This window comes from Musca domestica, unplaced genomic scaffold (assembly GCF_030504385.1).
Source record: "Musca domestica strain aabys unplaced genomic scaffold, Musca_domestica.polishedcontigs.V.1.1 2, whole genome shotgun sequence".
Classification (NCBI taxonomy): Eukaryota; Metazoa; Arthropoda; class Insecta; order Diptera; family Muscidae; genus Musca; species Musca domestica.
Genome location: NW_026712249.1, coordinates 4,435,333 through 4,507,421, shown reverse-complemented (window position 1 = coordinate 4,507,421; position 72,089 = coordinate 4,435,333). Strand labels below are relative to the sequence as shown.

General features: G+C 35.3%; 2 protein-coding genes across 3 annotated transcripts; one reads left to right on the top strand and one right to left on the bottom strand.

Moving 5' to 3' along the window:
- Positions 1–18,508: 18,508 nt before the first annotated feature.
- Positions 18,509–27,821, bottom strand: LOC101900729 (uncharacterized; the record flags this gene model as incomplete). The annotated part of the gene is made up of 2 exons (XM_059121524.1): positions 18,509–19,032; positions 27,788–27,821. Coding segments are annotated over 2 exons (558 nt in total), but the record flags the coding sequence as incomplete, so codon positions are not given.
- A 34,574-nt stretch (positions 27,822–62,395) lies between these two features.
- LOC131802238 (uncharacterized) lies at positions 62,396–65,172 on the top strand. Of its 2 annotated transcripts, XM_059122060.1 has the most exons (7): positions 62,396–63,064; positions 63,137–63,258; positions 63,316–63,456; positions 63,516–63,728; positions 63,800–64,150; positions 64,204–64,363; positions 64,430–65,172. In XM_059122060.1, exons 1-7 carry the CDS (start codon positions 62,761–62,763, stop codon positions 64,900–64,902), a joined length of 1,764 nt encoding a protein of 587 aa, XP_058978043.1. In that variant the 5' UTR covers positions 62,396–62,760; the 3' UTR covers positions 64,903–65,172. The 2 variants fall into 2 exon arrangements, with proteins under 2 accessions (XP_058978043.1, XP_058978044.1); XM_059122061.1 differs by lacking the exon at positions 64,430–65,172 and having other exon boundaries at positions 64,204–64,404.
- Positions 65,173–72,089: the final 6,917 nt, after the last annotated feature.

The window sequence follows — 72,089 nt, the reverse complement described above, 5'->3', positions numbered from 1 at the left end:
TAGGTCTCTTTGGACCAAAGTCCTTTCAGGACATGTGGAGTCGATCTAGCGATGTCCGCCCGTCTATCTGTCTGGCTGGTGCTCACGGTAACTCTCAAAGGGAGTGTCCGATTTGATTTAAACTTGGTACATCGTAGTATTATGGTCAAACTTAGATCGAGTTCGGAGATGGGCCATTCCTTCTGGTACCTCCCCTACAGAATGTCAATATTTTCAAAGAAAAAAATTATTGCACAGGAAGAGAAAGGATAATTATAATTGTCACAAAATTTTTTTTAAGAGTCCGATTGTCTTCACATTTCACACGCTCCAATAATTGTATTAATCCAAGGTCTGGTACCAAGAAGGAATACATCGGTCCACTCCTTCTGGAACCTCCCCAACAAAAGGTCAAAATTAAAAAAAAGGAATAAATATTTTCTGCACAGAAAGAGAAGCAATAATCCGATTTTGCTCCAACTTTGTTAATTCTTATATTTGCGTCAGTTCTAGATCATGTGCAAAGTGGATAATATCGGTCCACTCCATCAAGTGCAAAGGTTAAAATTTTTGAATAATTATAACCCTTATAAAGTATGATGTAAGAATCCGATTGTCTTGAAATGTCTCACATCCCAATATTTTTATAAACCTAAGATTTGGTGTTAAGGTGGAATATATCGGTCCACTCCTTCTGGTAACTCACCCACGAAAGGTCGACATTTTGAATATCCATTAAGCTCATAAAACGCGAAATTACCATCCGATTCCATTTATACTTTGCACATCTGAATATTTCCATCAAAACAAGATGTGTTTTATTGATGGTAGAGATCGGAATACTCCTTCTTTCACATCCCCCACAAAGGTTCAATATTTTTAATATCCATGAAGATCATAAAACGCGAAATGAACATCCAATTCTATTCAGACTTGGTACATCGCTATATTTCCATCAACACAAGATCTATTATAAAGATGGTAGAGATCGGACGACTTCTTCTGGCAAATGGAATGCTTCAGTCGACTATACCTGGTACCTCACGCACATTTTAACATTTTGAAAAATTATCACATATTTCATATAAAGTGAAGGAAGTTACCAATAAAGTTCAAACCTGGCACTACGAAATATTTATATCATATATGTTTAGGTCTGATAATGAAACAAAATGAACAATATTCACCCATTACTTCAGAACCTACTGCATTAAAGGTCAACAAATTGAATAATTATAACACAAGTCAAAATATATTTTAATAATCGAACATTTAATAATCATACATAAATTATGGCGTTTGACTTTATTACATTTTTTATAAAATGTCGTGCCTACCAGCCAGCAAGACCGACGGATGGACGAACACCGCTAAATCGACTCAAAATGTCCTGAAACGGTTGGTCTATGGTCTAAAACTGTTATTTCGACTAAGCAGGTTTTGACCATAACAATTAATATAAACCCTCTCTAGCCATATGTCTGAGGTTAAAAAACATACTAAACCCTCCATAGTAGAGACCTTGCAAGACTTAAAAACAACCATACAATTTTTTTCTCATTAAAATTTGTTCCACATTCATGGTTGGTTCTATGCACTTTTCTAAGTATCCATCAGTTGATTGAATGACACCTGTAATGCAAATTATAAACTGACCATGGTCGCCAACTACGCAAAGAATATTGAATATGTACACTTGTAGTTAAAGGTGTTAATAAAACATTGGGGAGGGTCGAACTATGACGAAGAAAATTTAAATAGGTACTTATATAGAGAATAGTTCTTTGGATACAAATTCGGAAGTGTGCCTTGTCATTTATTTAAAAATAATTGAAGATTTAATTCGTCCCGATCATACTGTTGTACATATTTATAAAATAAATGTTACAAACTATATATTGCATTCCACCCCAATACATACTAGCAATACATGTCCATAACAAAGTGTTATATCACCACGTTCGATTTTTTCACTCATTTGGCCCAGGTAATATTTCAATTAATGTTTGCAGATTGCCAGAGATTACGCCACTTTGTGAACGTCCATCGTCGTCGCCGTCGTCGTCTCCGTTTGACTGATGTCAGTCGCTATTTCTACTGCTGCCTGACTGTATGGCGTTCAAGTGGCATTCCAAACAACCCAAACTCTAAATACGAATGTCGTTCTTTGGCGCTGGTTTTGTTTCGACGTTCGCTCGGTCTTATTATTTGTCTGGTTCTTATTATTTTAATATTATTTAGATATAGACATCGGGCGCCACTTTACAGCCAACGTACATTGCCGCGTTCGAAATGCCTTGGAACAGCAACAAAAACCACACCAACAACAATGAGCGCAATACAATAAAAAATCACTAAAAACCAGAGCAACTAACAAAAACAGAGCGCAAAGAAAAGAAGACAACAAAAGAACTAAATAAACTGAAGAATGAAAAAATCTGCACTAGAGGATGAGAAGTAACAAAAGGCAGTCGAAGGAAGAATAACAAGAAGAAGAGGAAGAAAAAGTTGTTCTTTGATTTGCATAAATTACTAACTGACGGACTGACTGACTGACATTACAACAACTTGTTGCCTAAGCAAATGAGCATAAATTAAATCAAATGCGAATACAAACGGGTCAGGCCATGCAAGGCCTGACAGGGAAGGGAAATGGAGAAAGTGTGGCGGTGATAATTTTCCATACATATATGCAAACACACACACACATACATATAGGTACACCTATGTATGTATGTATATGTATGTATGTAGGTATATGTGGAAACAATGGAAGTGATTTCAGTTATTGTTAGTGTTTTTTTTTTTTTTTTTGTTTGCATTTGAAAAAGAACATTTGACAAAGGTTATGCAAATGACAGTTAGTTGTTAAAGAAACTTCTTTTTTGGAACATTTCCCCCTCACCTTGCCCCATAAAACACTCAGTTAAATTCCCATTGAATTATTTGTTACATTTGTAGTAACAGGTATGTGTGTGTTCGTGTAAGTTAGCATCAGGGCTGTGCATTTTTCTGTCCTGGGGGATCTGTTATATTCTGCATTACAGGATGTGGGTATATTAAAATGTTGTTTGCAATGCCTCGAAATATCCTCCCGATATATACTGGAGGATACAATTTTGAATAGATTCAGATATCTATGTTAATATGCATGTCAATTGAGATTATGTCTAGAATGATTGGAAACTAGGTTATATGAGACCGCATTTAAGTAAGCCCTTATATAACGTTTTTCCATTATTGGGTGAAAATTTTCATTTTACGATTTTATATGTTTTTTTGGAAGGACCTGACCTCGTATTGTTAATAATAGAACATTTTTCTAAAAACTGGTTTTGGATCTTGAAGATAATATTTATCAACGAATATTATTTATCAAACCCGATATGCCCTTCAAAACCAAGGGAGCCCAAGAGACAAATAGAGAACGCTATTTAGTCTAAATATTTGGTATTTCCAGGTATTTAAATACCGACCATGTAAACCAATATTTTAGGGATTTAGAGGACAACCTAATTGGACCATAATTTAACTTTTCACAAGGTGGACGGTATAGAAAGTTCAACAAAAGCTTTGATGAATGAATTCCGATACAGGCCTAAAATTTGTGTATTTCATAAATAGAAAAAAATATGGTGAATGGGTCACATTGGTTTTCATTTTCGTGAAATGAAAAAACTGCAACAAACTTTACACTGCTGTCATTTCCAAGCCACTCGTCCGACAGCTGTTGAAATTATCCCAGTGCCAGCTCATTATATTATTTACAAGCCTACAAAAGCATTTTGGTGAGAATTTTCCAGAGAAAAATTTATTCGTAATGGAATTCAAGCGTGATTTCTTTATATTTGGCTGGAAAACCACAGGTGGCTATCGTTAGACCACTCCAGCATTTAAATGTGAATTAATCTTTTGAGTCTCGTATCGTGATAGTGGTAGCCTAACCCGACGTCATGGAAGAGGACGGAAGAAAACAGCAACATCAGCTTAAATAGTTCGAAAAGTAAAGGAGCGAATTGATCGAAACCCCGTCGCAGTGGCCGAAAAATGGCTAGTGAGCTCAACATATCGCATTATTCCATTCGGCAAATATTGAAAAATAAGTTCGGGGTAAACCCATTGAAATTACAAAAAGTGCAAGAACTTACACGGCAACAGAAAGAAAATAGACTCAAAAGAGCTAAAGAGTTGCTTCGCTTGGCCGAAAGTGGTGAACTGTCGAATTTAGTTTCCTTCGATGAGAAAACATTCGTTGTCCAGTAGTTTGTAAATAAATTGTGTTTAATTGCCAAAAGGTCAGCTGAAAATATGCACCTTCGGTTGGCCAACAGAACTCAAGCTCGTATTAATAAATGTCGAGTATTATCGCGAAAATATTGTGGAGGGTGTATTAAAGCTTGGACAAGCAAACATTTTGGCTTCAAACTTTGGACATTCCAACAGGACTCAGCACCATCGTAAGAATTATTTTCCATTGTGCGCTTCATTTCCAGCGCACAATGGCCACCAAATTCTCCGGATACTAATCCATTGAACTATTGTTTCTTGAGTATTTTGGAAAGCAAGGTTGGCACTAAAAAATACCAAAGTGTCGATCACATCAAGCAAGCGAGCCGCGCGGAATGGGTCAATATACCGCACAGCAACATTAGGGCAGCGTGTGACGGTTTCATTGGCCGTTTGGAGGCCAAATTTCATGCCAAAGGTGATCAATTCGAACAAATTTAAACTAATTCTAAAATTTGTTGCTATTTCCGACATTTTTTGCTTTCATTAATTTAAATTAAAAAAAAAATAAATGTAAAAATTATGGCGTTTGACATTGTTGCAGTTTTGTATCTCACACTGTATATCTGCGGACCCCTTCTAGTACCTGACCCACAAATGGTCACAATTTTCTATACTTTTATTTGTCATATCTTTCGAAACAAGTCCGCGGTTCTTAACAACTTGCTACAGCTAAATTTTGCTATCAAACAGAAACCTGAATATGGAATTTAATATTTCGCATTAGTTTGGATCTATATTTTCGATTTTCTTGTAAGTTTACCCATAACAATATTTGTATCTGTATTAGATGAAGTATGAAAATGGACTAATACGTTCGACTATATCTGGTACCTCACGCACATATTAAAATTTTCTAAAAATAATATCATATCTCATACAAAGTGAAGGAAGTAGTCGATATTGTCCAAGCCTGGTCCGTCCCAATATTTATATCGTATTTAGTCAGGTCCTATACAAAATGTACAATATTGACCCATTTCCTTTGGAACCTACTATTACAATTTGAATAATCATAACAGAAGTCAATATATATTTAAATAATCAAAAATTGGCTGAGGGTATACATCTGTTGGCAAATCGACTGTTACTTTTTAACTCGTTCATTATATATTTAGGTCCAGTTTTTTCTATAGCAACCCAAAATTCAGTATTTTGATGATTTTAACAACATTTTTCAAAATTGTTTCAAGTCTGGAACTCGTTATATATCAAATCCTCCGTAGCAATATTGGTGCTTATCATACTGGATTTATATTATAAGTTAAATATTGTCCCCCAAAACGTTCACATATTACCCCTTGAATTCACATTCTGAGTGTGCCCATCTCTGATTTACAAATGATTATTACATATATTGTATGTGTGTATGTATATAAGTATGTCTACAGTATATACATTGCCCATACTTTGGATAATGAGTTTAATGTTCTTGCTTCAATTGTAAAACTTGCACAAAAATGAATTGTACAAAGGAAAAGTTGCTCACCTGTTGTTGTTGTTTCTCCGACATTACTTTTAAAGCTTTAGGAGCTTAACTAGGAGGTTCATTTAAGTTCTTTAGGTAGGTTTGTTAGAATTTAGTTAGATGTTCTTGGTATTACTTTATTACATTCTTGTTCAGTGTCCAATTGAAATCACTCAAATAAATATTTGGTTTGATTTTTTATGCAAAACAGGTAATGGTAATAAAGAACAGTGGGTACAAAATATAATATAAACAGAAATCAGAAAATAGCGGACGAAATTAAAATTAGGTATAACAAAACGTATATTTTTACTGTCGGAGCTATCGTTGTTTGTGATGTTTCTAAAGATGTTATCTGGGAAATAATCAAAAAATTAAGAATTATTTTCCAAGTTCTTTTTTTTGGCAAATGAGATGCAAATATTTTTTTGATATTCTAAAATACACGGATTACAAGGAACCTCAATCCGAATTGTCACATACGTGAAGTTTTTAAAACGGACCAAATTGTTTTTATTTTTTGTGTTGCACAGCGTAACTCACCTCATTGAAAGAAAGGTTTATCCGATTTTGTTCAAACTTTGCAAAAACAAATATTTATATTCGTGCCTAGGTCAGGTACGCAAATGGACAATATATCGACCCACTCCTCAGAGTACTTTCCCACCAAGGCTTACAAATTTTGGAAAATTATAACTTTTAAAAAAATTAAAACAAGAGTCTAATTGTCTTCAAATTTCGCACATCAAAATATTGCTGACTACACAAGATCTATAGTGGAGGTGGGATATAGCGTAATACCCTTCTGCTTAAAATGTTATATACATTATAACATTTGGTAAACTAGTCTTTTTTTCTTCTCAATATCTAAATATTTTTCCACAGATCTTTTGTCAGTATTGTACCTATCCTCAAAGCGACAAAATTTTGACTAGACACGCATTTTTGTCTACATTAGAGCAAGTCTGAAAAGGTTTTTGTTATCCGACTTAAAGTAGTTTCCAGTAGGCAAAAAAGATTCATGCAAAGCTCTGTTCATATAGGTTCAAATTGTGGTAAAGACCTCATATGAGGGTACCCTTTTGTATTTGGATGGTTTTGGCCACACTTTTTTCAAAGATGATATTTGGAATTCGAAAGAGGTACCACCTATTATTATGTACAGATTCCCATTCTTTTTGAATAGCCTTCGTATGACGACACCTTCCGATGTTCGGTTTTTGACAATTTAAATCAAATTTTTCAAATTTATTGCTTCAAAATTGAATTTTGACTCCATAATAATATATAATGGTACCTCCCGATATTTACTATTTTGAAGTTTTTCACCATCGTCAACATTTTTCACCATCGTATTTTTACAAGTGTTGTTTTCCAAATGATAGGGTGTTTTAAAGTTCAACCGGCCGAACTTAAAAGCTTTGGGTTTATTAAATTTTTCATACCGTTTATAACTCCTCGAAATATTCATGGTAGACCCTTCAAAGTATAACTATTCTTGATATGCGTAAAAAAATCTAAGTCGATTTAACGATATATGTCTTTTGAACAAATAACCATAGAAAGCTTAAATTTTACACATACCTGTATGGTAGGCAGGCTAACTTCGTATATCCGTTTTCGTATAGCCTCCATATAACTGTACTTCCCGATATACGAATTTTGACGATTTCAACTTGTTTAAAATTCGGTAGAGTTTGTAACGGGTTCCACCACCTGTGGCAGAACATTGTCTGTATATGTTCACGTTTTTCTATAGACCCTGTGAAATTTGACCTCTTGTTAATCTGTTTCTTATGATTTAAGATTCAATTTCTTATGGAGTTGTTTGAAATACGCTACTTAGGGTAATTGTAATTGGTTATACCTTCTGTGGCACTTACATAGGTTCAAGTTTTGCTACAGCCCCCTTCTTTCAGTACTATCCGTTATTCGGTATTCTGATGATTGTAGCCACGAAAATCTATTGGCAAATGGGGAAACTAAATTGCAATATACATTTTGGCCCATCTTTACATTTTTATTTCTTTGTCGGAACCTATATTGGGGGTTTCAACAATTTAGAATCCGAAGTTACTATTTTTTTATACCCTCCGCCATACTATGGAAGGTATATTAACTTTGTCATTCCGTTTTTAACTCCGCGAAATACTCATGTCAGACCCAACAAAGTATATATATTCTTGATCAGCGTAAAATTCTAAGTCGACTTAGCGATGTCCGTCTGTCTGTTGTAATCACGCTTCGAACGAATTGAGATAGAAGGCTAAAATTTTGCACACATGTTCATTTTTCCAGTAGGCAGGTTAAGTTCGTAAATGGGCCATGTAGGCCCACGTTATCATATAGCCCCCATATAACGGTACCTCCCGATATTCGGTATTTTGACGATTTTAGCGACATTATTCACCGGAATTGTTTCAAATTTGGTATTTGAAGTTCGAAATGGATGCTACAGCCTAAGACAGAAAATTATCTGTGCAGATTCACGTCTTCGTATAGCCCCCATATAACGGTACCTCCCTATATTCGGTATTTTGATGATTTTAGCGACATTATTCACTGGAATTGTTTCAAATTTGGTATTTGAAGTTCGTAATGGATGCTACAGCCTGTGACAGAAAATTGTCTATGCTGGTCCAGGTCTTCGCACAGCTCCGATATAACGGTACCTCTCCCTATTCGATGTTTTGATGATTTTAGCTACATTATTCACCGTTTATTTCAAGTTTTGAATTTGAATATGGTAATGGCTTATGAAAAACAATGCCTATGTGGGTCCACGTCGTATAGACCCCAATATAACGGCTATATTCGGTATTTCTAAAATTTTAACAGGATTTGTTAAGGATTTTATTTTTGGAAAATTGTGGAGGGTATTCAAAGTTTGGCCCGGCCGAACTTACTGCTTTTTAACTTTTTTTTTGAAAATATATCTCGAAACAATTCGTGATATTAGGATTTAGCGACACGAAAAAGTGTAGTGTATCACATTGAGCCTAGAGTCTAGAAGTAATACATATCCCCTATTATATTTCAAAAATCTATATAACATTTCGCAAAGTTTATTTCAAGAGCCCTAAAACAGAGTGAGAACGCAATACCCTAGGGGGGTTTTGATCTACGTACGTAACAATATCACTTCAATTTCGAATTTCCCACACCAAATATTATTAGTCAGCAACTTAAAAAGCAAATGTTCTTCTGAAGACCAAAAATTATCTAAATTTTTTGTCATACAACAATTCACAATGAGCTGAGACCAATTAAAAAGGCTATTCTTGGTGGTGTAAAAACTTTTAATTACATATTTTTAGACTAAATTTTCCCCAAATTATATTTTCGATCTTCAACCGCATAGGTTTAAAGTTTAGGTGAAACTTAATTGTAAAATTTAAAATAACCTGCTAAAAATTATTCAAATCTTGCCGAATATAACACTTTTTCAGTTTCTATTTTTAATATTAGTTTTAAGATTTTCTCTTTAAAATACTATGATAAATGAAATAATCTTGTAATACTCCCCAATACCATGAAAACTTTGACATACGCACGAAATATGTTTGGATATGAATTACTTATCAAAACCCTTTTCAATCCGACACAATAATTCCACTGTGTGCTATTTTCTTAAGCAATCTATGCAATTACCAAACTATTCGCACACACACACACACAAGTACACACCATGTGGATGCCAATGTGTGGCTGTGACTGTGTGTGTGTGTCCATGGTGGTTGGTCCCCATACATTCTCAATGATATCTAATAAAACCACACTCATTTAAAATCCATTAAACTTTTGCAAAACTCTGGATATAGTCAACCTCCGCCCGAAAAAATCCAAACTATTTTCGTAGAGACGGTTGAAAGCGGAAGTGGGAAAAGTGCTGGGAAAACTATTTGAATGATTTATGCATTTATCATCGGAAATAGTTGTGACGTTGGTAGTTACAGCCAACCATATTCCTTGGAATCGAACAAACCCTCACACTTTGAGAAAAAAGTCGTGAGCTTTATTCCTTTGGAATTGAATAAATGCAAGTGTGTGTGTGTGTGCCTCTGTGTGTGTAAGGATCTCTCTGTATGCAAGGCTATTTGTATAGCTAATACTCTGGAAATTTATGTATATTAAGAATATTGGTACAAATAAAAGGAAACCAAGAGCTGGAGCTACAGCAACAAAAAAGACTAAAGCAACGACAAGAAAATTACTAAAAGTTTCAATAAATTAGTTCTGCGTATGAGATATGAATACTAAACAAACTAACCGAAACTCTAAAAATGAGAACTCAAAGTCTTCGTAGCTGCCAGTTATGTGGACTGGATGAGAATGTCAGGACAAGGAAAACTATGTTGGTGCCTGGCTGTTTTTTTTTTGTTGGTGTGCTCCTGTCAATAAAAAAGAAGAATGACTATCTCAATCAGTCGAGTTGTGTGTGTGCGTTTCTGTGTGTGAGTGAAAGAGATTTTTGTTTTTTCTTTAGCTTGCCGTATGTGTGAGTGTGTGTATTTCTATTTGTGAAATAACTCAAGAAAAGCATTTTAATTGAAAATGACACTTAAAAGTGTTTTCCAACTTTTCTTTGCTCTTTTTGCTAGTGTGTGCGTGTGTGAGTGAATGTGTGGCCTGGCGTTTGTGTGTATGTCTGGCGGTCTGTCGAACGAACGAAACTATCTGTCAAACACGAAGTACCTAGCAGAGGAGACGTTTTTCATTTACCAAGGACCAACTTTACTGCTGCCGCAGAAGAAGAAAGACATCAGCAACGGCAACGACAACGACAGCGAAAACGACGAACAAATTAAAATGAAAATGAAACTTACGGAAATGTTTACTCACAGACAACACTAACAGGGTCCTAAGCACAAGCCGGAGTTGTAAAATGGAACTTCTACATTCTTCTTGCTTCTTTTTTTTTTTTCTGTTCCCAGTTCGTTTTTTCTGCTCCTCGGAAAAGCTGCAATGCAAGCATGCCTGACGCTTGAACGGCTACCAAGCTTAGACGTCAGCTATGCAAAAGTTCTCTTCTTGGCTTGGCATAAATGTGAAACTTATTTCCTTTTGGTCTATATCAAATGACGATGAATGTCCTTTGTCCATGGGTCCAAGACAAACGAAGGACAAGTAATTTCATACTCACACAATTATATATTTTTCTATAGCATAAGGAAGAGAAAAAAATATTATTACAGTTTGTATGTTACCAAGAAAGAAAAAAAACGTACTGCAATTTGTTTTTTCCCAATGAACACCTAGGCCAACAAACAATGTGGAGAATAAAAATGGAATTGATGTAACTGAGAACCGGTCAGGGAATGTTATTATATAATATGTATCATTCAATATAGAATCGTTCTGCAAAGTAGATTGTCCCTGAACTAGATGTAGATGGCTCACTATTCCATATACTCTAATGTACAGGGTGAGATAAAAAAAAAACTGCAACAAAGTCAAACGCCATACTTTTTACTTTTTTTAATTTTACTGAAACAAAGCATTTCGTTATAGAATCAAATTTTAGAATAAGTTTAGATTTGTTCGAATTGGTAACCTTTGGCACGAACTATGACCTTCAAACGGCCAATGAAACCGTCACACGCTGCCCGAATGTTGTTCTGTGGTATTTTGGCCCATTCCCGACGAAGCGCTTGTTAGAGGTGATCGCCACTTTGGTATTTTTTAGTGCCAACCTTGCTTTTCAAAATTTTCCAGACACAATAGTCCAACGGATTGGTATCCGGAGCTTTTGGTGGCCATTGTGCGCTGGAAATGAACCGAGGAACCTCATTTGTAACCATTCCTGGGTGGCGCGTGCTGAGTGCGATTGTGCTGACTCCTGTCCAAGGTCTGCAACGAAAATGTTTGCGTGCCCAAGGCTTTAATACACCCTCCAGAATATTTTCGCCATCATATTCGGCATTTATTCTGATGCCACGGTCGATTATTACGGACGGAGAGCGGCCATTGGCTGTTATGGCGGCCCAAACCATCACCATGGCCGGCGCTTGAGTTCTGGTGGCCAACCGAAGGTGCACATTTTCACCTGATCTCTTTAGCAAGTAAACACGATCATTTTTTGTTTACAAACTGCTGGACAACGACTGTTTTCTCATCGGAGGAAACCAAATGCGGCAGTTCACCACTGTCGGCCAAGCGAAGCAACTCTTTAGCTCTTTTGAGTCTAGTTTCTTTCTGTTGCGGTGTAAATTCATGCACTTTTTGGAATTTCAATTTATTCACATTTAAATATTGGGGTGCTCTAACGATAGCCACTTGTGGTTTTCCAGCCAAATATAAAGAAATCACATCATAACGCTTGAATTACATCACGAATAACTTTTTTTCTGGAAATTCTGGAAAATTCTCACCAAAATTCTTTTGTACGCTTGTAAACAATGTAATAAGCTGTCATTGGAATAATTTTAACAGCTGTCGGACGAGTGGCTTAGAAATGAGAGCAGTCTGATGTTGGTTGCAGTTTTTCCACACCCTGTAGATGGCCTCCGACACCATCTACTCTACGGTAGATGGCCTCCGGCACCATCTACTCTACAGTAGATGGCCTCGGACACCATCTACTCTACCGTAGATGGCCTCCGACACCATCTACTCTACCGTAGATTGCCTCCGACACCATCTACTCTACCGTAGATGGCCTCCGACACCATCTACTCTACAGTAAATGGCATCCGACACCATCTACTCTACCGTAAATGGCATCCGACACCATCTACTCTACCGTAGATGGCCTCCGAAACCATCTACTCTACCGTAGATGGCCTCCGAAACCATCTACTCTACCGTAGATGGCCTCCGAAACCATCTATTCTACCGTAGATGGCCTCCGACACCATCTACTCTACAGTAGATGCTCTATGCCATGATCTACTCAACAGTAGACGGCATCTGACACCATGTACTCCACTGTGGATGGCCTCTGCTACCATCTACTCTACCATAGATCTACTCTACAATAGACGGCCTCTGCCACCATCTTTTTATGCTCTCAGTCATATGGCTAGAGAGGGTATATGTCATTTGGTACAGCCAAAAAGTGCCTCATCGAAATAACGGGTTTAGAACCTAGGTCTCTTTGGACCAAATCCGTTTCAGGACATTTGGAGTCCATATAGCGATGTCCTTCCGTCTGCCTAGCTAGTGGTGGGCACGATAACTTTTGAAAGCAGTATCCAGTTTGGTCATAACTTGATACATTGTAATATTGTTATCAGACTTATATCGAGTTCGGAGATGGACTAAATATTTCCACTCCTTCTGGTACCTCCTGCACAAAATGTCGAAATTTTCAAAAGAAAAAAATAATAATTATTTACTGTACAGAAAGAGAAAGGATGATCCAAATATTTGTACCAGTGCCAGGTCAGGTGTGAAAATGGATAATATCGTCCACTCCATCAAGTACATCCCCCACAAAGGGTAAACATTTTGAATTATGAAATCTTTTAAAATGTGAGTAAGAGTCCACTAGTCTTGAAATTACACATCTTAAAATATTTTTATTAACCCAAGGACAGGTGTGAAGGTGGTATACTTCTTATCTCCCCTACAAAGGGTAAAAATGTTGAACAACTGAAACGCTCATAATTCGCGAAATTAACATCCAATTCCATTCAGACTTGGCTCTCACAATTTCCATCAACACTAGATGCCTTCCGGTACCTCTACTGCAAAGGGTCAAGGTTTTAAATAACCAAAACATTTATAAAAAGTAAGCATACGGTTGCCTTCATACTTCGCACATCCCATTACTTCCACTAACACTAGATCTGCTGTGAAGATGGGATGGACCGACATCCACACCTTCTGATACTTCACATAAAATTATTTCCAATATATTGAAAAACGACTATTAAACTAAAAAGTTTGCTGGGTTACTAATCCACGGCGCACCAAAAAGTATCTAGCAAGTCCATTGAGAGGAAATGTGCAATGACATACATATACACACCACAGAAAGAGAGACAGGGAGAGAGAGAGAGTCAACATGTACATGTTTGTGTGCATGGCTCGGTGGTACGACTTCAACATTTATGCTCGTTGAATCGTTTCCAACTTTAATGGCCAAAGAAAGTTCATGAAAGCACCGGAAACCGGAAGCAACCAATAATTCAAATGAATTTCAAATCAAATCATTACAAAACAAAAGGGGCCATCAGCTCCCAACATTCACACACACACACACATAAGCACACAAACAGTCTTAGTGGACAAAATGAAAAGAAGGCAGACCATGTAAAAGGACGTGTATGGATGGCATTTGACCATATTTGCAATCGCACAACGTTCTTAGCCATGTAAATTTTACATGACCATTTTGGCCTTGGTGCAAGAGGAGGTAACGAATGGAATGGAATATACTCCTGTTCCCGCTGTTCCCTATCTCAAAGGTATAGCAACAAACAATAAAGGAAGATGAACAATTTCCTCCGTTTTTTTGTTCCCCGTATATATTTTTTTTCCATTCCGTTCTTTGTCTCATTCGCTTCATTGTGTCCTTTTGTCCAACTGAGTGAACTGGAGGTTTTTCTCTCTGTGTCGTCTCTGTTTTTTGCATTGTATCGTTTTAATCTAATTTTTCTGAGATTTTATTAAAAACGAAACAAATGAAGGAATCCAAAACAACTGTTCAACAGTTTGCTTTGTAAATTAGAGAAGAAAATACCAGAACCAGGAGGACAAGTGCAGCAATGTTAAATTGCTATTTCAATTTCATGGGGGAAATTGAGGAAAATTAACCAAATGGAAATATTCAAAGATTCTGATATCGTTCTATAATAACATGACAATCGGACACCTGATTAATTAAATAGTTCCTTTTAAATACCATAATTATTAGAATTACATCAGGGCTATATCTTCATGATTCATGTTTAAATATCGATTTTAAGTTTTAATGTACTTTCACTAGAACTTAATTGTACTGAAATCGAACAAGGAGAGATTTATGTATTTGTAACAAGCAAAATAAACCCATACTTACTTTAGACGATCTTCATAGAATCATATTCGGGGTCGATTTATGGATCACCGAGTGATTGTTTTTGTAAACGAAAAGCAGGTTTTAGTTATGGTCCAATTGAGACGAAGTTGTGCAAAACTTATTTTTTCGCCCAAGAACGAACCCCATTAAACATTGTTATAATCGGCTTAGATTTGGGTAAAGCAGCCATATAAAATCATCTAAATTCAAATTTGTTAGGCACCCAACGCTTAATAGGCGCGGATTTCGACTAAATTTGATAAAAACCGTTTAAATGCGAGTGTCCACCAGACTTGATTTTGAAGTCTTCTTAAAATAAGATAGGATGTGATCACCAAATCAATGACGTTTTGTAAAATTAAGTTAAAATCGGTTCACTTCTGCAGCTCCCAAATATATTTCTGTCCGATTTCACAAAAACACTGTGTACCGATTTCGTGATATATTGTGTACCACATCCATAATATTACAACGAACAGTATATATTTTTGTGTTTAAGACAATATTTGACCTTTATGTGCCAAATTTACTGAAAATCTTCATCTCTCAAAATTATTTCGAAAGATTTGCAGGTACTCCTTCCCAAATCCGTAATATTGACGGCATCACAATAAAATTCGGCAAAAGTCTATTTTTTTCCAAATGTATATAATTTTTAATTAAGATGTAACTATCATATACAAGGTGAGATAAAAAAACTGCAACAAAGTCAAACGCCATAATTTTTACTTTTTTTTTAATTTTATTGAATGAAAGCAAAAAATGTCGGAAATAGCATAAAATTTTAAAATAAGTTTAGATTTGTTCGAATTGGTCACCTTTGGCACGAATTATGACCTTCAAACAGCCAATGAAACCGTCACACGCTGTCCGAATGTTGCTCTGCGGCATTTGGGCCCATTCCGGGCGAAGCGCTTGCTTGAGGTGATCGAAACTTTGGTATTTTTTAGTACCAACCTTGCTTTTCAAATTACTCCAAACACAATAGTCCAACGGATTGGTATCCGAAGATTTTGGTGGCCATTGTGCGCTGGAAATGAAGCGAGGAACCTCATTTTGCAACCATTCTAGGGTGGCGAGTGCTGAGTGCGATGGTGCTGAGTCCTGTTGGAATGCCCAAGGTCTGCGGCCAAAATGTTTGCGCCCAAGGCTTCAATACACCCTCCAGAATATTTTCGCGATAATATTCGATTAATACGAGTGTACAGCGACCATCGGCTGTTATGGCGGCCCACACCATCACCATGGCCGGCGCTTGAGTTCTTCTGGTGGCCAACCAAAGGTGCACAGTTTCAGCTGACCTTTTTGGGAAGTCAACACAATCATTTTGTTTGTTTACAAACCACTGGACAACGAATGTTTTCTCATCGGAGAAAACCAGTTCACCACTTTCGGCCAAGCAAAGTCTCTCTTGAGATCTTTTGAGTCTATTTTCTATCTGTTGCGGTGTAAGTTCTTGCACATTTATCAATATTTTCTCACGAGCCACTTTTCGGCCATTGAGACGCGGGTTTCGATTAAGATCCTTCTTTACTTTTCGAAGCATTTCTGCTGTTTTCTTCCGTCCACTTCTTTTCCGGTAACGAGCGATGGTACGAGACACAAGAGATTTATTCACATTTAAATGCTGGAGTGTTCTAACGATAATCTCATGTGGTTTCCAGCCAAATATAAAGAAATCACACTATCACGCTTGAATTCCATCACGAATAACTTTTTTTCTGGAAAATTCTCAACAAAATTCTTTTGTACGCTTGTAAAAAATATAATGAGCTGTCACTGGAATAAATTTAATAGCTGTCGGACGAGTGGCTTAGAAATGAGAGCAGTCTGAAGTTGATTACAGTTTTTTTCGTCTCACCCTGTATATCCCATTGCAGAAAATTGACTTAATATATACACGTTCAAATATGGGCATATTATAAAGTTCAGAAGAGAGAATTTGGAAATGAGGGTATATTAACTTTATCATTCTCCATAAAGTATTTATATTTGTAATGAGCATAAAATTCTAAGCCGATTTAAAGATATCCGTCTGTAAAAGACACGATTTGACCTAGAAATTAAATTTAGCAGAACAATTTGTGTTGTGTCTAGGATGGTTGGTATTGAAAATGAGATATATCGGTCCACGTTTTTGTATAGTCCCCATATAACGGTACCTCCCGATATTCGGAATTTTGAAGATTTTTCCACATCTTTTCACGGATTTGACTAAAAATTGGTATTTGTAGGTCATAATAGGTTCTACTTCGTATTGCGAAACATTGTGTGCATAGCCCCCATATAACGGTACCTCCCGATGATTTTTGCCACATTTTTTCTGATCATGGGTAGTAGCTCCGGTGGCGAAATATTGCATGAATATTTCCACGTTTTGGTATAGCCTTTTATTTTTTTTAACTTGTTTTTTTTTTTTTTTTTTGAGTTCTTGAGGACAGTAGTGACAAATATTATTTACTGCGTTAAAAATATTAAAATTGTTCAAATCCATCCCAAGTGCTCGCAGTGATAATCATAATGAATTTCAGAATTAGGGTTTTTCCAAAAACACAGCTTTTTTACATCCTACTCACCCATAATGATCCGCATGCACAATCGAATACCTCAAATTAAGTACCATTTAGTAATTTTCGTACGTACTTTAGTATTTTCAAATTCACCTTCTTATTGAAACTCTACTTCCTCAATGTGATTCTTTACAAAAATTGATAATTCAAACTCCATTCTTATCCGCAATTTGGTACTTTTCGAACACATATTGTACGCATTTCTAAGTCCACCACCTTGATCCTAATTGCAATATTGACAATTATTATTATTATAATAACTTTAGTACTATTTAGTACACCATATTCTCCATAATTTAAATAAACCTTCTTAACTAGAAGCTACACATTGACAGGCATCCTAATACTCGGTAACAAATTTGGTATTTATCTTACACTTCGTAAAAATCCGCAATAATTGAAGAGGAGGATATTGGATACATTTGGTCTCAACCCTTTACACTTTTGATGGAATCATATACCATCCTATACTCGGTACCAAATTTTACATTTTTCGTCCTCTTAACAGTATGCATCTACAAGCCCACAGTGTTTTGTATGTGCAAACTCATAATTTTAGATTACTTTCTCTATACCAAATTTCGTACAATTTTATCATTTTCGTATGGGTTATAGCATTTCCAACGCCGTATTTTCACAGTGATCACACTATAAAGTCCGGATTTCCATATCCACCACCTTACCTTTGAATTACACACTCACAGTGATGTAAATACCAAAATCTATTTTTCGATTCCACTTCCTGCACTCTATGCAAACTTAGTAAACATCTATACAAACACTTACACTTAAGTACACGTTTCCAAAATTACCTCCTTCGATCAGGCATATTTCCCAACTTTTATTTCTATAATGTCACTTTGATTCTAATTTCAAGATTTTAGCTGTATCCGTTGAAAACATCATGTTACCAAATTTGTAACTTTTAATACTTTTCGTGCAAACAAAGTTCCGGTCGATCGTATTTTTAGATTTCTCTGTGATTATTATTTAGTCTAGCTGAATTTTCTCTTTTCAAACTGTTCACTTCTTACGTGTATCGCTATGATCGCTACGATCTCGTTCTCAATATGATTTTGAGGTTATTTTTAATCAGTTTCAAAATCCCCAAAAAAAAAAATCAAAAGTGGCACATATTTTTTATTAGATTTGTTTTTTATTAATTTAATTTCACATTCCACACATCATCATCCATTGCTTCTAGTTACGGGGTCTGACCACAAAAACTTGAGGTCTGTTCTTGTTCCTGTTGTTGCCACGTCTGTTACCACGACGACGATTGTTTCCACCACGGCGGCGCTTATTAACAACACGACGGCGGTTATTTCCAGGACGACGTCTTTGCAGGGCAGCCTGAGCAACAATTTGTGGCAAAAGATCACCAATTGGTGATGGGCCGACAACACCCGCACCACCACCACCACCAGTTGCACCGGTGGTAGTTAAAGTGCCAGTTCCAGTACCTGTTCCTGTGGTGAGTGTGCCAGTGCCCGTGGCAGTGCCAGTAGCTGTAGCTGTGGCCGTTGCAGTGTTGATAATAATTGGGGTAACACCGTTACCGGTTCCAGTGGTTGTGGGCCTCAGCTGTTCCAAGAATTCCTGTTTCTGATTGATGGCCTCATTAATTTGACTATTTGAGGCTAGAAAACGTAATTCGCCATTCTTATTATCCTTGACATAGATTCCAGCCAGACGTTTATTTACCACAGGTCTCTTAGTTGAGGCTTTAATAAAACACAAAATATATTTTTATAGCAAATATTGCAAAATAAATTATTTCAGAAACCTACCAGCACTGACACAGGCCAATAGAGACGAGGCAATGAGTAAAATTCCAAATAATTTATGGGAAACCATATTTCCTATTCGACAACCACCTTGCCTTTCTCCGACGTTATTACCAGGAACTGTAAATGTGATTTAATGTCAAATCAAGATACAACCATAGCTTTTATACGCTTCTCAAAAGCGGTCGGGTACTGCTGCTGGTCACTGTTGGTATCTTGGCTTCTTTTTGGGCGTCACAAAGGGAAATGATATGCAAAAATTTTTCATTTAAGCAAAAAAGAAAAAACTTTCTTCCATTAAATTATTAATTCTTGGAAGCTTTTTGCAGAGAATCATGATTGTTCAAACAATTGTTGGCTATACCCTACCGCACTTGAATAATTAGAAAGTATTCTTTAATTTCGCTATTTTCCCCCAAGGCAAAACATTTCTCAATCGCAGCATAGGCTGGTGGTATTCAAGTACATGCTGATGGAGAGATATCTTCTATTTCGATTACCAGTTCTTCATTTGGCAATGACACTCAACAATTTAGCTGTTGGTTTTGGTCTGTTTGCTTGGCCAATAGCAGAAACAGAATGTCATCGACATACAGCCAGAGTCACCGAAGCAGTTATGCCCCCCAAGCAAAAGAAGTCAACACGTTTGATGGCAGCATCCCTCACTCATTCACTATCACCACCAGTCAATCGTCCATTGGCATAATTAGTTTATGGCTTCTACCGGCCAACTGTAAATTTTTCAAGTGGCGGGCATACTCGTTTTGATAATACCGCTGATTTCGAGATCAGGCGCCCTTAGTAATAGCAACACGTTTCCCTCTTGATATATATTTCTAAAAATATCTATTTAAAGATTTTAAATAAATAAAAATATACAAGTGCTTAAAAGCCAAGAAAATCTATAAACAAGAGAACAACAAGGGAAGTAAAGGAGAATAAAATGGTGGTACCAAAGCTTACTAAAAGTACCTAAGTTTTGATTATTAACAATTTTGAATATTTCGTTATTTCGATATGGAGTAACGAGAATCATTGTTTAGCAAAGCAAATTGTAAAAATCTGGTTGTACCTGCACTCCCAACATCTTTGGTATTAAATGTTGGATATATTCTACTTCAGAATTCAAGATACATATATTTCCACCCCACTATCTTATAAAGAATTTTCGAATTCCGGTATTTCCAAAAACACCGCGTTTTTACATCTACCTACGAACAAGGACACGTAACCCAAAATTCACAATCCAATCGTCTTGCCTTTATTATACCCCAAATTATCTATCATTTAGTAACTGTCGTACCTGTGGATTTTCAAATCCACTTTCTTGTTGAAACGCTACTCCCTCAATGTGATTCTTTACCAAAATTGATAATTTGAGCTTCATTCTTATCCCCTATCTGAAATTTAGTACATTTCGTACGCCTTCCTGAATCCATCTCCTGACATAGAAGCTTCATACTCAAAGTGATCATAATACCAATATTTACGATGCTAGCTGTTTTTAGACATTAAATATTAATGTTGGTACCATTTAGTACTTTTTTAAATAAATCGCATTACCTGAAAGCTAAACGCTCCTCACTCAGTGATCCCCATACCAATATTCACAATTTTGGCTACCTTGGACTTAAACAAAATTATCATTAACTTATACCAAATCTAGTACCATTTAATACCTTTCCTACACATATTGCTCGCATTTCCACAACGACCCCTTTATACAACACAACTTCAATGTTAGTAAAAAATGGTAAAATTATTCTTAGACAAGTAAAAAAGTATCAGTCGGCATTTCCGACAGATATATATACCCTCAGCCTATGTCCTATTATTTAAATATACTTTGGCTAGTGCTACGATTATTCAAACGTTTGACCCTCTATGGAGCAGGTTTCGATGGAATTGGCCAATACTGTCCACTTCGTATAGGACCCAAAAATATGATATAAATATTGCGACATTCCTGGTATGGATTATATGGACTTACTCCTTCGCTTTATATGAGATATGTAATAATTTTTTAGAAATTTTTAAAATGTGAGTGTTGTACCAGTTAGAGTCTACCGAAATATTCCATTTTTATACTTTATTTAATGCTAATAAAAAATATTGAGCGAAATATTGGGCAAAATAAAAAGAAAAGATATTTATGTCCAATTTTATACGAAATCATAAAGTCCATATTCATATCAGGCTTCTTATTGAGAGAAATATTTGGGCATAGCAAGAAGTAAAGAATTGCTAAATTGTTTGGAAAGTTATGACAGATAAATTCATTGAAAATTGTGTCCCTTTGTGGGTGATGTGCCAGAAAAGGGTTCGCAGATATATATCAACTTCACAACAGATCTGGTGTTAACAAAAATTTTTGTATGTGTGAAATTTGCAGAGAGTTGGATGCTTATTTCGCTTTATTTGAGCGTTTTGTTTTTCAAAATCACGAACCCTATGTATGGGGGAGGTACCAGAAGAAATGGTTCGATCTATACCATCTTTGTAACAGATCTTGTGTTGATAGAAATATTCAGATGTGCCAAGTCTAAATAGAATCGGATGCTAATTTGCGTTTTATGAGCTACATGGGTATTCAAAACTTCGACATTTTGTGGGGGAGGTACCAGAAGGAGTAGACCGATATATTCCATGTTAACACCAGACATTGGGTTAGTAAAAATATTAGGATATGTGAACTTTGAAGGCAATCGGACTCTTACATCACATTTTATAAGAGTTGTAATTATTCAAAATTTTTACCCTTTGTGGGGGAGGCACTTGATGGAGTAGACCGATATTGTCCATTTTCACACTTGACCTAGTACTGACGCAAATATTAGGATTCGCAAAGTTCGAGTAAACTCAGATCATCCTTTCTCTTTCTGTGCAAAAAATACATTTTTTGAAAATTTCGACCTTTTGTGGAGGAGGTACCAGAAGGAGTGGACCGATATATTCCATCTTAACACCAGGTCTTGGGATAGTAAAAATATTGGGATGTGTGAAATTTGAAGACAATCGGGCTGTTACTTCATATTTTTTTAAGAGTTGTAATTATTCAAAATTTTGGCCTTTTATGGGGGTGATGCGGTGCACTCCATCAAGTACCTCCCCACAAAAGGCCAGAATTTTGAATAATTACAACTCTTAAAATATTGCCCATTTTCGAACTTGACCTTGCACTGTTGCAAATATAAGAATTTCCAAATTTGGGCAAATTTGAATCATCCTTTCTCTTTCTGTGCAGAAAATATATTCTTTGAAAATTTCGAACTTTTGTGGTACCAGAAGGAGTGGACCGATATTGCCCACCTCCGAACTCGATCTAAGTTTGACAAAAATATTACGATGTATCAAGATTGAACCAAATCGGATACTCCCTTCGAGAGTTATCGTGCGCACCAGCCAGAGAGACAGACTGACGGACATCGCTAGATCGACTCCAAATGTTCTGAAACGGATTTGATCCAAAGAGATCTAGGGTCTAAAACCGTTATTTCGACTAGGCACGTTTTGACCGTATCAAATGATATATACCCTCTGTAGCCATATGTAAAATGCGCCAATATCTCTTTCCCTTTCAGAAATAACATTAATACAAATAGTATATTATTTAGTACATCTTTATAATTTTTGTGTCCCTTGGTAGCAATTTTCAAACATTTAGAGATATTAGTTATATTTTAGTACATTTCGAGAATTTTTTTCAAAACGTCTTTCCGAACAAGTTTTTGGTTATACAGGCATGCATATTTAAAGAGTTTTAAAATATTTAGTAATTTTACCCTTCTAGTACGAATTACCAACATGACTTAACGTACACCATTTTGTCCATCACAGACAAACCTACCTCATAGCATCTCCTAATGGCTCCAAAAACAATGGTCTCAAAATATTACTTTTTTTTGTATTTTTCATATTTTAGTACGAATTTTCAAAAAAAAAAAAACAGTCCTATCTCGCACCTTCGTCGCTAAGTCGACGAATCAGGTTTGCACTATGTCGGATACTGCCTTCGCTGAATTCAATTTTTGTATTTTTTTATATTTTACCATTTTGGGAGGGAGGTTTCAGACAAATTGGACCAATTTCCCAAACAGACTTCAAATTGGCGGAAACTGATTCTGCCCAGAGGCATTAAGCATTTATGAGTCACATTTTTGCTACCACAGGGGGTTTAATCTTGATTTTGTAAATCCCACTTCCGTATAACAATCGTCGAATACCCCCATAAAATTCTACACAAATTCAACTGCGGGCAAGTCGGCGATTCTTTACAACTCGCTATATTTAAATATTTCTCTTAACCAGGCATCTGAGTTGAATATGTAATTTATTTAAATGTTCGATTTCCTTCAGATTTTGCAATATTTTTGCAAAAAATGTGTACATATCTCTTATGAAGCTTAGGAAGTAGTCGATATGTCCAATTCTGGCACGTTGTAATATTTATATCAGCAATAATTCCTCCAACACAACACCTAGATAGAACGGCCCACTTCTTATGGTACCTCCCCAAAAAAGGAATCAACATTTTGAATAACCAAACTCTCATAAAAATCTAAATAAGCATCGGATTCTTTTGGAACTTCTTACATTTTTCTAATAACCACTCCTTCTGGTACCTCCCCCAAAAAGGGTCAACATTTTGAACAACAATGAAGCTCATAAAGTGCTTTCGAACTCGGCACACTCCAATATTCCTATCAGCACAAGGTGTGGTGTGAATGTGAAAGATATCGGACCAGTCCTTCTGGCAGCTCCTTACAAATGATCAGAATTTTGTATAATTATCACTTAAAAAAATGGGAAATAAGCATCCGATTCTCTTCAAATTGTACACACACCCCAATCTCTTAGCTAACACAAAATCTGGTGCTAAGATGACATATATCAGATATATCTATAGCTCCCAAATATATTGTTCATCCGATTTGTTAAATTTCTCTTCACAGCCGTAATATACACTCCATACCAAAGATACTCGGAGAAACATATCAAATATATCTCACAAATACTTTGGCCAAATTTTATCGAGATTTCAAGTATATTGTGCACCAAATAGTTAATATAAACCCGAATTGAGTGGTTTGTAGAGCATACAAACGAGCTTAGTCTGGAAGAAATAATAAATTTGGTAAAAATGGGTTTATATGGTGTATGGTATCATGGCCTTTCTTTACTGGTTCAAATATTACTTTAGTTTTAATTTGTATAGCTGATGATACAAGCTGACAATAGCTAATTCAGGATCGCCCTGGGTAGGTCTTATGAGAAAAACCACATCTACCTTAATAAATTGTCTATTTAATTCTGATATAATTAAGGATTTAAACTTGGAAATACAAAAATAGAAATTCCGTAAAGATTTTGAAACAATTTGGTTTTTAATTATTAATTACAAATTTTCTTGAATACATTTTGAAATTCTTGTGCGAGATACATCAAAATGTCAAAATTGATTCCTATGCTTTGTCTATATATAGAACCAGAAACATTTTTCTTTATGGACAGACCACAACATTGTGCATATTTTTGTAATGTAGCCCAATAAGTGAAAAATAATTGCAAAAATCAAAACCCTCTCAGTTCATGTTGCTGAGGTAATGTTTCACATATCCCCACATTCTTACCTGTCCGCATAATTGCGAACTTCTCGATGTGTGTGCGTTGTTCTTTGCTCTGCGGAACTAATAAATAGACATCTCCACACCTGATGTAACCCCGTAAATCAACTGTTAAATTGTTTAGAACAACAAGCACAACAACAATTTGCTGTGCGAAAAGCAAGAACAAAACAAAGCGTGGAGCGCGTTGCTCTTAAATGGAGGCTAAGTGAATTTCAAAGCCACAAAATATATCGAAAAAAGCTTTTTACGCAGACACAACCTCCACCCACATCCGCAGTGCATATGCCATATGGTAACCGCCACTCGTGGTGACTACGTGTGTGTGTAGGGCTCCGCGCGAATTTTATTGAATTACTAACATTATCCTTTTGCATTCTCCACACACATACATACACGCACACATAAATACCCGCATGCATATGTATCGTTTCAACTAGAAATGTTTAACTTTTGCCGAAATTTTTGTGTGCGTACATTGTGGGTTTTAGTTTGCAACTGGTATGAGACGAACTCCTGCATGTGCCATCGACAACGTAGTCGTAACGAGGATGGTCCAATGAATTTGGTTGTAGGTGAATGGAAAGTGGTACGATTTTTTTGTATTTTGTTAAAATTTTATTGTAAATAGAATTCATGGACATTTCAAGGATTCATTGTTTACATGAGTTGTTTATATTGGTAAAAAAATATTTATTACATATTTATACCCTACACCACAAGGTGGTCAGGGTATTATGTCTTTGTGCATTTGTTTGTAACAGGCAAAAGGAAACGAGATAGGCCCATAGTTCCTTTTGATGGTCTGCATAGAATCACATTCTGAGTCCGTCCGTCTGTCCATCCGCCTGTCCATGTATTTTTGTAAACAAAGTACAGTTCGCATTTATTGCCTTATCCAGATGAAATTTTGCACAAATCATTTGACCCAAGGACGAACCCTATTGAAATTGGAGATATTCGGCCAAAATTTAGGTATAGCTGCCATATATGTCTTCGTCCGATTTACCTTTTATTGTGCATACTATTGTCCGAATATTATGGAATTTTGCACGTACGATCAGATTGGACCTGTATAAGTATGCCAAATTTGATCAAAATCGGTTCAGATATAGCTATAGCTCCCATATATAGTGTTCATCCGATTTGTTATTTTTGTCCTTCGCAGCCGTAATATGCACTCTTTAACAACAATACTTGGTGAAATATATCAAATACAGCTCAGAAATAACTTTGCTAAATTTTATGGCGATCGGTTCAGATTTGGATATAGCTCCGATGTATAACTTCGCCCGATTTACCTTTGATTGTGCACCAAACATCTTATATTTGCCCAAATTGGATTAAATTTGGTACTTACAACCGAATAGAGTCTAGAAGCTAGAACGTCAAATTTGGTGAAGATCGGTTCAGATATAGCTATAGCTCCCATAAATACTGTTCATCCGATTTGTCATATTTGTTACCCACAGCCGTAATATGCACTCCGTAACAACGATATTCAGGGAAATATATCAAATACAGCTCAGAAATATGTTTGCCAAATTTTATCGAGATCGGTTCCGATTTGGATATAGCTCCCATATATATTTTTATCCGATTTCAAATTAATTGTGCCGCAAATGGGCAATACAAGTATGAATTTAAAAGATACAAATGCTTCGGCATATTTAGTCCTTTGAACTTTAAATTATAATTATAATCGTAGCGTGTATGATTTAATTCTCCCATAAAAACTTTTAATTGTATGTCGGCCCCGCCCGCCTTTAAGACTTTCTTTACTGTTTATACCCTACACCACAAGGAGGTCTATTCTATTTTAACAATTTACCTGTCTTACTGCAACAAAGTCAATAGCCATAATTTTTACATTTGTTGTTCTGCGTTATTTTGGCCCATTCCAGGCGAAGCGCTTGCTTGGGGTGATCGACAATTTGATATTTTTAAATGCCAACCTTGCTTTCCATAATACACAATAGTCCAACGGATTGGTATCCGGAGATTTTGGGGGCCATTGTGCGCTGGAAATGGAGCGAGGAACCTCCTTTTGTAACCATTAATGGGTGGCGCGTGCTGAGTGAGTCCTGTTGGAATGTCCAAGTCTGCGGCCAAAATGTTTGCGTGCCCAAGGCTTTAATACACCCTCAAGAATGTTTTCGCGATTATATTCGGCATTTATTCTGATGCCACTGTCGATTGATACGAGCGGAGAGCTATCATCGGCTGTTGTAAGTAAACGCAATCTTTTTGTTTGTTTACAAGCTGCTGGACAACGAATGTTTTCTCATCGGAGGAAACCAAATTCGCCACTTTCGGCGAAGCAAAGCAACTCTTTCCCCCTTTTTTAGTCTATTTTCTTTACATTGCGGTGTAAGTTCCTGCACTTTTTGGAATTTCAATGGCTTTGCCACGAGCTCAATTTTCAATATTTGCCGAATGGAATATTGCGATATGTTCAGCTCACGAGCGATTTCTCGCCCTCTGCGACGCGGGTCAAGTCGCTTCTTTACTTTTCGAACCATTTCTGCTGATGTTGCTGTTTTCTTCCGTCCACTTCCTTGACGTCGGGCTAGGCTACCAGTATCATGGTAACGAGCGATGGTACGAGACACAAAAGACACTGTTTGGGGTTATTATATAGAGATTGCAACTTTCGTCCGACCCTCACGAAAATTTTCATAAGGGTAGGGGTAGGCTCAGAATGGCTAGGCCTATTGTTTTTAAAAATTTCCGCAATATATTGAGGCGTTTAAATGGACTATCAACTAAAAATGTTCCTTATTTGTAGCCGTTATAAAATAGAAACCAAAGGACACGAAATCTCGCATGAAGTTAGAGTTTAGGACTAGGAGTAAAATGGACCACTACTTTTGTGCGAAAAAATACAAAAAAAATCCATTCTACCGAAACGCTGAAAATAACTTACAGGCGAAATCCAAAACACACAAATAGCGAATATCTGGCTTTTTATGATGATTTCGTTGACGAATATAGCCAAATATCGCAGACAAGTCTAAATTTGGAGATACAGAGGGGCATCTTCCAAGCCAATCGACATGGAATTTTACACGAGATGATAGTTAAGGACAGGGAAGAAATATAGACCAATGGACCAAAATACCGCAGAGCAACATTCGGGCAGCGTGTGACGGTTTCATTGGTCGTTTGAAGGCCATAAATCGTGCAAAGGTGACCAATTCGAACAAATCTAGAATTATTCTAAAATTTGATGCTATTTCCGACATTACTTTCTCTCACTCAATAAATATTTAAAGAAATGTAAGAATACTGGCGATTGACTTTGATGCAGTTTTGTATCTCACCCTGTATACGAGAGAATACGTAAGTTACAAATTCTTGAATCGATACTTTTATAACTTTGAAGAATAATGCGCTTTATAAAGTTGGGGTGCGTGGAAGGTACCACCCCTTCAAATATCTGAAAACATAATGGTATACTTTCATCACGGTAAACTCCGGAATGACATACAAACATAATAACATACCTTCAAACATTTTGTTTTATAGATATAAGTATTTCAGATTATTAGATCATTTTCAGCGAATGATCTCGAAGAACCCAATTAATTTCCATCCCTCAATTCTCGTTATTTTGAGCGAAAACACATACATGCATACTTACAAGCATTGGTGGCAGGATAATTGCTTTTTAAGATATTCCATTCCAAGCCCTAATGGGGTATGCCGCCTATAGGAAGCGATATTCTATCGCAAGTTCATATCTTGTGTAATGGTAGGGTATGGTCGGGTGGTTGTCTGTGTGAGCGTTCTGCCAGATTTGTTCTTTTAATTTCTTTTTGGCATCCATGTTGAATGAACTACAATATCCGTATAGCGTTTTATTTTTGTTTGGTTTCTGTTGCTGTTCCTGTTGTTGCAACACTAGATCTCTATACCCAAAACCCCTTTTTCTCGGTGTCATGAATATGATATTGCCCTTACGGTTTAATATTGCATCACAGCATCATTGTACGGCCACACCAACACATACACACACAGGCACATATACCAACACCAACACCTGCACCTGAACATCCATCCACCTGAACAAACTCTATTGTGGCGGCCTTGGTTGTAGTGGTAAAAGTTTCAACATTATGCTCGTTATTTCGCCTTACAAAAACATGCTGGCTCGCTCGCTGCCTGGCTGGCTGGCTGGCACCGTTGATGGCGATGGCATCCTTGCACGGCATGGCTGCATGCATATCCATGTTCCATTCATGTACCATCAAAGTACTTCATTTTAGATTCCGGGTATTTTCGTGTTCCAATGAAGCTGTTGACTGGATATCTAGCTGGATGGCGGGCGAGCGCCCTGGATGCCTGGCTGATGACTAGTTGGATACCTGGCTGTAGCACGTTGCACTCCATGACACGGTCTCGGCGACGAGGACGACGCCTCTGCTCCAGGTGAATGAAACCAACAGTACAAAACAACAAAAACATATTTTGCCGTGAAATTATAATTTTAATTAAAACAAAATGACGGAGTGACGGCGGCAACGACGACGACGACAACAACGACGGTGGTGGTGGTGTCGTGTTGTGCTGTGCTTTTCTTGTCCCATTTTCCCAGGAACTTTACTTCGTTCTTTGGCCAAAAATTTAAGAGTCTTTTCGTGTTCCCATTCACCGGCGGATATGTGTTTTACAGTTTCTATTTAACATAATCAGTAATGAAGTTTGAATAGCGAATGTGTGCTTGGTGAGAGCGCCTGTTCGTCGTCCTGTTGCATCGTCGAGAGAGAGCTCAAGGAATATCCTGGCAAATTGAAAATTATAACTACAGTTATGACCACCACCACCACGACAAAATGGCGCATTTGCAAAAGCTAATTATTTGCGAAAGGACAATTGTGAAATTCTAAAAAGCAAGGAGAACGGACATATGTAAATATAAATGTATGTAGGTATGTATGTAAATATGAATGCATGTTAATGACATGTCACCTTTATTAAATTCAAATGACATCTAATTAAGTATTTGTATCAAAAAGAGATTATTTCGAAAAACACTCAAACATGTGGAATTACAAACAGAGCGGTCTGTCCAAAAATGCCATGAAGGAGACAATTTGTACCACATGATTTTGGAAAATTGTTAACCGTAATTACAAGCGTATGTTTTAGGGGTTCTATGAAGAGAATTAGAATACAAATTATTAATTAAAAAAAACATCTTGTCTCTGAAAATTTTATAGTTAATAAAAAAAATTCGAATTGTTAATAAATATATATAGTAAAAAAACCTTTAACCGCGTTAAAGTGGTTTAATATACAAGTTTTAGGGTTCTGGTGGAAACATGCGTCACTAGCTCGGAATATTATGAAAAGCAAAGGTGCTCCTATCAGTAACATTGCTAGAGATTTTCAAAATCGAAAAAGCAATTACAAAGGTTTGCAAGTAACTGATATGGTCTCAAGTTATACATGGCTGTTTCTGGCAATTCTCTCACAAAAGTCAAAAATCAAAAAAAAAACAGTAAAAAGAGTCTAACAGTCGGGCAGGGCCGACTTTATGATACCCTACACCAATTGTAACCAAAGACATAAAATGGTAAAGACTAGGCAAAATGCATTCTTTCTTTGTGGCTATACTATCTTGAAGAACAGCTCATGACAAAGGTATGTTGATATAAAAACCACCATTACAGAAACAAAACATTAATAAAAATTTAAAAATTTAAAAATTCCAAAATTTTGGTTTCAAAAGTGGTTTTCACAGGGTTGCCAAATCTGAATCGATCTCAATAAAATTGGGCAAAGGTATTTCTGATCTGTATTTCATATAGTTCCCCAAATATCGTTGTTACAGAGTGCATATTACAGCTACGGAGGACAAAAATAACAAATCGGATGAACGTTATATATGAGAGCTATAGCTATATCTGAACCGATCGATTTCACCAAATTCGACATACTTGTTTCTAGACTTAATTTGTTAGTAAGTGCCAAATTCCATCCTATTTGGTGCACAATAAAAGACAAATCGGAGGAAGATATATATGGGAGCTATATCAAAATCTGAACCGATCTCTATAAAATTTGGCAAAGGTATTTCTGAGCTGTATTTGATATTTTCAGCTGTGGGGAACAAATATAACAAATTTTGGAAAAATGTTGAATTTTTTAAGATATTTTTTGAAGAAATTTCTGACTAAAAATCGTGATTTTGTGGGTAACTCAAAAAAGGTGTTAGAGAATTCCACTACTGATCAAAATTGTATTTTTATATAAAGTTTCAAATAAAAGTTTCAAAAAATTGTGAATTTTTCTCCTGACGAAACTGGAGGATTTTTTATGAGCACATTTAAAAACAAGTAAGCAAAGGCTACAGTCGAGCGGGGCCCACCGTTAAATACCCTACAACACAATAATAAACGATATAGTTTATATAGGCGAGACACTCGAAAGAATTCCACAAAATATTGTGACAAATAATAAAAGAAAACAATTAGGTTTCGTTCTCTAATTTTCGAATAATAGCAACTCAAACTAATTTGCTCATTTCCAATTTATTGGTAGATGTTGCACGTAAATGGTCTTCCTAGATCTGGAACCAATATTTCCCAAAGACCTATAATCTCTCAGAAGTGGCAAAAGATTAACATTTATTATTGGTTTTTGACTGAAACGCATCTATATGAGATACAGACATTTGATTATATTCTTCAACGAAATCAGCGTCAACGAAGTAGACAGAAGTGCGTCTTTCCTGTATTTGTGAATTCTCCAAAAAGTCACTGGAATGGATGGACATTTTCGTATTTTGGATGGCCATCCAAAACTGCTTGGCTTTTGCAATGTCCGGTAACCCCCCATTCAAATGTGCGTGAAGATCGGGCGATAATTACGACCTGCTGACAATTGTGCACTTTTTTGGTCCATTTCAACCCCTAAATATATGGCGATCATCCCCAAAAAGAGTAGGCTTCTATTCTGACCCTCATCTTATCCCCATGCGAAATTTCGTAAGGATCGGGCCATAATTACGATCTGTATATGATATCCTGATATCCTAACTACTTAGTTTTGTTAGCTGTAGAAATATTACCAAATGTTTAATTCAAAATGAAAATATGCCAAAAATATGACAAAATTGAAAAAATATGAGGATATTTACAAAATCAATATTTTCATCTTTAGATCGATATTTTTATGCGATTTTTTAGGCGTTTTTTCTTTTCTGCCAAGAGGCCATTCTGAATTAATGAGAACTGTTGAAATCAGTTCAGCCGTTCTCGATATATATGAGATCTTTCAAGCATATCTTGTTTGATAGACATATATATCGCATATATTTGCTATATATTCGATTTTTTGGATCTTAACATCAATATAAAGATCAGAAGTAACCTTGTCATGGCTTTGTGATTTCGCCGGGATTTAAAATATTCGCGGTTTTATGAAAAAATTTGAATTTTTTCAACAAAAAATATATGGCCTATTTTACCCGCTAAATATTATCCGATGACCACCCAATTTGGTAGGCTTCTTCCCCGCCCTAAACTCTAGCTACATGCGAAATTCGATTGGTCTATAATTGCGACCTGTATAGCTACTGCAAAATCCGAAATTTTTTCTGTATTTGGTCCATTTCAACCCCTAAACATTTGGCGATCATCTCCAAAAGAAATAGGGTTCTATTCTGACCCTAGCCCCACCTCCATTCTAAATTTCGTGAAGATCGGGCCATAATTGCGACCTGTAGAGTGATTACAAATTAACATGGACAGACGGACAGACGGACATACATAGCTAGATCGACTCAGCTCGGCGAGCTAGGAAGATCCATATATACTATCCTATGTGGGAAATCAATATTTCGTGGTGTTACATAATTTTTGGCCCAATCAAACTTATAATACCCCCAACACATAGTGTTGTAGGGTATAATCATGGGTTTTTAAGGATTATTTTTAAAGACCTTCTAACCAGTAGTTGTGCATATAACTTTTTCAGAGACATCCTTCTAAAAATCCTGACCAAAAGTTATTCAAAATATTTCACACTGACAATAAATCGAGGATTTTTGGAAATGTATTTTCAAGGAAGTCCTTATCCAAGTCGTACTTTTTTTTATTAGTTTTTATCTTTTTCGAGGACCTCCGAACAAAAAATCGTAAATTTATTAAGGGCATAATTCCAAGAATCTCCGGGTCAAAAATTCTGGATACTTTAAGAAAATTTCTTCTAGGATTTTACATTTAGCTCCTTACCAAAAAAGTGGAATTTTTTTGGGGATTTTTTGAAAAATCCTATTTTGTATGAGTGTCCTTTTTAGGACCTCTTGACTTGTGAAAAAAATATGGATTTTAAGGATTACTTGAGAAATATGTTCTCAAAAACATTCTGACGAAAATCGTGAATTTTTAAGAAAACTTTCCTAGAACTGCCTTTTTAAAAAAATAGATAGTTTTATGAACCGATTCGAAGAAGCTTCTGACCCAATATTTTAACAACATTTTTAAGGACCTCCTGACTTAAAATATTAAAAACTGTTTTTCATCATCGCTTTTTAATATCAATTTTTAATTTCCTTCTGACCAACTATCTTGGATTTTTCTTATGAAAAATTGTGAGTTCTAAAAAAGTTCTTCTTAAGATGTCATGATAAAAAAAAATTTGATACTAACAACATATTTTAAGAACCTTCCGATCAAAATTTTTTTATTATTTTAGAATTGTTTGTAGGAACTCCTGGCTAAAGCAAATGGATTTTAAGAACATTCCTCCTCCTAGGGAATTTTTTTAATTTTTTTACTTTTAAAAACCTTGGTGAGATGGATTTTCATGTCAATTTTTAAAAGACTAAAAATAAGGACTTCCTGAATTAATATCGTGGATATTTAAAGATTTTCTTTGTCGCCGATTCGTCGATTCGATAGTTGATTTTTTAAGAAGATGTTTAGGTCGAAAAATCGTGTATATTTTAAGAAAAATTTTAAGAACGTTTTTTTAAGGACTAACTTACCAACAACTTTTTAAAACATTTTTTCTAAGCCCTTTTGATCAAAAATCGGGATTTTAAAAAATATTTCAAACTTTGTAGATTTTTTTTAATACGTCTTTAAGACCTCCCGACAAAAGTCATTTATGGTTAGATCCTGTGAAAAAAACATGGGTTATTTTAATAATATTTTACATTTTTTTCAATTAAGTCCTCCTCATATTGTGCTAATTTTTATACCCTACAGTATGAAATAAAGACGATATTAAATTAGTAATTCCATTTGCAACACCTAGATATATTCGTTGAAGACCGCATAAATTCATAATGAGCCTAAAATTCAGTATCGATTTAGATATGGCACTATTAAATACAGTGCTTTGGACAGACATTGGTGTAATTAGTGCCTTTACAAAACTGTACGCCCCGATTTTCGGTATACTGAAGATTTCTGTCCTAATTACCAAACAACTCAGCTGTAATTTACTATTTTGGTTTCGTTGTAAATAGATCGCCACATCCCAAAACATATTCAATAAAAGTTTAAGTCCCATAAAAGGCAACTTCCACATTTAAGTGATTTTTGGGAAATTAAAGGTTTGGAAAGATGTACTTTTATTTGATTTCAAATATTTTTTTAAGATTTTCTGACCGAAAACCATGTATTTTTGACTACTCCACCATATGTCCAAAAATCTTTGTTTTTGTTGGACTTCCTTTAATCGAAGAAGAAGAAGATCGAAGAAATGTCTTGCTGATTGTGGGTTTTATTTAGAAATGTTTTTCAAGGAATTTATGGCATGATTCGTGATTTGTTTTAATAAAATATGAAAGTTATATAAATATATGTTGATACAATTGTAACGAGATCTACCTTAAAAACTAATATCGATAACAGGTGGATATATCTGCCTTGTGCCCACGGCGCTTTGGAGAATTACAAGCATTCTCAAAGACATGACCCATGCTACAAGAAATATTGACACAACAGATCCAACTTTGCCGTTCCCGTCTATCAACACACTCATCAAGAGATTTTCGCTCCACAACCTATATTTTCATTACCTTGAACATTTCACGATAACTTACACTTTCGTCTTAATTTCCGTTATCCCCATTTGAATTCATTAATGGTCACACTTTGTGGAGCAAACCAATTTTAATGCCGCAATTAACAGGAAAATAAAATTTTAATAATTCATTCGTGATAAGAATGCATTCAAACTTCCATTGAGCAACGCCAACTATTTTCACTGCAAATCAAAGAGATTTCCACAAAATGAAAATTCTCCATAAAATTGAGAATCAAGCCACACAAGTTGTAGAGAATATTGAATTTCAGACTTTGTAGAAAGGAAACTCTAACGAAATGCTAAACTTCTGATGAACTTCAAGGTGAAACCACTTCAACTGATGAGGAAGTCAATGTAATATGAATCGAAAAATTCCTGGGAAAACTGCATTTTTTTATTTTTTGTTAAAAACAAAACAAATGATTTCAAAACAAGTGCAACTCTTCTTTTACAACGAGTTTTTCATTATTTTTTTTCTTGAAGGTTGGAGGTATAGTTTAACGTCAATCTGTCTATTTTTTTAAAGTCACAAGTACGCTGTTTATATTTTCCCTTGAAATATTGAAATGGTTTTAAATTTCATATTCCAGATTGTGTGAGCGGCAAAATAAATGAGTTAATGAAAAATTCAAATCATTTGACAAACGAAAATATTCCATCCCCCAACGAAAACAAGCGGCAGACGACATTCGTAACTCAGCATGGGCGGTAGATGATAATGTCAGACATATGTAAAACATTTATCAACACTTTTTCTCAGAGGGATTTTTTGCTCAGCCCGCAGTGGTACAAGAGGCGTTTGCGTTGGCATTCATTCTTAAGAGGATGCTAGTGCAACACCACATGAAAGGTTTTTCTAATTTTCCAGGATAATAGGCGTTAATAATTTCTTGTTGTAGGTTTTCATATAATATTTGCCATATGTTTGTTCCTCTCTCTCTCTCTCTTCTCTCTTTTGTGTGCATAGACAAGAGTTTACTTTGAACTGCATGGAGTGGAAGATGATCGTTGAATTTAAGAATCCTGTAAAGTACTTGTTATTGTAATTTAATATGTAAACTCTGCATGCAAACCAACATAAATACAAATAAAGGACAAGTATATGTCCTTGTTTGATTCTAATATCATAGCAAGTGTTTAAAATAATGAGTTCAAACAAAACTCAAAGGCGTCCAGTCATTTGGATTGATGGATTATGTGTGTAAAAGGGGACATAGTTAAAACAAGTAAAAATGTAGTCATATGGTAATAATTCGAAAATAATAGCCATCCCTTGAAAATAACATTTACTTATCTACAAAAATATTCTTTATAATAACTTATAAAAATGCAAACACAAATTTCACAAAAAATATAACTGAAATCTTCAAGAGATTGTAACATATTATGGCCTCTGATCAAAGATGATCTACATATTTCTTATGTAATTAATTATCCAATCTTTTTAAGTAAAAAAACTCAAGTTTCTAAAGTGTAAATTAGGAACGAACAGTGTGCTCAAAGTGATTAGTATACTATATATTATATAAACTTAAATATTATATTATATACTAGGTTTAACCAGTTTTAAGAAAAAAAATAGTTTGATAAAAGCACTAGAACATGAAATCTATAATACGTCCACATACAACATTTCCATCGTTTTAAGTGTTCATTTTTAACCCATTGGTGTATGCCACAAAAATAACATTATTTTACGCCTCAACCAAAACAAATTTGATGTAATTTTACGTGGGCGCCTAAGGATAGGCAATGCTTTTCTAATATTAAAAAACATGTGGGCAATATTGATTTGCATTCTATTAGTGGATTTCAGAAGAAACTACCTGCTTATGAGTATTATTGTCAATTATTTGGGGAAAAAATATGTTTATATGTTTTTATACCCTCCACCATACTATGGAGGGTATATTAACTTTGTCATTCCGTTTTTAACCCGAAATACTCATGTCAGACCCAACAAAGTATATATATTTTTGATCAGCGCAAAAATCTAAGTCGTTTTAGCGATGTCTGTCTGTCTGCCCGTCTGTCTGTATTATTAGTTTATTTTGCCAGTAGGCAGGTTAAGTTCGTAAATGGGCCATGTAGATCCACGTTTTCATATAGCCCCCATATAACAGTACCTCCCGATATTCAGTATTTTGATGATTTCAGCGAATTTATTCACTGGAATTGTTTCAAATTTGGCATTTGAAGTTCGAAATGGATACTACAGTATAGGACAGAAAATTGTATTCGATTAGCCCCCATAAAACGGTACCTCTATATATTCGGTATTTTTATGATTTTAGCTACATTATTCACCGTTTATTTATGAGTTTCGAATTTGTATATGGTAATGGCTTATAACAGACAATGCCTATGTAGGTACACGTCGTAAAGACCCCAATATAACGGCTATATTCGGTATTTTTAAGATTTTAACAGAATTTTCAACGGATTTTATTTTTTGAAAAGTTCTTAATTCGTTCCAAATTGTGGATTCAAAGTTCGACCTTGCCAAACTTACTGCTTTTTAACTTGTTTTTCATTGTTCAGGACAAATAGATAGAAATTATGATCCTTGTGGAGAGACAATCAGAAGAGTGGGTACCCTGACATTATTTCGTTTATTCTGATTTGTGATATTTTAAATGTTTGACCATTTGTGGGAGAAGATCGATATTGCCCATAATCAAGTTCGATTTAAATAAATTGCGACCAATATGTTTAACGTTTCCTTCTGACATAATTCTGATATAAGTATTACCACGTCCTAAACATGAATTTTATCGGGCGCCAGTTTCGTTTTTGTGCTTTATGGGAATTACACTGTGCGACACAAGTCAATGAATGACAGTTGGTTTTTGAAATTTTCGGTATCATATTCCTTAGAATCCGTTGATTTTAGGATCGGTTTCGGATCGTTAAATCGGTTTGCTTCTACAAAATTATTTGCCATAAAATTCCACTGTAGGTCCTAGTAGACGTCAAAAGTCTTTATCTCACCTAAATGTCATATATACGAAAGGCAAATTTTTTTTAAACCCAATCGGTTATATCAAACACTTTTACATACTCCCCGATTTTGAGATTTTGGCAAAATGTAGCAACGAAAAGGGCAATAATTCGGTATTTCGAGTTTTTTTTTTCAGAGCTTAAATGAAAATCGTTCTACATTTTACCTTTCTTCATTTGGGTTGCGTACATTGTGGTATTTGGAACATTTCGTACGTTTAATCTGCCTATATTTTCGTAAAGTCACAATGAGGCGGTCCAGTCGATTTTAGGTATTTTGGTAGTAATAGGGTTTGGTAGTAATAATTTCTAATGTGGTTACACATACGTACGGCCGATTACCCTACACCACTATGAACCTTATTTGAATCCGCATCATGGCTTTAGAGTATTCACAATTTGGGAACTATATGCAACTCTGAATCAATTTCCAACAAATTTGATGGAGGTACCTGCCCCACAAAAGGTCGAAATTTTTGAATATCCATTAAACTCAAAGAAAATTTAATAATCATCCAACTTTCTTCAAATTTCACACATACCAAAATTTTTGCAAACACAATATCTGTTCTGAAGATGATATATATCTACGTATCCCTTCTGCTACCTCACCTACACAGGGTCACAATTTCCAATACTTATATCTGTCATAATTTGCGAAACAAGCCTGCGATTGATATATATATTCCTTGATATATCTAAATATTTCCCTCGAATGTGGAATTTATGATTTCGCAAAAAATTGGATATACATTTTCGATTTTCTTGTAATTTTGCCCATACTAAATTTTTTATCTGTATTAGACAAAGTATGGACATGGAATACTTCGGTCGACTATATCAGGAACCTCACGCCCATTTTAATATTTTCTAAAAATTATCACATTTCTTATATAAAGTGAAGGAAGTAGTTCATATAGTCCAAACCTGGCACGCAATATTTATATCATATTTTTTATCTCCGATGCGAAATGACAACATTGGCCCATTCTTTGCATAATCGTAATAGAAGTCAAAATATATTTAAATAATCGAACATACATCTGTCGGCAAAACCGACTAATACTTTTTAAATTGTTTACCTTTTCTAATTTCTCCTACCTCGGCCAAAAATAAATGTTACATTTCAATAATAAATTTCAATATTATCTTTATTTTACTTGTTCATTTCTTGACCTTTATAACATCCCTCTTTTTGCATAGTTAGCATGTATAAAATAACTTTGGATCACCTTTTTATATTCCATGTTATAAATATTAACATATTTGTTACAGCTTCCACAGTGACCCTTTTGAAAAAAAAAATAACATCACTCTAATTAGGCTACATCTTTTCTATTTATCCTTTTGATTTCGACAACAGCATTTAAGTAAATCATCTACTAATCGAATTAATAACACCTTTCAAAATGTCAAGTGATTTCCCTTTTTTTTTTTTGTTGCGCATTAATAATGGTACGAAATATTCTACAGCAACAACAATATTTTCTTATATCACACGGTAGACACTTTTCCGTTACTTCATCTTAATGTGGGACACTCGGGGACAGATCGCAGGGAAACACTTTGAAAGCCATTACTTTTGGTCCGATACTCCATAAATTGTTGTCATATTTGGAAGGCGTTTTTTATTGCCAGCGTTAATGTTTCCTTTTTTACTTCTTTGTTTCGGCCTCTTTCTCTGATGCGTGGCAGAGTACGTGTGTGTGCGTGCGCGCCCCCTTTGGGGTTGTTTATGGTGGGTCCACGGTTTTATTGTCTAGAAAATTAATGATTTTTGGAAAATTATTTTAAAACACTCAAGTTTCTGTCTAAAAATAAGCTGTGAAATTAATCGTAAATGGCATTTTCTCATTTCCCCCCATAGCTGTTTTTTTTTTTTGGAGAGAATGCCATGGTGACGCCCGGCTGCATCACACTTTTAAAGGTAAAATATAAGTTTTCCTCGTTTTCACTACTAAATGGATCCCGAGTGATTCATAAGAATATCACCCTCTTTGCTGCTGTTGGAAGGAATTTATGACAGAGTATTTTAAATGAGAAATGAAAATGGGAACCAATGCTACTCCGGCTCCTCCCCCTCTTCAGGCATAGAAATCCATCTTCGCCATAAAAGTTGTAATGCCTCGATCAGCGTCTTTTCTCCAATGTCTAAGGCTTCGTCAAATGTTTGTCATCTGATTATCGATCCGTTTCGATACATTTGATGTTTCATGATTCCAACTTCCTATTCAGTGTGTGTGTACTCCACATTTGATGACGATGTCACTCAACTCCCCAACTCCAAAGCAATGTTGTTGTCATACTTACACCACTGGGTGGGGTATTTGTGATCATCGTCAAATGTGTTTTCCCTGAGATCAAATTCCCAAAAATTATAAATTATAAAACAACCTTTTACACACAGCTACCTTGGGTCATTATTGAAAATATGTTTCCTAGAATGGATTTTTTATGATTTACAACATAATATCGCATGGAGTTTTAGAATTCAGCGCCATAAATCAAGTCGGATATATAATTTTGGAACATAAATTATTTGTTAATGCTTGGTAACATGAATAATTCCTGTCGTTTATGATTCGAATGGTATTAAAATGAATATTGACTTTGGGGTACAAGACTCAAATAAAAAGATATTTTTGTTGGGAAAAGTTGATTTCAGGATTCCCGGATGAATTTTTAATTGGCGTTATAAATAAATAGGGGTAATAAAATCATATCGAAAATCCTTGAATTAAACGCCGCGACAAACTTTATAAAGCTTTTCTACCATCTTCTTGTCTAGCTAAAGCCCATTTTTAGTGCTTAGCGTAGACGATTAAGAATACAAGTTAAATAGTATCGGTCGGTTTTTGCCGACGGATGTATACCCTCAGCTATAGTCCGGTTATTTAAACATTTATTTAAAATTTTTATTCATCATGTTGAGTAGAAATATTGTGATGTGTGGAATTTAAAAGGAATCGGAAGCTTATTCTCATTTTAAGGTAGTTTTGTTTTTAAAAACATTGTATTCCTCTGTGGGGGAGGTACCAGAAGGAGTAGATCGATATATCTCATTTTACTTGAATTTTAATTAAAATATTGGGATGTGTGGAATATTAAGAGAGTCGGAAGCCGATTTAACATCATATGAGAGATATGATCATTAAAAATTTCGACCTTGATTGAGTGGAACGATATTGTCCATTTTCGCACCTAGCCTAGCACTGATACAAACACAAAGATGTGCAAAGTTTGAGTAAAATCGAGTTATCGTTTCTCTTTCTATGCAGAAAATACTTTTTTTTGAAAATCTCGACCTTTTGTGGGTGATGTACCAGAAGGAGTGGACTAATATCACCCATATCCGAACTCAATCAAATTTTGATAGTAATATTAGGATGTACCAAGTTTGAACCAAATCGGATACAGTCAGACAGAAGGACATCGCTAGATCGACTCCAAACGTCCTGACCCAAGGTCTAAATTATTTCGACTAGGCACTATATATTCTTCTCCTTCGAAAAAACGAACTGATACGTTCTAACTTGATTGCATACCCTCCGCGATGTGTAGAAGGGTATAATTAACTTTTCTTTTCATTTTGTTTATGACACCTATGAAGTATGTGATCGGCAGAAAAATTCTAAGGCGATTTAGTGATGTCCGTAAGTCTGTCTGTCTGTTGAAATCACTGTGCAACCCACATTATTTGACGTAGAGCTTTAAAACTTGTCCCTATAGTTTGTAATGTGCCTTGGATAATTGGTATTGAAAAAAGGTATTTCGGTCCACGTTTTTGTATATCTTTGTATATATAACGGTACCTTCCGATATTCCGCATTATGGCGATTTATACCACATTTGTTTAAAATTCATAATAGGTTGTTCGTGAAGAGTTGTGGCTTCGAGTGCTGAACATTGTATATATACAGGGTGAGATAAAAACTGCAACAAAGTCAAACGTCAGAATTTTTACAATTTTCGTATACCCTCCACAATAGTATGGAACGTATATTAACTTTGTCATTCTGTTTGTAACACTTCGAAATATACATTTTAGACACCACATGTTGTTGATCAGCATAAAATTCTATGTCGATTTAGCTATGTCCGTCCGTCTATCCGTCTGTGGAAATCACTCTAGCTTCCGAACGAAATGAAGTAGGTTGATAATTTTTTAATCAAATGTGTATTATGTCTGCAGGACTTTTGGAATGGAAAATGGTCCACATTTTGGTATAGCCCCCATATGGTACCTCCCTTTTTTCGGTATTCTGGTGATTTTAGCGATATTATTCACCAGAAATGTTTCAAATTTGGCATTTGAACTTCGTAACAGGTTCTACAGCCTATAACAGAAAAATTGTCTGTGCAGATCCACGTCTTCCTATAGCCCCCATATAACGGTACCTCCGATATTGGGCATTTTGATGATTTTAGCTACATTATTCACCGAATTTTTTTATTCAAGTTTCCCATTTGAATATTGTAATTGTTTATGACAAAAGTTGCCTATGCAGGCCCACGTCGTCGTATAGACCCTAATATAATGGTTACATTCGGTATTTTTAAGATTTTAACAAAATTTTTAACGGATTTTATTTATTTATTTATTTATTTATTTATTTTTTCTTTTTTTGGAAAATTGCCAAAATCGTTCCAAATGGTGGAGCTTATTCAATGTTCGGCCCGGCCGAACTTACAGCTTTTTTACTTGCTTTAAATTTATTGAATGAAAGCAAAAAAATTGGAAATAGCATCCCATTTTAGAGCAAGTTCAGATTACGGTATATGGTAATAAGTTTAGATATGACCTTCGAACGGCCAATGAAACCGTCACACGCTGGCCGAATGTTGCTCTGCGGTAATTTGGCACATTCTCGGCGAAGCGCTTGCTTTTGGTGGTCGAGATTTTGGTATTTTTTAGTGCCAACTTTGCTTTCCAATATATTCCAGACACAATAGTCCAACGGATTGGTATCCGGAGAACTTGGTGCCCATTGTGCGCTGGAAATGAAACGAGGAGCCTCATTTTGTAACCGTTCTTGGAAGGCGCGTGCTGAGTGCGATGGTGCTGAGTCTTGTTGGAATGTCCAAGGCCTGCGGCCAAAATGTTTGCGTGCCCAAGGCTTTAATACACCCACCAGAATATTTTTCCGATAATATTCGGCATTTATTCTGATGCCACAGTCGATTAATACGAGCGGAGAGCGACCGCCCACACCATCACCATGGCCGGCGCTTGAGTTCTGGTGATCAACCGAAGGTGCACATTTTCAGCTGACCTCTTTGACAAGTAAACACGATCATTTTATTTGTTTAAAAACTGCTGGACAACGAATGTTTTCTCATCGGAGAAAACCAAATTCGGCAGTTCACCACTCTCGGCCTAGCAAAGCAACTCTTTAGCTCTGTTGAGTCTATTTTCTTTCTGTTGCAGTGTAAGTTTTGCACTTTTTGGAATTTCAATGGCTTTACCCCGAGCTCATTTTTCAATATTTGCTGAATGGAATATAGCCATATGTTCAGCTCATGAGCCATTTTTCGGCCACAGCGACGCGGATTTCGAACAATTTGCTTCTTTACTTTTCGAACCATTTCTGCTGATGTTGCTGTTTTCTTCCGTCCACTTCTTTGACGTCGGGCTACGTAATCAGTATTACGGTAACGAGCGATGGTACGAGAGACAAAAGAGTTATTCACATTTAAGTGCTGGAGTGCTCTAACTATAGCCACTTGTGGTTTTCCAGCCAAATATAAAAAAATTACACTATCACGCTTGAATTCCATAACGAATAACTTTTTTTTTGGAAAATTCTCAACAAAATGCTTTTGTGCGCTTGTAAACAATATAATGAACTGTCACTGGAATAATTTTAATAGCTGTCGGACGAGATCATTTTACATCTTGTATTTGTAAAAATATTGAGATGTACGAAATTTGAAGAGTGGGAAAATTTAAGTATCGGACACTTATTTTACTTTTTATAAGAGTTATAATTATTCCAAATTTTGACCTTTTGTGGGGAGGTTCTTGATAAAGTAGATGTATTGTCCATTTTCACACTGTACTTGGCACTGATAAAAATATTTATAGGATTTGCAAAGTTTGCATCTGTCCAAAATTTCACCTTTTGTATGGGTGGTGCAAGGAGGAGTGGACCGATATTCTCTACCTTTCAACTTGATCTAAGTTTGTCAATAATATTGTGATGCACCAAGTTTGAACTATATCAGATACTCCCTTCGACAGTTATCGTGTTCACCAGCCAGTCATACAGACACATAGACAGACGGACGGACATACGGATCGACCTAGATCGACTCTAAATGTCTTGAAATGGATTTGAATCAGATAGACCCATGGTCTGAAACTGTTATTTCCATGAGCCACGTTTTGACCTTATCAAATGATATATACTCTCTGTAAAATATAAAAAGGGGATCTTTAGAGGCCATGTTATATCAAACGAATTAGAGCCTATTACGAATTGAAAATATCGAAACTTAAACAATTTCCTTGAGAAATATAGCTGTGGTCATCAAAGTACCGAATATCGGGAGTTACGTTTACATGGGGGCAATAGGAAAAAGGAGGAACTTTATAAAAAAAATGCTCTTCTATAGTGTTTGGTATATATTGCGGACATCAAGTAGCAAATTTTGGAACAATTTCGTTGAAAATATGTCAAAATCACCAAAACTCTGAATGCCTGGAGGTGCCACAATATAGATCATGTTCAGAAAAATATGTGGTGCCACAAACATGTTCGTATTAAGAAACTGTCATATGTAATTCCATATATTATTAAGAAGAATGACATTAGATGTACAATTAAGGAGGCATAATATTTAAAAACATTTTCTCTTTTTTTTTTCAAAATGCCCTTAGAAAATTTTGACGATGACTAATAAGCAAACATATTTCGAATCTCTCAGCATGCTTTGAAATATTCCAATATACCTTGTGTAAAATAGTTCTTGCAAAATATACCCTCAAATCCATGCACGTTTCATAATTATGGACTACTTAGCCACCATTACATCCCCCTTTACATGGAACTTCTAAGCCTAAAACATTCACTTTTAAAGCGTATCCATCATCATTTTTTGTCGTTTCGGTTATTTTGTTGTTTCGTTTGTAAAAACATTTATTTGTGGCAGACGGAAAATAAATTCCTTGCAGCAGTGCGATTTTGTCATTGCACCAAAATTAGTTCATCTGCCACTTCCTCAACTTCATCTGTTTCGAATTTTGTCATCAGCAGCCGAAACAGCAGCAGCATCATTATGTCGGGAAGTTTCGCTTTTTTGGGTAAAGCTTTTGTGCCATTGTCTACAACCTTCACACGAATAATTTATTACTTTCGGCTGTTTGTCAGTTTTCTGATCTAATCTGACGCCGTCTTTTGAAATAACAAACTGAGCAGACGAGCGACGAACAACTGCAACTGAAGAAAATCCAATGAATTTTCCATTTCGTCTTTCGCTGAGTTCACCTTCCTTCCTCTCAATGCGCCACTCACTTTCAACCAACCAACCAACCATCCATCCATCGGAGCATTTGTCCCCGGTGCAGCCAGCCAGCCAGCCATCCACCCATCAATCCATCCTCATCAACGGGAATTACTATTTTTAGTCTGTGCCTAAAGTAGACGGTGTCTTCCAGCAGCAATTGTTTGACTAGCTGACTGACTGCCTGGCTGTGTGGCTTGGCGGATGACAATGGAAAACAGAGAACGAGAGGCATCGGTGCGTTGTTGTTTCCGCAGTTGTAGACAATGATATAACAACAACAACAACAATGGCTGCTGCGGCAATGGTTGGAAGGGAATATTGTCCACAATTGTCACAATGGAATGTTTGTTTATTGGGAGGTGATAGTCGAGTGACTGGAAATGAAGTGTTACAAAAATTGGGCCACAATGGAGATGACGCCCCCATCCCCCATGGTAATGTTTTGATGATTGTGTCTGTGTGTGTGTGTGTTTGGGGGTATTATCGCTTTTATTATTTCATCTTCTGGGAGAATTTAAGTGCAGTGATCATTGATCCTCCCATGGTTGTTGTAGTTGCCGTCGTTGCTGTTTCTGTGCTGGATAATAAAATGTCATTTGTATAACATTTCCGTGTTCCATGTTGATGATTTTGTGATATACCGAACACCACGTGTGTCATATGTGACATACATTGATACATATTCGGATGTGGCTGTGTCTGCAAATATTACTGCTGTTTAATTATTTCAAAAAGCATTTAATGGGATTTTGGGGGAATTTTTAATGGCCCACACTGGAAGACATAAAATTTATTAATTTCCTTTTACAAAACCTCAACATATTTCTTCAGTCTATGTTATTCTTTCGTACAAGGGAACCTTACGCTTGTTATCTATTTTTTAATGGTTCGAAAACCCACATTCCAACCAAATTTGTGGTGGCTTGTATTTCTTTTGTGCAAAATATCAGAAATGGTCCACGGCACGGCAAAAAATTTTGATCGGAGTTCACATGTTAATGTCTTTATACAGAATATTCGTACCCATATGGCGTAATCCATCAGCAGAAGTCCATTGCTCAGTTCTGTTTTTTTATACCCTCCACCATACATAGTATGGAGGGTATATTAAGTTCGTCATTCCGTTTGTAACTTATCGAAATAATCATTTTAGACCCATCAAAGTATATATATTCTTGATCAGCGTACAATTCTAAGACGATTTAGCCCTGTTCGTCCGTCTGTTCGTATGTTGTAATCACGCTACAGTCTAAACGAATTAAGATATGAAGCTAAAATTTTGCACAGATCTCTCTTTTGTCTGCAGGCAGGTCAAGTTCGAAGATGGGCTATATCGGTCCACGATATCGTATAGCCCCCATATAACGGTACCCTCCGATATCTGTAATTTTAAAGACGTTAGCCACATTTTCCAATTGAATTGTCTGAAAATCCACACAAGTAGTTCCTTGTGAATACTTTACCCCCTGAGAGAGAATTGTCTATATAGGTCCACGATATCGTATAACCCCCATATAACGGTACCTCCGATATTCGGTATTTTCATAACTTTACCCACATTTTTCATCGGAATTGTCTGAAAATCCACACAAGGAGTTCCTTGTGGGTACTTTATACCTCGGCAGAGAATTATCTATATAGGTCCACGATATCGTATAGCCCCCATATAACGGTACCCCCCGTTATTCGGTATTTTGATGATTTTAGCCACATTTTCAAATCGTATTGTCTGAAAATACACACAAGAAGTTCTTTGTGAGCACTTTACCCCCTGAAAGGGAATTGTCTATATAGGTCCGTATATCCCCCATATAACGGTACCCCCCGATATTCAGTAGTTTGATGATTTTAGCCACTCTTTCAAATGGAATTATCTGAAAATCCACATAAGGAGTTCCTTGTGAGTACTTTACACCCAGACATAGATTTGTCTTAATAGGTCCACAATATCATATATACCCCCATATATCGGCACCTTCCTATATAAGATATTGCAAAGATTTAAAAAAAATTAATGGATTTTTATTATTTTTTTTTTTTTTTTGAAAATTTTCTAATTCGTTCCAAATGGTGGAGGGTATTCAAAGTTCTATTTCTAAAAATAATATCGTGTGACAGATCCTTGTGAAAATATTTCACATCATCATTTTTATATATTATAGCCGTAAACATTTATGCAAAACTTCGTAACATCTGACCTATATTTACGCCCAAATCCGATCAACACGGTAAAATGTAACCTCTCGTAAATATTATATTATACCATCCACTAGAAGATATTGACACTGTTCGACATAATTGCCCTTTTTCAATACTTTTAGAAAAAATCCTAGCAGATTACGAAAATTAAACTAAATGTAAAAATTTCCGTCAGTTCTGCGACAGATGTATACCCTCAGTCTGTATTATGAGCTTTTGCGTGGGAGGAAGCATACTTCATTAGATAGATGATAGATCTATGGTTGATAGAGATATTTAAGTACACGAAGTTTCGAATGTAAATAGACATATAATTATTAAAAATGTGGACTCCTTTTAGCGGAGGTATCAGAAGGAGTGGGCCAATATATCTCATATTCAAAACAGATATTGTGTTGGTAAAAATATTGGAATGGGCCAAGTTTGAAAAGAATCGGATATTCAGTTTTCATTTTATGAGGATTTACAAGGAATTTTTTGACTCGTTGTGGGAGAGGTACCAGCTGGAGTTGTTTGACCGATTCAATTTCCACATAAGATATATAACTAGGATAGGCGATAGGCGATATTTGAGCACAATCAGATCCTTCTTTCGCCTTTTATAGGCGTTTCCTTTGTTCAAAATGTTGACCGTTTGTGGGGGAAGTGCAAGAAGGAGTAGTCCGGTCTATCACATCTTCATGCCAGACCTAGGGTTTTTAGATAAATTGGGATGAGCGAAATTCGAAGGCAATCGGACTCTTCTTTCACATATGAGATTATTCAAAATTTTGACCCTTTGTGGGGGAGGTACTAGAAGTCTGATCAATCCCATCCCAATGCCATCTTTATATATCAGACCTAGGACAGTTAAAGGTATTGGAAAACGCGAAATTTGAACACAATAAGATTCTTTTTTACATTTTTAAAAAGTATTCCTTTATTCAAAATGCTGACCCTTTTTGAGGGAGATACTAGAAGTATTGGTCCGATATATCCCATCATCATATCAAACGTAGGGTTGTTAGAAATATTTGGATATGCGAAATTTGATGACAATCGAACTCTTCTTTTACATAATACAGGGTGAGATAAAAAAAAACTGCAACGAAGTCAAACACCTTTTTTTAATTTTATTGAATGAAAGCAAAAAATGTCGGAAATAGAATAATTCTAGATTTGTTCGAATTGATCATCTTTGGCACAAATTATGGCCTTCAAATTGCCAATGAAGCCGTCACACGCTGCCCGAATGTTTCTCTGCTGTATTTTGGCCCTCTCCTAGCGAAGCGTTTGCTTGAGATGACCGACACTTTGGTATTTCTTAGTGCCAACCTTGCTTCCAAATTACTCCAGACACAAAAGTCCAACGAATTGGTATCCGGAGTGAAGCGGAAGGAAATGAAGCGAGGAATCTCATTTTGTAACCATTCTTGGGTGGAGTGTGTTGAGTGCTATGGTGCTGAGTCCTGTTGGAATGTCCAAGGTCTGCAGCCAAAATGTTTGCGTACCCAAGGCTTTAATACACTCTTCACAATATTTTCGCGATAATATTCGGCATATATTCTGATTCCATGGTCGATTAATACGAGCGGGGAGCGACCATCGGTTATTATGGCGGGCCATACCATCACCATGGCCGACGCTTGAGTTCTGGTGGCCAACAGAAGGTGCACATTTTCAGCTGACCTCTTTGGCAAGTAAACATGATCATTTTCTTTGTTTACAAACTGCTGGACAACGAATCGTCGGAGAAAACCAAATTCGGCAGTTCACCAATTTCGTCCAAGCGAAGCAACTCTTTAATTCTTTTGAGTCCATTTTCCTCAATTGCAGTGTAAGTTTCTTCACTTTTTGAAATTCCAATGGCTTTACCCAGAGCTCATTTTTCAATATTTTCCGAATGGAATATTGCGATATGTTCAGTTCACGAGCCATTTTACGGCCACTGCGACGCGGGTTTCGATCAAGTCACTTCTTTACTTTTCGAACCATTTCGGCTTATGTTGCAGTTTTCTTCCGTCCACTTCCTTGATGTCCGGCTAAGCTACCAGTATCACAGTAACGAGCGATGGAACGAGACACAAATGATTTATTCACATTTAAATGCTGGAGTGCTCTAACGATAGCCACTTGTTGTTTTCCAGCCAAATATAAAGAAATTACACTATCCCGCTTGAATTCCATCACGAATAACTTTTTTTCTGGAAAATTCCCACCAAAATGCTTTTGTACGCTTGTTAATAATACCATGAATTGTAACTGGAATAATTTTAATAGCTGTCGGACAAGTGGCTTAGAAATAACAGCAGTCTGATTTTGGTTGCAGTTTTTTCGTGTCATCCTGTATTTTAGACCCCACCCTTGATTAGCATAAAATTCTATGTCGATTTAGCGATGTTCGTCTGTGGAAATCACTCGAGCTTCCGAAAGAATTGAGGTAGGTTCATAAAGTTTTAATTAAACTTATGGTTGCCCTGCAGAACTTTTGAGGGCTATATAGATCCACGTTTAAGTATAGCCCCCATATAACTGTACCTCCTTATATTCAATATTTTAATGATTTTAGCTACATTATCCACCGAAATGGTTTCAAATTTCGCACTTATAATTTCGTACAGCCTGTGACATAAAATTGTCAATGCCGGTCCACCTATATCGGTACGTCCCAATATTCGGTATTTTGAATTGTTTCAAATTTCGTATTTGAAGTTGTCTATAGCCCCATATTACGATACCTCGTGTTTTTGGATATTTTAAGGATTTTTTCGGCATTATTCCCTGAAATTGAATTTGAAGTTCGGAATCAGTACTACAGCTTATGACAGAAAATTACTTATTAAGGACCACGTGTTTGCATAGCCCCATATAAGGGGTTTCATTTGAGAGTCATTTTCTAGGTTTTTTTTTTTTTTGTAATTTTTCATGTTTCTTCAAACGTTGGAGGGTATTAAAAGTTCAGCCCGACGAACTTAGCTGTTTTTTTTACCTGTTTTCATTATTTATTTTTAATACATATGATCCCTGGCGTAGGTAAGATAAGTAGGAAGGTAAGATATAGACTTCTGATGTCTTCGGACCTATAATAGAATTTTGTGACAAATAAATTTGTAGAATATTTTGACTTGCTACGATCCCGTCTAAAGCACGTTTTAACCTAATTTAAAAGAGGTTCAAAAAAGACCTCTTTGGGACTCCCTTGAGGATTCAAATATTTGACATAAAAGTTATCTTCGTATTGCTATCTGTAATACTGTCGAAAATACTATATACCTAAATTTACGAGATTGAAAGAAATATTAATCCGAAAATTTCTAAAATGGTGGAAGGGGAGGGAACTTGTCCTCTCTATTTAGGTTACTTTGCGTATCTTATATTTCAAACTCTATTTTCTTAATGTATTGTCATCTTTCTTGTAATTTTTTTTTTGTTTGGTGTTGCACAGTGTTATCAAAGTATAGAATATCGGGGAGAGTTAATGGGTTAAACTACACCTCCAAAATTTCGGCAAAATTGCTTCAATCTGCTATTTAAGGTCCTACTCATATTAAATCGAAAATTTGATAGATACGCCGTAAGACAAAACCTCTCGACATTACAACTGTGAAAATTGCCTGGAAGATTTGTTTTTCTGACACAATTTTACGATATCCAAACAATTCTAAAGATTATTTTAGTCACATATGGGTTTCCAGTCCTTTGTCAAACAAATAATTTGACTCAACTAAGATGTTTTTATAAACACAACGCACCACTATTTCACCAAACTAGTTTGAAATAACAAAATAAGGAACTATGTGGAATCGTCAGATATTTTTCTTGTTTTTGTTATTATTAGTCCAAGAAATATGCAAATGTAAAGGTTAAAAATAGACAGCCTGCAACTTTCCCAGTCTCCCAGAACATTTCCACATTCTTGTGATGCGATAAAATAAACAATATCACCGGCAACGAATGGACATCAGTATTTAGTGTTTAATTTATGGCATAATTGTTGTTGTTTCGTATTTTTCTTGTTTTTTTTTTCTGTTTTCTTTTTTTAGAATGTCCCAATTTGATTGCCAACATATAAATCTAACCAAAATGATGTGGGGAATTCGTGCTTGTGACGTTTTCCCCATTGCCGTATTTATCTATTCGAAAATAATCGAATGCTGTTTAACGAAATTGGGTGATCACAAATTTATGATGTCGAACAAGTAAATGGCTATTGCGTTGAGATATGGGTCATCTAGGCCTTTGGGTTTTATACGTTGCTGATTACTAAGCATTTGTTATTTGTGAAAATTACATCGATTTTGAAAACATCAACTCAATGAAATCAAAGGCGATCAAAAGGCTTGATGATTGAGTTGTTATCACTATATTTTTTCATCTAAGTGGATGCGAAAAAATACTTTTTTTTTTTCTATTTATCTCTTTATTTTACGATATTCTAAATGGGAATTTTGCAGTTCGAAAATTTCTCTTTAAACCATCACCGAATTTTTCAATATCAACTTTTCTGTAGATCAGCTTAGTCTTTGGATCAGATTATTTATGAACAAGTATGCAACGGCTTTTTGACCAGGGACATGTGTTCAATATTTACACACTTCGTCGTGCTGTTAGTTGTTGTGGTCCATTTTACAGCTAAATATAATTATATTCAAAATGCTAGAATTCCTCCCTGTCCTTAACTCTCTTCTCAGGCGTGTCGATGGACTTCAACTGTGTGATCAGGAATTTTTTTCTGTTTTTGGTTCATTTGAACCCCTAAATATTTTGCGATTATCTCAAAAAGCAAAAGACCCCTCTGTATCCCAAAATTTAGACTCATCAATATGATTTGCTTGTCTACGATTTGTTCGTCAATGAATGATCAGCATAAAAAAAAAACAGAAGTTCGCTTTTGTGTATTTCGGATATCGCCTGTATGTAATGTTGGTATTTTTTTCACAAAAAAGTAGTGGTACATTCTACCCGTCCATTTCAACCCCTAAATATATTGCGGACATCTTTGAAGAGGGAACTCTGAATTGATAAAATTTGTAAAAATCGGTCTAGCTTACATCCCCTTCCTTTGTATATATACATTGTTTATATTTCGCTATATATACAGGGTTGTCCATATTCGGCGGACCCATCTGGCAACGCCATAACTTTTGACAGAGATGTCACATCGGTTAATGACATACCGCGTTTGAAGCGTCAGTCCAAGCAGATTTTTACCATGAACCAATACACGCCACGCGAGCGCTCTGAAATAGTTGAAATTTACATTCAACAGAAGAAGTCAATTGTGAAAACTCAACGTGCTTTTAAAACATTAAAAAATGTGAGAAGTGCGCCTTCTAAGAACACTATTAAGCGTTTATACGAAAAATTTTCGACTGGTAAGGCTCTTTCTAATCCGAAGAGGCCATATAAAAGTCGACCAAGGCGATCGGCCGAGAATATCGCTGCCGTACGAGCCAGTGTTGAGAGGTCCCCAAGAACATCCCAAAAACGCCGTTCTCAGCAGTTGAGCATGGCTCGGTCCACTTTAAAACGGATTATTCGCATTGATTTGTTCGTCTATTTGTGATTTCGCCGAGACTCAAAATATTCGCAATTCAATGGAAAATTTGACTTTTATTTAACACAAATTCTATGGTCTATTTCACCCGCTAAATATTAACCGATAACCATTGGAAGGCTTCTGCCCAGCCCTAATCTCCAACTCCATGCTAGCTTCCGCGTCGATTGGTCTATAATTGTGTCATATAGAGAAACTGCAAAATCAAAAAATTTTTCAGTTTTTGGCCCATTTGAACCACTATATATTATGCGATCATCTCTAAAAGAAATAGGGTGGTAGCCTGACCTTAACCCCACCACCAATTTCAATTTCGTGAGGATCGGGCCATAATTGCGAGCTGCAGAGTGATTACAAATTAACATGGACAGACGGACGGATGGACATACATAGCTAGATCAACTCAGCTCGGCGAGATAGGAAGATCGATATATACTTTCCTATGTGGGAAACCAATATTTCAAGGTGTTACATAATTTTTGGCCCAATCAAACTTATAATACCTCCATTATAAACATTATAAACATTTCATATATCTTATTTTAAGAACAATACCATTTCCCATAATGTAATTTTTAAATAAAAAAAACACATAAATGTCACATATGACATCGTCCATATTTCTCCATTCAAAACACAACGACATGTAATAGGAATTATTTTATAGATGTAAAAGAGAATTATACAGGTTTATGCTATTTAAAAATCTGTCAAATCAACTTCAAAGTTATATTTTAATAAAACCAAAAAAAATATTTTATTTTTATTTTAAAATTCCTCCCCTCCTCGTACACACTTGTTTCAACCACAATTACATGCATACCGACCCAATGCCAAGAGGCCAACCATTAACCATGGATGACATCGCTTACCTTTCTCATTTGGTGGTAATAATTCTCAAAAGTATTGTCATTTTGTGTGTGGCCATGACAAAAAAAACCATACAAATTTACATACACACATACATACGTACGTCAGTTACCATCGCCAATGCCATGTTCGCCGTGTTGCTGTGGGACATTAAAAGCCATAAAGTGCTCAAATCAAAATCCTTTACTTGATTTTACACTTCGTCTAATTACCGGAGAATGACACAAGGATACGTTTGTGGATTAGTCATTATGTTTACTGCGTACATACATTCACACACGCACGCACACACACATGCATAAATATATAATCGTAATTACCATAAGAGTATACATATAGAAACTAATTGATGTATTAGGATGCAGCATGACAATGCAGATTGTGGAGAATATAAAAATGGGATTATACATAGGGTGATTTTGAAAGAGCTATAGGAAAGTTTTTCAAAAATAAGCACATAAAATTCTGAAAAATGCATGAAAGATTTGTTGAATTGCTGGTAGGGTCCATATCATTTAATATTTGAAGATTATTTGATGCAAATCTTCACCGAGACTGCACCTCAAATGGTCCATCCGCTTAAATCAATATTTTGGCCAGTAAATCAAGAATAAATTCCAGCTAAGATTTTATTCCGAATCTCTGCCGAAAATTTCAATATCTTTTCGATTTCGATACAAACAATATATGGTCGTAGTCGCCAAAATCGGAAAGTTTCTCTTAATCAGTCCAAATTCTAGAAGAACTATTGCAAAATTCCTAAAATTAATAATTTGAGATCTCGGAAAAAAGAAAATAAAATCAGGGTCGTCAGATTTTTTTTTTTTTTTTTGATGTAGTGCTTTGGTATTGTCTTTCAATCCGTCAATTGAAGCGGGCTCATCTACATAGACACGAGCTTTTACATAGCCTCACAAAATGACTTGTCCCTGACAGGAAATAAAATGTTCACTGAAACCGTCTCTCAATAAGACCATAGCTTCGCGATGGCGCCTCTTGAATTTTGGACAAAAAAAAGTTGGATATAATCTCACGGTATCACCAACCATTCAAAGTTACGTTACGTTACGGTTTCGCAGCGTCTTTGAAAAAGTTCTAAGTGCATTGGTAGATTTTTAATACTTCCGGGAGATCTTAACTCCAAAATCGACCATTCTGCTCGCTTATGTACCCGTTGGGTGAAAAATTAAGTTCGTTGCAAAATGAAATAAGCTCGCTATGAGCTTTCTTAACAGAGCATGATTTTCTAGCTTTGTTGGCTTGTAAGACATTTCATGGATAAATTATATACTGAAACTGGAGATGTTTCACAGTGAAACAAAACACGGAGATTATCATTTATTTCCACACAAGTACAGAAAATGAAGTCCGAACTTTTATTACTTTGAAATCAGATGCCTTAATATGCTTGAAACTTGGGGCTTGGATACAACGACGAAAATGCATTTTTGGGACGTTCTGCGTACTTTCCTGCTCAGGTGATATATGTCTAAACCTATGTAAACTCTGAATTGTAATGCATTCAGGTAAAAAGTAAAGCGACGAATATATAATCACTATTATGAGAGCGTACCTTCATATGGGGGCCATTTAAAATCAGCGAAAATGATTTCAGAATAATAAAAAAAAAAAACTGGATCAAGACTTTCAAAATAACTAAAATTAACTAAGAGAAAAATTGTCCAGAGGGGAATTGTTATCCAAAATAGGGAAAATGTTTTACTAGACACGATTTATTTCCTCTGAGAACCTAAAACGCAAAGTTGCGACTCATATAACCAGAAAACACTTCATATCGGATGGTATCGTTTGTAGAGTCGATATTCACGAGTTATCGTAAAAGAGAAGCTATACCTAAACGTAATATAGCGCATCATACATACTAGCATATTTGACTGCGGGTAAAGCTCCAGCCAACCTTCAGTCATAATTATAACATTGTCTTACAAAGTTCATTTTTATACCCTCCACCATACTAACGGAATGACAAACTCAATATACAATCCATATATTGAGTTTGTCATTCCCTTAATTAACACCTCGAAATATACATTCTAGACCCCACAAAGTATATATATTCTTGATCAGCATAAAATTCTATGTCGATTTAGCGATGTCCGTCCGTCTGTCTGTCTGTCTGTGGAAATCACTCTAGCTTCCGAACGAAATGAAGTGGGTTGACAAAATTTTACTCAAATGTATATTATGTCTGCAGGAATATTGATATTGATAATGGGCCTTGTAGGTCCACGTTTTGGTATAACCCCCATATAACGGTACCTCCATAAATTCGGTATTTTGATGATTTTAGCGACATTATTCACCGGAATTGTTTCAAATTTGATATTTAAAGTTCGTAGTAGTTACTAAAGCCTAAGACAGAAAAGTGTCTGTGCAGGTCCACGTTTTCGTGTAGCCCCCATATAACGGTACCTACCGATATTCGGTATTCTGATGATATAGGTCCACGTCGTCGTATAGAACCTAAAATAATGGCTACATTCGGTATTTTTAAGATTTTAACAGAATTTTTAACGGATTTTATTTTATTCAAAATTGCCAAATTCGTTCCAAGTGGTGGAGGGCATTCAAAGTTCGCCCCGGCCGAACTTATAGCTTTTTTACTTGTTATTTATTAATTAATTAAATTATTATTATTATACCCTACAACACTATGTGTTGGGGGTATTATAAGTTTGATTGGGCCAAAAATTATGTAACACCTTGAAATATTGATTTCCCACATAGGAATGTATATATGGATCTTCCTATCTCGCCGAGCTGAGTCGATCTAGCTATCCGTCCGTCTGTCCATGTTAATTTGTAATCACTCTACAGGTCGCAATTATGGTCCGATTCTCTCGAAATTGAAAATGTAGGTGGGGTTAGGGTCAGAATAGAGCCCTATTGCTTTTGGTGATAATCACATTATATTTAGGGGTTGAAATGGATAAAAAACTGAAAAATTTCATGATTTTGCAGTTGCTCTACAGGTCGCAATTATAGACCAAACGACGCGAAAGTTACCATGGGGCTAGATCTCAGGGCTGGGCAGATGCCTTCCAATTTGGATGGTCATCGGATAATATTAAGTGGGTAAAATAGACCATAACATTTCTGTTAAATAAAAGTCAAATTTTTCATTAAACGGCGAATATTTTTAATCCCGGCGAAATCACAAATAGACGAACAGGTCAATGCCGATTGTAAACTTAGTGGATATATATAGCGAAATATATACAATGTGTATATACAAAGGAAAGGGATGTTAGCTAGAATGCTTATATCTCGAAAATGGCTGGACTGCTGAAAATAACTTACAGGCGAAATCCAAAATACACTAAAGGCGAGCTTTTTATGCTGATTTCGTTGACGAATATAGCCAAAATGTGTAGAGAAGATTAGTTTGGCAATACATTGGAACCTCTTGGACAACAACAAATGCTCCTGGACAAAATTATCATTATTATTATTATTATTATTATTATTATTATTATTATAATTTTTATTATTATTATTATTATTATTATTATTATTATTATTATTATTATTATTATTATTATTATTATTATTATTATAAATTTTTATTATTATTATTATTATTATTATTATTATTATTATTATTATTATTATTATTATTATTATTATTATTATTATTATTATTATTATTATTATTATTATTATTATTATTATTATTATTATTATTATTAATATTATTATTATTATTATTATTATTATTATTATTATTATTATTATTATTATTATTATTATTATTATTATTAGTTTTTATTATCTATTATCTATTATTTTATTTATTTCTATTTATTTATTTATTTTTTTTTTTAAAGGACCGCGGAGACCCTTTTGGGTATATTTACATTATTGTCTTTTGCCGGGTTCAGTTCCTTTATTATGTTTTATTTGAGGTATATCCAAAAAATGTAAAATTAAATACTTTGCATTTACTAAGTCCCGTATACTGTAGACATACTATTAAACCCCAATTGTTTAATACACAATTTTTGATTTTTATAAATTTAAAATGTGCAAACCCAAATTCATTTCTATCGAAATTTAGTCGAATTGAATGCAAGCATTTGGTCCCTGATCTTTACCTTTTTTTTGGAAATCAACTACAAACTTGTCCTTGTAGTATGGCCACATGTTTTCCTTTTATTGGCACACTCTAATATTCATAATCAGAAAAAAATATTAAAAAAAAAAAAAAAATAATAAAATTGCAACAAAAAATACAAACAAACATCTTATTCGGTATTCCTAATGTCAAATGACATTGAAATACTAACTCAACTCCATCGTTCCAAGAGGATGATCAAGCGAATCCGGAATCGTACACGGACAATGTCGTTGACCACCAACTGGTCTATTAAATCATAATGAGCACCAGCCAGCAATGGCAAGTAAACAAGAAAAAACAACAACACCTCTAGAAGGACGGAGCTCCATGGAAATATATAAAAATGGGAGAGGCAACAAAAAATGAGTAATTAACTCATTCTCTTTACTTGAATTGTCCCATAAATGTTATTATAATGTAATGGGAAAGAAACACACATACATATATGTCACACACACACACATGTCATACAGAAATAAAACACTGACGGACAGCTAACACGAATACTCGTACATCCACCATAACATGGGGCAAGGACAATAAAAAGAGAACTTACCACAACATAAGCAACAGCTAACACCGGAGAAAAGCGAAAAAGAAAAGGAAGAAGAAACCCGGAATGAAATTTTCTGAATGTAAGAATGCAATAATAATAAAATAGAAATAAAACAGACATTTATGAATAAAATAACAACACATTTATCCGACAAAGATACTCTGCCCGGAAAATCGCACACGTATGGTGTGGTTGTGCGAGTGTGTGCATGCCGTCGGTACAAAAGTCATTCCCTTACACCTTGATGGGATGTTTTATTCCCCTTCATTTGATACTAACACACACACATTTTGATGCATGGTATGTTAAATTTCACACACACATACATAAACAATTTCACATGTATTAAAGGACATTTTCACAAAATATAAGTAAAGGAAAAAAACAAAATGACAGTATGAAAATGTCACAAGAGACAAGACATAAATGTTCCATTTGCATTTTCGGGCTCTTACTTTTTTTACAGCGTTTACTCTCGGTGTAATAAAACGGTAAGAACAACAGCAACAGCAGCAGCATCAACACTCAGCAATTTGAAAAGAAAGAGAAAAATAAATTAATAAAAATTACAAACAGATTCTTTTGTCATCCTTTTTTGTTTCACTGCCCTCATCAGTTCAGTTCGCTTGCAGTCCCACCCCGTAGCAGTCGAAGTTTATCACTTTAAGATGGTCGTAATTCATACACACAGGTAATTTGGCACACTGACATTGAATGCAAATTTGTTAGGTGTAAAATAATTTACTAAAGTGGGAAAGTTGGTAAAAGATTGTTAGAAATAAAATTGATCAATTTCCAAAGGGACGAGACATAATTGCAATAGATCAAATTAGCAAATATCACTCAGTTGGCAGATATATATATACCTTCAGCATATCATATACTTACTCAAATGAGACGTACCCCCTACCATAGTATGGAGCGTATATTAAGTTTGTCATTTCGTTTGTAACACCTCGAAATATAAATTATAGACCCCACAAAATATATATTCTTGATAAGCATACCGATTTCCGTCCGTTTGTGGAAATCACTGTTGCTTCCGAAAGATATAAAGTAGGTTGATGTAATTATACTCAGGTATGTGTTAGATCTACAGGACTTTTGATATTGAAAATGGGCTATATAGGTTCCTATATTCGGTATTTTGATTATCTTAGTGATAAGTTTCAAATTTCATATTTGAATATCATAATTGCCTATAACAAAAATTGCATATACTCGCCTTTGTATAGGCCCCAATATAGTGGTTACTCCCCATATTCGATATTTTTATGATTTAACTATATTTTTTCAAAGGATTTTTTTTTTTTTCAAAATGTCTTCCAAATTGTGTAAGGTATTTAAATTTAGGCCTAGCCGAACTTACTGCTTTTTCAATTGAATTGCAATTGAGTTGGAAACTTCAATTTTTCCTGCGGATCATATTTTATCCTTCTAGCAAGGTTTCATGTTGATATGTGTAAAACTCAATTACCTATGGCTTATTTACTTAGAGTTTGAAAGAAATCAAAAACCGTATATAAAGAGAGATTATGAACCATCAAGGTTTATGATACAGGTGGTTGAGATGTTGATGTCCAGATCTTCGGAGACGGGTCATGGACTCGTGTTAAAATTTTTCTGGAATGGCTCACTCTAAACATGTTCGGGAGAAGACATCCAGATTGTCTTAGGTTGTTCGGGTCCTCCAGCTCACGGTAGGTATTTTCGGGAGCACCTATCTAGGCCTTCTAAGATGGATCGAGATTGCTCTGCGGTATTTTGGCCCATTCCCGGCGAAGCGCTTGCTTGAGGTGATCGACACTTTGCCAACCTTGCTTTCCAAAATACTCCACACCCAATAGTCCAACGGATTGGTATCCGAAGATTTTGGTGGCCATTGTGCGCTGGAAATGAAGTGAGAAACCTCATTTTGTAAACATTCTTTGGTGGCGTGTGCTGAGTGCAATGGTGCTGAGCCCAGTTGGAATGTTCAAGGTCTGCAGCCAAAATGTTTACGTGACCAAGGCTTGAATACACCCTCCAGATTATTTTCGCAATGATATTCGGCATTTATTCTGATGCCCACACCATCACCATGCCCGGCTCTTGAATTCTGGTGGCCAACCGAAGGTGCTGACCTCTTTGGCAAGTAAACACGATCAGTTTTTTTGTTTACAAACTGCTGGACAACGAATGTTTTCTCATCGGAGAAACCCAAATTCGACAGTTCATCACTTTCGGCCAAGCGGGGCAACTCTTTCGAGTCTATTTTCTTTCTGTTGCGGCGTAAGTTCTTGCACTTTTTGGAATTTCAATGGCTTTACCCCGAGCTCATTTTTCAACATTTGCCGAATGGTATATCGCGATATGTTCAGCTCACGAACCATTTTTCGGCCACTGCGACGCAGGTTTCGATCAAGTATCTTCTTTACTTTTCGAACCATTTCTGCTGATGTTGCTGTTTCTTTCTGTCCACTTCCTTGACGTCGGGCTACCGTACCAGTCACGGTAACGAACGATGATACGAGACACCAAAGATTTATTCAAATTCAAATGCTGAAGTGTTCTAACGAAGGCCGCTTTCGGTTTTTAGCCAAATATAAAGAAATCACACCATCAAACTTAAATTCCATCACGAATAACTTTTTTTCTCGAAAATTCTCACCAAAATGCTTTTGTACGCTTGTGAACAATATAAAGGGCTGTCGCTGGCATAATTTTAACAGCCGTCGGACGAGTGGCTTAGAAATGACAGCAGTCTGAAGTTGGTTGCAGTATTTTCATCTCACCCTGTACTAGGACACATACTGTCAGTTTACAGAAAAGTTCCTCCATCTACAAAATAAGTGAGGTGCTAATTCAAATGTGGGTCCAGAAAATATATGATAGGTATAATTCTAGTGATACGGACTATATTTTTGAACAGAATATAATGTAATCTGATCATTTCTGAGCTTTAACGGAGAGCTTTTGCACAATTTAAAGTCCTTAGTAGAAATCTTTGGTATAATTAAGTTTTTCGTTATCCTAAACTTTCAGCTCGGCTGATTTAATTTTACCTGGGACCGATATTTCTATTTTTTTAAGAGTTTTCGTTCTACGGAAATGTCAAATTTCAGGCACTTCTATTTGCGAAAACGTCAGCTTCAAACATAAAACGACCCAAACAAATGACAGACATTTTGTCTGTCACAAAGTTTGTCATGCCGTCTGTCATTTGCCTGGCGAAGGTGTCCTAAGTTGGCCTCCCACAAATCTACAGGCTAGCTAGCTTGCCTAGCGACTACTCATGTGTATGTAGACAAACACCCACACACATATGACAATGTATTATAAATGTTTACACGTGAGTAAGTAGATGTGTGGGTTGCTGTGTGTGTGTGTGTGAGTTCATTCAACGTTCATTAAAACCCTGTGTACTTTGCGAAACAATGACAACGAAAACGTTATACGGAAATTCGCAAACATTTAGGAGAATAAAAGAATATTACGTTAAGGTGCCTAGAAAAGGTGGAGCTGTCATAACAGGAAAAAATATCAGCAATGACAACAATAACGGCAACGGCGGCGACGGCAGCAGCAGCGACAATGGCTACGTTGGTGATAGCAATAACATGCCATAAAACATTGTCAGAACAGAAACAAGTAAAAAAAGGTGTTAAGTTGGGTCTAGACGAACTGAAGACACCCTTCCCTTTCACGATGGGAAAAAAGAAAAGCCAAATTATGATCAATACTTAATCGATGGAGAATTTCGCACATATCTTGAATTAATGTATTATGAAATGACAACTGATGGAAGAGGCTAATAGGCTCAACAATATTACACTGAGGGAAAAATCCCGTTGCGAAATCAAGCACGTATGTTGTCATTTTCGCAACGACCCGTTGTTATATTTTTCAACAACGGCTGTTGGTGAATTGTGCACGAACGTGCTCAAATTGACACCGAGACGTGGTCAACTTTCGGTACCAACAACAGCCGTGCTTAATTTGTCCATTTGTAATATTGGTAATTGCAGCCGATTACACACGAGTAAAAAATGACAACGGTGGTGCATGATTCACACACGGTCGTTGTCAATATGACACCGGTCGTGTATGAATTATGCACCACCACCTGCATAATGATGCACCACCGTTGTTACTTTGTACACCGACGTGCATGAATCGTACACGATCGTTGCCATTTTAGCAACTACCGTGTATGAATCATGCACCACCGTTGTCATTTTTTTTACTCGTGTGCAATCGGCTGCATATTTACCATTTTTTCCGTGTTATTGAAAGAGAAAGGACGCATTGTGCAAAAAATTTATTGAAAATGAATAATAATTCGCAAGATCCTCAAAATATCATTGGTGAGTTGTTAGAAATCGATGGCAATATTGTTGTGGTTCGCGATACAAACCATTGCAGCAGTCAAGATGCGGAAAACAATGAGGACGATTATATGTTAAGGGAGTTCTTAAAAGGAATAAATATGGAGTCGCTTTTTGAACAATTAAAAGGTAAGTAAATAAAAATGAATTTTTCAGTTAATCAGTGTAATTAACAAAGAATTTTCTTTTTTGTTCTTTTAGCATCACATGTAACATTTCGCAGCTTGCAGTACTTGAAAAAAGAAGATTTAAAGGAAGCAGTGCCACCATTGGGACTGCGTGTTGAATTCAGAGAAAAGCTCTTTGCTTGGAAAAAACGAAAGGTACGTATTATTTGTTTTACAGAGTTGAACTCAGTATTAATATTGTCATAACAATAGCTCGGGATTGATGACGAAACTATGTCAGTTCCATCTAAAATAGGTGAATGGTGGAAACGCAACGAGACACCTGCAAGTACTCCTGGTACTCCCGACACTACAGGTTCGAACTGCTCAAAAGCCAAAGGAATTTTGTCAGAGGTAAGGTAAGAGTAATATTTGTGTAAGCATAGTTAATGTAGTTTTTTTATTTAATATAGGATCTAACGGAATTGTTAACACATACCTCGAAGGGGAAACTAGCGCTTGAATGTAGTAGCGTTAATAAGAAATTAAGTGACGAGCAAAGAGATGATATAATTAATATAATTATTGAAGATATTTTAACCAACAATGTTACTCTTTACACTCAAGACTATATGCGCATATTGGATGAAATTTGTTCCGTTTTTCCTCTTGAAAACGAAATGAGGGTAAGATTAACAATATAAACAACGTATCTGATTATGTAGTTTCTTAACTTATAATATGTCTTTATTTTTAGGATTATTATTACATTTCAAGAAAAGGAAAGAACAACGCAAGCGGAAAACTTTATGCCAAGTATAGAAACAAGAAGTCCAAAAGAATAAAGCTTTTGATTTCCGAGCCTAGCACAAGCAAAGCAGCAACTCACACATCTCCTAATTTTTGTAACAAAGATGTTCCCGAAATTGATGAATCAGTTGAAAATTCATTGAAAGCTTCCTTACTAAGAGAATGTAATGATTGGGGATCGATCTGCGAAAAATGGAAAAGATCTTTTAACATACGGCAAAGAGATATAAAAAATTTAAGTAGCCATACATTTCTCCTTGAATGGACGAAGTTGTCCGATGCAAGAGCTTCAGAATTGGTAAGTAGCCATGAGCTATTTATTTGTATATGGATACTAATGTTTCGTTTTAGGTCAACATTGATTTCGATATTATGTATCCACAGAAAGGCAATCTTCTACTTTCTAAATGGGACCAATTTAAGAAAAAAATTTACAATTATTATGGGAAAAATATTCATAACGAACATTGCAAACAACTCTTCGCAAATGTTTTGACGGCAAGCAGCATAGGTAAATTTTAATTCCTGATTTATCATAAACATTAAAAGTAATATTTATTTTATATTTCGGTTGCAGATGCTCAAGATTATATATACGCAATACTGTTGAATTCAGTTTTACCATCACCTGCTAGGTTTAAATGTGGAAACGGTAAATTACGAAAAAAAGTAACAATAGCTGATTCGCAGGAAAGTTTCGTACTGCGACTACCGACAATTAACGATTATAAAAGGCAAATTGATACAGTCACTGAAAAGTATTACAATGCTGGATTAACTATACAGCCATTTATAATTGTGGAGGGTTTGTCCGATTTCAATATAAAAGGTTTTTATGTTTTTTTTAACCACAATTTGTTAAAATTTCAATCGTTCCTCGAATGTTTAGATACATGTTTTAAAATTTTTCATGCACTTTCTTTAAAATATCCAAATGCCTGCCAAATTCCATGGATTTTTATCCAAAAATATTTTTATGAAATTAATACTGTATATGATATAAAATCAGTTAATTTGACTTCACTTATTAATTTCTGCAACAATAATTAAAGTACAATTCAAAATGTATATTTGCTTTCGTTGCCGTAAGCATTTTGATAAGGCAAATCTTTTAATAGCTCATTTGAAAACAGACCATTTAATGTCCACTAAATTTTTAAAAGTACAATGCGTTCAGGACAACTGTAAGCAAACATTTACAAAATTTACGTCATTCAGAATTCATTTAGAAAAACTTCACAAGAATCACACAAAAGCTCCACCAATGGTTAAAGCCATTAATGTGCCAGTTGAAATGTCATCATCAAAAGAAAATGATTATACAAACAGTGAAACTGTTATTAACAACAATACAATAGAAAAGGATTTAAATGTTTTGAAAAAGAAAACCTTATATCTGTCTTTACAATTACATGGTCAAAGCTATATGCCTAGAAATCATGTTATAGAAATACAACATTCTGTTTCAATTCTGCTTTCATCCATTTCATGTACAATTGAAAAATATATAACTGATCATCCAAATTATGAAGACTTAAGGTACTTACTAAACTTTTGTAAAAATCCTTTCGAAGAAACTAGAACGGAATATAGACTTTTAAAAATTTTAAAAGAACTAAACTTTTATGATGATCCAAAGGTTTATGTAATTAGCAATCAAGTCTCGGAAATTGTTATCAGCGGAAATCCCAGTTTAGGTCCAAAGTTATCCAATATTTATATAATGCCACTGAAATTCATGATAAGTGCCCTTTTTAAAATTCCAAATCTCTTAGATTTGACATTAGAAAACTCCAAAAAATTCCTAAATTCACCTGTTTTACAAAATTTTACAAACGGTGAGTTATATAAAACTAAATTATTAAAATATCAGTACAATTTAGTTATTCCCTATGTCCTTTACATGGATGATTTTCAAATTAATAATCCTCTTGGAACCCATACATTTTCCATATGTGGTTGTTATATTAGCTTTCCTTCAATGCCACAGCACTTGTTGTCAAAACTTGATTATATATTAACTGCTGCGTTTATACCATCAAAGGATTTAAAAGAACGTGGAAATGAAGTTTCATTTCACAATCTTGTAGAAGAGTTAAAAATTCTAGAAGAAGGGGTTGAAATTTGTGTTCAACAAAGTGTTCAGAAGGTGCATTTTATTTTAGGTGTAATTATTGGAGATAATTTAGCAGTTAATAGTATTTTAGGCTACGTGCAATCATTTAACTCTAAAAGATTTTGCCGGGTATGTAGAAGAAAAAAGTCCCAAATGCAATTCGACGCAATTCAGCATTTAGATAGTTTAAGAAACCAAGAGAATTACAACTCAAATGTATTGGAAAATAATTTTCAAGAAACAGGTATTAAAAACAAGTGTATCTTCGAATCTTTACCAAATTTTAACGTCACTGAAAATTTTTGTTTTGATATTATGCATGACATTTTCGAGGGCATATGTGTCTACGATATGTCTAATGTAATTCTCGGGCTGATTCAAGAAAATATTGTTACGTTAGATTGTATTAACAGCAGAAAATCTTTATTCCAATTTGGAGAAATTGAAGTGGGAAATAAATCTGGACCACTAGATTTATGTAGATTGAAAAACTATAACTTAAAAATGACAGCTAGTGAAACTATGTGTTTTACTAATTTTTTACCTTTAATGGTAGGCGATTTAATTCCTTTCTCCAACGATCACTGGAAAGTTTTTATAATATTATTACAAATAATCGATTTACTTTTAAGACCAAGTTATATAGAAGACGATTTAATAAAATTGGAAGAATTAATTAGAGATCACCATTCACTTTATATAACATTATACGGTTCGTTAAAACCGAAACACCACTTTCTTGTCCACTATCCCACAGCTATCCGAAAATGTGGTCCCCTTAAATATCTCTGGAGCATGAGATTCGAAGCTAAACACAAGGAAGCAAAAGCCTATTTAGGAAATACTACATCAAGAGTAAATCCCTGTCGTTCATTATCTATTAAGTCTGGATTGAAATTTTCCAATTTTTTATTAAAACACGAAGATAACTTAGAACCAAATGTTATCATTAATACGCATACCATCGAAGATTTGGCAAAAGAGGAATATTGTTACAAAAAAAGTAAGCCAGTTTTAAATTACCAAAATTGCAAAGTGTCTGATGACATTTTTTTTAAGGGAACTAGGTATAAAAAAAAACTATTATTTAGCAACAAATAATGCCGCAATTGAACTTTTCAAAATTAAACATTTAATAATTGAAAATGAAAATGTTTACATTTTATGTAACCAAGTAAAAGTTAAAAACTTTGATTACCATTTACAATCGTATGAAGTTGGTTCTCTGAATGAGGATACAATTTTTTTAATACCAATTTTAGATTTTATTACTTACCCATTTCACTTATATCCTATGAATAATGGAAAAGTTTATTTCAGATTTAAGTTAATTTAATTTGTTTCTATACATTGAATATATGTAATTCGAATTGTTTTGTTAAATCAAATATGTATTTATATTGAATTTATGTAATTGGTTTCGTTCAATAAAATACTTTTCAAAAAATGTCGTTTCTTCTACTAAGGGTATAAAATGGAAAAGGAACGGATATCAAAAAATGACCACCATTGATTTCAATCTGACAACGGGCGTTGACAATCCGACAACGGAGCGTTGACAATCTGACAACGAAGCGTTGACGATCTGACAACGAAGCGTTGACAATCTGACAACGGGGCGTGCTCGAAATGACCACGTATGTGCTCATTTCATGCACATCTGTTGTTGAAATCGTTGCCAAAATCTCGGTGTCAAAATGACAACAGCGTGCTCATTTTGACACCAAACGTGGTTGATACACTATCATACACGGATGTGGTCATTTCATACACGGATGTTGTCATTTTTTCTCTGGGTGTACATTTTCATTATTATTGTTTATATCCTCCACTATAGTATAGCGGATATTCTCTTCATGTAAAAAGCATCCTAGCATAGAACTGTCAATGTAGGTCTAAGTTTTGGTATAGTCCCTATATATATATATATATTCCTCCCTGTATTGGGTATTTAATGATTTGTGTCACACATTTTACCGGAGATGTTTCAAATTTGGAATTTGAAGTTTCTAACGGAGACTACATAGTATGACAGAAAATTGCTGAAACGGTACCTCTCTGTATTCGGTATTTTTATGATTTTGCCGACATTATCCAACGGAATTGTTTTATATTTCGTATTGTAAATTCGCAATGGGTGCTATAGCCTCTGATTAAAAATTGTCTATGAAGGTCCACGTCTATATATAAGCGGTGCTTTCTTATGACCGGTATTAGGATGACTTTAGGGGCGTTATTCACTGGAAATATTTCAAATTTCGTATTTAAATATCTTAATGGCTTAGATAAATATTGCATATTCAGGTCCACACCTTCCTATAGCCCCCAATATAACGGTAATCCCATATATTCGGTATTTGTGTGTTTTTATACCCTCAACCATTTGGCTAGAGGGGGTTTAGACCCTAGGTCTCTCTGAATTCGATATAGCCATGTCCATCCGTCCGTCCGTCTGTCCGTTTGGCTGGTACGCACGATAACTCTCGAAGGGAGTATCTAATTTGATCCAAACTTGGTACATCGTAACATTATTGTCAAACGTAGATCGAGTTCGCAGATGGGCAATATCGGTCTACTCCTTCTAGTACCTCCCCCACAAAATGTCGAAATTTAAAAAAAAAAATTACTGCGCAGCGAGAAAAAGGAAAGAAAAGAGAAAGACGTGTCTTTGGAGCATTTAGGACTCTCTTTGGAGTCAATTTTGCGGTATCTGTCCGACTTTCTGTCTGACTGGTGTACACAATAACTCTCGAAGGGAGTATCCGGTTTTCTCCAATCTTGATACATCGCAATATTATTATCAAATTTAGATCGCGTTCGGAGAGGAGCAATTTATCGAAATTTATGATTTCGCATAAAATTGAATATAAATGTTTGATTTCCTTCAAATTTTGCACATACCAATATATTTGTCTGTATAAAATGAAGTATGAAAATGGAATACTTCGGTCCGCTATACCTGTTACCTAGCGCATATTTCTGAATTTTCCAAAAAATTTCACATATTTCATATAAAGTATAGGAAGTAGTCGATATAGTCGAAATCTGGCACGTTGTAATATTTTTATTAGTCTTAGGTCAGATACGAATTGGCCACTATTGGCCAACTGCTTCGGAACGTCCCCGATTAATCATAACTCAAGGCTTGGGGTATAAATCTGCGGCAAGGCCGGCTGATACTTTTTTGATTGTTTCATTAGTATTAGACGAAGTGGTATACATCGGTCCACTATATCTGGAACCTAATCCCCTTTCAACATTTTCCAAAAATATCACATATCTCATAAGGACTGAATTATGTAGACGATATACGCCAAATCTGACACGTAGTAATGGGCAATATTGATCCACTCCTTGGGAACGGGCATTGGGTGAGGGTATGCATTTGTCGGCAAACCCGACCTTTACTTTTTAAATAGTTTTTTTGTTTGTTTCATTTATCTCAGGTTCAGAAACGTTACAAATGAAATAATAAACTCAAGATAACCCAACTTCCATAGTAGCGACCATAGAAATATTTACGCTAAATATCTCAACAAGGATGTCCATATCAATTCGAAAAAGAGTAGATTTCATTGAAACCAACAGATGAAACTCACATTTTCAACACAATTCTGTACCTTCCAACCAGGCAGCCAGCCAGCCAGCCACATAGTGTCACACATCATAATCGTTAACAATGGTCCAAATGTAGCAAAACTTGAAGCAAAGACATTTTGCTGGACAATTTACGAAATGGTGTGACAGCAATCTGCTAGTTTGTCTCTTCCAAAATGTTGACCACAAGTTGAGTGTATTGTCGTTTTAGGTTGGACGACAACCCCAACATTTGGTAAACCAATGAAACAACCAGACTTCATACACACACACACACACACCTTAACAGAGACTTTGTTAAACAAAAGTGTTTAATTATCCTTGGATATATTTTTCCAGGAATTGTTGATTAAAGACACAAACACCATAAATTAGTCTGAATGGAAGTGGAGGCTAAGTATTTTTATAGTATAATCATTATTTGTGTGTTTGTACATAATATGACATACATTTTTGCACATTTTGTTGTGTTTGTACAGTACCTACGAAATTTCTGAAGGGATTCTTGGGAGTTTCCGGTTTATAGATTGACAAATCAATTGGCGTTAAAAAGAATTTAGGAATAAATCTAAATAATATCCACGTTACCATGCCGACTTGTATGAAATAATACATCTAAGTAGTTTCATTTATTATTTGACTCTGCTACTACTTCTTCTCCTACAATTCATTTGTATACCATTCCATGACGTAGCAGTACAACAACGAAAGAGTAAATTAAGATACATAAGGTGAGCAGGAAAGACGATAGGATGTGGTTTGCATGATGTCATTGCAATGTGGTGGCGCAATTAAAGTAGACAAAACTTTTAGCCGTCTCATCAACACAATAGCCAGTAACAAGGACTTGTAGCAACCACACACATTTCCTGTCTGGCGAAAGTGTCCTTACAACAATACAATTGTGATGACAACAATACAATTGTGTCCTTTGTAGAGGTAAAGGCGTCATTTGTGATTAAAATGTGTGATGAGAATTGTTAACTGGTGGGACGAATATGTCGATTATGTATGCATTGCCACTGAAGGTCAATTTTATGGTACCTGCCTTAGACAATTTGCAAGGCAGGGAATATTATTTAATCATTAATGATTTCATAACATATTATTGTGGAATTGAAATTTAATTTTCAAAACATATAAATACAAACAAAAAAAATAATAAAATAAATTTCATATAAACTATTTGATTAATTTTATTTTTGTAAAAATCTTGAAAAATTTATATCTTGCAAAGAACTCTTAAAAAATGTTCTAGTATGAAGTCCTTGAAAAAAATCCTGATAAACCTCGATTTGTGCAGGAATGCATTAAAATCACTCATTTACTCGCAGAATGTCATATCTCAAAAAAGTTAATTTAATAGAAAACGCATTTAAAGGTTTCATTGGAAAACCGACTGACAACTGAAAATCTGGGCAAGATCAAGCAAGGTCGGAAAAAAGCATTTTTATAACATTTAATACCAATTCAATTCCTTTCCTATATAAAAGAAAAGCTTGTCAAAAGAAACATTTTATAAAGAAAATTTTTTACCCTCCACCATACAATGGGGGGTATATTAACAGTGTCATTCCGTTTGTAACTCATCGAAATACTTATGTCAGACCCAACAAGGTATATATATTCTTGATCAGCGTAAAATTCCAAGTCGATTTAGCCATGTCCGTCTGTTTGTCTGTTGTAATCACGCTATCTTTCGAACGAATTGATCTAGCCCCCATATAATGGTACCTACCGATATTCGGTATTTTGATGATTTCAGCGACATTATTCCCCGGAATTGTTTCAAATTTGGTATTTAAGATTCGTAATGGATACCACAGCCTACGACAGAAAATTGTCTGTGCAGGTCCACGTCTTCGTGTAGCCCAATTTAACGGTACCTCCCAAAATTTGGTATTTTGATGATTTTAGCGTCATTATTCACCGGAATTGTTTCAAATTACGTATTTAGAGTTCGTAATGGGAACTACAGTCTGTGACAGAAAATTTTCTATACATGTCCAGGTCTTCGTATATGCCCCATATATCAGTACCTCTCTATATTCAGTATTTTGAAGAATTTAGGAACAATACTCACCGAAATTGTTTGAGATGTCGTATTTGAAGTTCGTAATGGATGCTATAACCTGTGACAGAAAATTGTCTATACCGGTCCAGGTCTTCGCACAGCTACGATATAACAGTACCTCCCTATATTCGATATTTTGTTGATTTTAGCTACATTATTCGCCATTTATTTCAAGTTTCGAATTTGAATATGGTAATGGCTTATGACAAACAATGTCTATGTGGTGAGTCCACGTCGTATAGACCCCAATATAACGGCTAAATTCGGTATTTTTAAAATTTTAACAGAATTTTGTAAGGATTTTTTTTTTAATTTCCAAATTTGTTACAACTGGTGGAGAGTATTCAAAGTTCGGCCCGGGCGAACTTACTGCTTTTTAATTTGTTATTTTTTATACCCTCCGCCATTCTATAAAGAGTAGATGGTGGTGATTCCGTTTTTAACTCCTTG

What these genes read in the sequence shown, in the direction of transcription:
- LOC131802238 (XM_059122060.1), top strand. Translation starts at nt 62,761, where the DNA reads ATGAATCATGCACCACCGTTGTCATTTTTTTTACTCGTGTGCAATCGG. An exon ending in CTCTTGAAAACGAAATGAGG is followed by an intron (nt 63,729 to 63,799) that starts GTAAGATTAACA and finishes CTTTATTTTTAG; the next exon opens with GATTATTATTACATTTCAAG. An exon ending in ATGCAAGAGCTTCAGAATTG is followed by an intron (nt 64,151 to 64,203) that starts GTAAGTAGCCAT and finishes GTTTCGTTTTAG; the next exon opens with GTCAACATTGATTTCGATAT.